General features: G+C 37.8%; 1 protein-coding gene and 1 long non-coding RNA gene across 2 annotated transcripts in view; one reads left to right on the top strand and one right to left on the bottom strand.

The window, feature by feature from the left end:
* Positions 1-883: 883 nt before the first annotated feature.
* ZNF438 (zinc finger protein 438) lies at positions 884-57,157 on the top strand. The gene is made up of 9 exons (XM_069859391.1): positions 884-1,094; positions 1,128-1,213; positions 1,688-1,746; positions 2,232-2,285; positions 37,662-37,718; positions 46,866-46,970; positions 50,580-52,431; positions 54,026-54,624; positions 55,304-57,157. Exons 5-9 carry the CDS (start codon positions 37,691-37,693, stop codon positions 55,360-55,362), a joined length of 2,643 nt encoding a protein of 880 aa, XP_069715492.1. The 5' UTR covers positions 884-1,094; positions 1,128-1,213; positions 1,688-1,746; positions 2,232-2,285; positions 37,662-37,690; the 3' UTR covers positions 55,363-57,157.
* Positions 57,158-63,524: 6,367 nt separating this feature from the next.
* Positions 63,525-63,955, bottom strand: part of LOC138721875 (uncharacterized) — a 3,993-nt gene continuing 3,562 nt past the window's right edge. Inside the window, exon 2 of the long non-coding RNA XR_011337634.1 lies at positions 63,525-63,955. This exon is cut by the window's right edge and continues 746 nt beyond it. This is a non-coding gene — a long non-coding RNA (uncharacterized lncRNA).

Genomic DNA, 63,955 nt, shown 5'->3' on the forward strand with positions numbered 1-63,955 from the left:
GGGGCACAACAACCCTATGCAGTGCTACAGACTAGGAGAAGTCTGTCTAGAAAGCTGCCCGGAGGAGAGGGACCTGGGGGTGTTGGTTGACAGCCGACTGAACATGAGCCAGCAGTGTGCCCAGGTGGCCAAGAAGGCCAATGGCATCTTGGCTTGTATCAGAAACTGCGTGACCAGCAGGTCCAGGGAGGTTCTTCTCCCTCTGTACTCGGCAGTGGTGAGACCGCTCCTCGAATCCTGTGTTCAGTTCTGGGCCCCTCACCACAAGAAGGATGTTGAGGCTCTGGAGCAAGTCCAGAGAAGAGCAACAAAGCTGGGGAGGGGGCTGGAGAACAGGCCTTATGAGGAACGGCTGAGAGAGCTGGGGTTGTTTAGCCTGGAGAAGAGGAGGCTGAGGGGAGACCTCATTGCTCTCTACAACTACCTGAAAGGAGGTTGTGGAGAGGAGGGAGCTGGCCTCTTCTCCCAAGTGATGGGGGACAGGACAAGAGGGAATGGCCTCAAGCTCTGCCAGGGGAGATTTAGGCTGGACATTAGGAAAAAAATTTTCACAGAAAGGGTCATTGGGCACTGGAACAGGCTGCCCAGGGAGGTGGTTGATTCACCTTCCCTGAAGGTGTTTAAGGCACGGGTGGATGAGGTGCATGGTTTAGTGTTTGATAGGAATGGTTGGACTCTATGATCTGGTAGGTCTCTTCCAACCTGGTGATTCTATGATTCTATGATTCTAGAACATAAGGTAAATGCACAGTTGCATTTGATCACAGTACTTTCTGTGTGCAGTTTTTTAGTTGTTTTTTTTTTTCAGAGGGCCATTCAGCAATGAAAATACTGAGCTGCCTTTTTTTTTTTTGCATTTTTTTAGAAAAAGTAACCTTAGTGTAGCTAGTTATTTCTAGTACTAGTTAATTTTTTAAAGTTATTTCTATACAGAGCAAAATATGTGTTTCAGGGATGAGTGCATATTTTTTCTGCTTCAGGCACTGGAGGAATTATGTTTTTTCCAAACTTAAAGTTTGTCAAAAAACAGAAAGGAAGGTGGGTTTTTTTTGTGATGATGTGGTAGCATGTTACAGAATCACAAAATCGTCAGGGTTCATAGAATCATAGAATCATGGAATAACCAGGTTGGGAAGGACCTCTGGAGATCATCCAATCCAACCTGCTACTAAAGTGGGTTCACCTACAGCAGGTGACTCAGGAACACATCCAGGTGGGTTTTGAATATCTCCAGAGAAGGAGACTCCACAACTCCCCCTAGGCAGCGTATTCCAGTGCTTTGTCACCCTCACAGTAAAGAAATTCTCCCTCATGTTCAGATGTTCTTAGTCTTTAATTAAAAAAATGTTAATAGCTGGAGGATCAGAAGCAAGCTAGCATTATGGTATGGTTCAGATGGTTTTAACTTTTGGGCGAGCTATTAAAATAGTAAGACTGTGGAGTAACTAAAATTCTGTAATTAAAATTTTTTCAAAGCATTCATGAAGGAGATACTGGTTTCATGTGTCGCATATTTTGTTTGTACATACGCTCTGTATCTTGTTCATGAGAATTTCAGAACTAGCAAAGACAGTGACAGCTTATGATTAGATATTTCCGGCTTTCTCACATGAAGCTTTAGAGGTATGTAGTAATTGCTGTACGTACATGTTTTTGATGTACAGGTTCTTTGATTTTGCTTTGTTAGATGGAAGGACCATGCTTCATCTGTGACTTGAGGTGTTTCAAGGATTTTTATGTGCAGAGGTAATATGTTGTTTATGGAAATGGCTTAATATTTTAAATGTCTGTGGGGAAGTGGTGATGGTTTCCTGTGTTTATTTGCACCTAGTGAAGTAGAACGTGTCAGGTCAAAGTGAAATAGTCAAATAGTGAAGGTAATACTTCTGTCTGAAATTGGCTGAAAATATTACTGCAGTTACAGTTGTAGAGACTTAGAGTTTTAAAAATGTGTGGTCAAACTAGGAATGTGTGAACTTCATCAATTATTTTATCAATATTTATTCAAATACTTATTACTGCAATTTCTAATCTTAAGTATGGTTAATGTGTGGTAAACCTCAGTAGAGATACCATTGTATTCAGGGTAAATACGTTCTAGTAGAGTTCTTGTTTATTTAGCACTTTCTAAAGTGCATGCTTCACTTTTTTATTTAAATTATTTTCTATCCTTTGCTAAATATGTTTCCTGAGATGTTGAGACTTTCTGTTTTTGGTTTTCGTTGAAATAGGAATTAACATGGCTGAAATATTTTATTTGCTGCAGCAGCACCAGGTTGTGTAAGGTGGGTATCTTAAAAGAATATGGTTAATATCCTTGTGGTATATTCTAATTTTTGATTCTGTGTTGGTCTGAACACAAATAAATGACACATGGTAAGCTAGGGTTCTTTGTGGCTGGTAGCTGTAGGTAGCTTACCTGTTTTCAGTAGTGATTAGCTGCTACATGTCTAGTACAGGTTACCTGAGTAGATGCAGACAGCCTTAGGTTGCTGATGAATTTTAATTTTGAGTCTTTTATTTGAAATTTTTCAATGTGTCGTTTCTGTAAGGTATCTTTGCTTTTTCTTTCTTAAACCTGGACTGAAAAAATACCACAACGTGTTTCAGAATCTCATTTTCAGTGTTCTGCTTAAATATGGTCAAGGAAGAAAAAGACTCAGTTGCCATCTATGTACATTCCATCTTACACAGAGTTTTTGTCTGTGTTTGACTTGCCGTTTGTTATGTTTGCTTGGGTTTGTTTTTAATTCTTTAATATCATTGAGTGTGTACTCCCGTGGGAGTGTATTCCAATAAAACTAATTGTTTTTAGAATTTCTATAAAAGATATTGGTGGTTCAGCAGCAGTAAAAGATACTTTGATGCTCATCCTTGCCTGCAGTCAAGTTAAGATTTTGTCCTTATTTGCTTAGACTTAATTTTTCTCTTTTATATTTATAATCCACTTGCAGAGATCCAGAACATGTTTTTACTGGGAAAGATTTTGTTTTAAAACAAATTGAAAACATGAACACACATCTTTAAGAGACTACCATTGGCAATAAGAGAACAATGATGTTTGAATAATAGTTGAGAACTTTCTCATGAAGTGTATTTGCATGTTGTTGTTATCCAAGTTTGAATAAAATGCAAGCTTCTTCACAATGTAATAATTAAAAATAATTTTTATGGTGTAGATCATTTAAAATTTGAAAATAAAGAGTTGTCATAATTTTTTGATTCCATCCTTACTCTTCCTGGTGTAACAAAGAGGTTCTTGATGTCAGCTTAAAATGGCATTTGGAGAATGCTGGCTTCTTTGTGTTGTATTTGCTCTGTATTACTATTGGTCTTGTCACCCTTTGTGAAAACACACAGAACAGCTAGATAGAAACTATCTTATTCTTCATGTGATATTTGCTAATTAAGTGTGTATTTGACTCATTATAGTACTATATTTGTAGGTATTGGTTTGTCCTTAATAAGCTGATTAAACCTAGTGTAAGTAGTATTCAAGCATTATTTTTTTAAGAGCTGATTTCATGGGTGTTTATAGCATAATTAAATATAGGAAATGTCATCACAGTTTGGAGCAATACATCTTAATCTGGTAATTCCTCCTAATTAGTATCAAAAATGTAATCAAAACACTGTAAATCTAACTGTGGTGGAACTGTACTGTGTACTAAACAAGGCTACAAATGTGCATGAATTAAGGAGAGAGACTCTTTGGTTTGTCACTTCAGTCTTAACTGTTTTACGAAAGAACTATTTCTTCACCTGGACTATGAACTATTCTTTGTATTACTGATTCTGGCTTGCATCTTTTTGAAGCGCGTACAGTACTGAAAGCCTTGCCTGAAAGGACGCCAGCCAGTGCCTTGATACCGGAACGAGTTTAGTATTGAGCTGTCAGTATACTTTCAACTATTGTACAAATGGGAGGGAAAGAATATAACAGGTAGCTCAGTGCATCTTGTTGTAATGCATTTTAGTCACTTCATTTATGGTTAAGCTTTTTTTTTAAAAAAAAGGCTTTCTTTTTTTTTATCAGAATCTTGAGTTGATTTTTTTTATCGACCATATAAAGGTAAAATTCTGCAGTACTGCGTAGTGAACTTGCATATTTTTTTTAAGTAGGACTTTCAGAGTCTGCTACAGGGTATAATTTCTGAGCATGCATCCTGTAGTTTCATTCTGTGGCTTAGCCCTTTATTGTTATTCATAAAACCTAAGCCCCAGATTGTTGGTTTAGAAAAGGGACCACAGTTAATACCAAGAAGGTGTCATGGGCTGAAATGAGCCTCAGAGCTGGACTACCCCAGCCCTGCTGAGATGCCTCTGTCACAGCAGGTCAGTGGGAGGCAGAGAGGTAGTTGTTGAAGCTGGTGAAGGGGCTGGAGAACAAATCTTAGGAGGAGCGGCTGAGGGAACTGGGGTTGTTTAGCCTTGAGAAGAGAAGGCAGAGGGGAGACCTTATTGATCTCTACAACTACCTGAAAGGAGGTTGTAGAGAGGAAGGAGCTGGCCTCTCCTCCCAAGTGACAGGGAACATGACAAGAGGGAATGGCCTCAAGCTCTGCCAGGGGAGGTTCAGGCTGGACATCAGAAAAAAAAAATCGCAGAAAGGGTCATTGGGCACTGGAACAGGGAGGTGGTTGAGTCACCATTCCTGGAGGTATTTAGAAGACAGATAGACGAGGTGCTCAGGGACATGGTTTAGGGGCAGGTAGGAATGGTTGGACTCGATGATCCAAGTGGTCTTTTCCAACCTGGTGATTCCATGATTCATGTGTCTTCCTTGGTATTTGCCAGGAGCAACAGATTCAAAAGAGGTGGAAAAGCAGCCTGGATAATTTGTTTGATTTAAAAAGGTATAGGAGTTGTGGGGGAAAGAAACTATAAGTCCTGACAGACTTACTGGGTCCTATCAATGAAGTTGGCTTGGGATATTAGGTGGTTTCTAGGTTCTAGTTTTGTGGAGATTTTTTGCTGTTGGTTTAGAGTTTGGCTGAGAGATCAGTCAGAGCAATGTTTCCATACTCAGCCTTCCACATGAAACCCTGTGTTATCAGCAACTGAAGGTTGTAATGTCTGTAGGGAGTACTAAACAGTTTTACCTGACCCAAAAGCAGAAACCAAACCAAACACACCCTAACAGGTTTGTCTACTTACTTTTTGGTGCATTGTTGATCTGTTGCAAGGGACTCTTCTCTTTCGAAGACCTTTCCCTAAGGACAACGTTCTGAAATGGCTACATAGCAACAAATTATGGCTTAGACAAATGTGACTTCTGTTGTAGCTGTGCTTCTTTGCTGCTTCACCTTTCTTATATATAGATGTTTGTAGTTGTTTTGGGTGAACCATAGAAAATAGGGATGTTCCCACTACTGATTTGTGTACGTTTGAGCACATGGCAGTCTTCTGCGCGTCGTTGATTTTAAACAGTAATGATACAAAACTTAATTTTGGTGTTCTTTTTGGCTGTCCTTGCTTGGTTAGCTTCCTTAAGTGAAGTTAGAATCAGCTAGTTTTCTGTGAGTGGCTTTGACTTCAATATATCTTCTTAGGCTGCTTTTTCAATGAAGCATGAAGTAGTGCTACATACACCAAGACATGAGCTTGTGACAGGTCTTGCTTAGCTCAGTAAAATCAGAACTGTTTTTTAAGAAATGAGGTAGATCCGTGGTTTTAGGAAGCAAGGCAGTGAAGTTTAATTATTCACATTCAGTCCAACATCAGTCGCTGCTAATGATATGCATTGCCCTAAAGATAAAGAGTATATGAACTCCCACTATACCATTAGGGAAATCAAAAAGGGTCAGTCTGTAAAAACCTACGTAGTTCTATTTTGCATGCAAGCGTGCTCTGTGTATGGTGATTCAAGCGCTTTGAAGTTATTGTTCTGTTACTGAAATGTCCTAAGTTAGTAATACAGATGTTCAGTGGGTTTAATTCTTTTTGTCATCAACACATTTTGAGGCTTTACAGAAGAAGGAAAACAAATCAGTATTGAATTTAGAAAGAAGGGACTGTTCTGCATTACAGAACTGAAACAGAGACCACCCAAATGCCTTCAGCTGTTCTTTGTTATTTTCACAAATAGTTTGATCTTTTAGCAGAGCTTTTAAGAACAGCAAGTTCAGTCAATCACTCTACTATGTTTTTTCCCCTAAATGGCAGTATGAAGCAAACTTTACAATACTGTTCATGTTTGAGACAAAAAACAACCTTAGACTTTTGATTCTCTTGTTTTTTTTAGCTTCTAGAGAAAATTAGCGATAGACACTTGTGATTTCAGATCTTCAAATCCACCTTTTTCTTGGGAACCTTTGTTTAGTTTTGGCTGGATTTGACCTTTAAGGGTCAATATAGTATCTATCATATTTTATGAATGATATTTTTAGTTAAGTAGTTCAGGGATGTTATGTCTTCTATAATTCTTGCAGGGTAAGCGTGTGTCAGAAGTTCTTATCTTCATATATACATGTTGCATTTTTTGTTAAAGCCTTCATTTTTCAAAGGGCAAGTCTGTCATGTTACATTACAGAGTTATTCTTAGGCCGAAACATACTTGGTGCCTCATTGAAGACCTAAAGTTGCAAAGGCTCTGCACCTGCAGTTTAAGGCAGTTAGCTTTGTTTAGGCTGTGTTTATGCTCTCTTATAAACCAGTGATTTTCTTTCTGGGAAAATATCCTGATGGGCATATGCCAAAGATTTGCAGGCTGTAATGGCTGGGCAGTGACGGAGCGATTATGCTGAAGGACAGGAAAGCAGAGGCTACCTGGCCCGAAATTATAAGTCTTCATGTGTTCACTGTGTCACATATTCAAAGTAGTGGTCTGTGTGTTAAGAATCTTGCTTTGGAGAGCTCTGTTAACTTCTGAGATCTGTGTTTGTACTTGCAGTCACAGTGAAGTGTGATGGAGAATAGCATGGGGAATAAAATGCCATGTTAAAAGTCAATATCTTACTGTCACGTAGCAGGCCATCAGTGTGCATGGTGCTGGAGGGCTCCTCTAAAAAGGAACATGTACAGAAGAGGAGATTCAGAAAAAATGCTGAGTGAGAGATCTGTGGGAATGGAAATTTGCTTGTATAAAGAGAAGCTTAAATAAAACAAGTTAGATTGTTTAGCCTTTGAAAGGCAGTGCATATGATGAAGTGTAACATGACTACACAGAATGATGAATGGGTTGGGAAAAGTAATTTAAGAGCTTTTTGTTGGTTCATGCTGTAAGAGTAAGGGGACGTTCTATGAGATTATGGTGGCAAATTGAGAAAGGAAACTTGAGAAAGGATGTATTTCTTAATAAATTGATATGACAGTGAACCCCGCAGCCTAAGGATAATTTTAATTTAGGAAAATTCTAATAGAAATCAGATAATTTGGAGTGCAAGAATATTCACACGCTCAGGTTACATCTTTTCCTGAAAGAATATAACCCCTTGGCTTTTTGTCATTTGTAAGATTATTTTTTCTAAAGCAAATCTAAAAGCTATATATCGATAGTGGGAGTAAAGGAATTAAGTTTGCCTCTAATTTTTTTACAGGATAAATGGTTATAGCATCTCACTAACTTGTTTACTCTCTGTCCCTGTGTTAGGTTATATCTAGGTGAAATACCCACTGGGTGCTATGTCTGTTCTTTCAGGAGTGCCACCTGATTTACTTGTTTTTCTTATAAGTGGGGACGTTGAGGAAGATGTTTTGGGGAATAACACTGGGATCCTCATCAACTTGAAAAGAATTTATATAGGGCAGTTGTTTTTGTGACTTGCCACTAGCAAGACACTGTTCTCTTCAGCTTCAGTTTTTCTGTTGCTTGGGCTTATGGGTTAAATAGTTGTTCCTGCAGTAGTTTAGTCCAAGTCAGTACTCAAGTTTATTCTGTACCTATAGTGATGGAATATTTAGGGAAGGTGAGATGAGCTAACACTAGCTTTGTGTGTCATCCAGCCAACTTCCAGTAAGTATGTAAAAGTCACAAAAAATAACTGTGAATTAAATGAGCATGCTTGTCGCTCTGCCAGTCTTTTCTCTTGGCACGGTTCAAGCCCTAGAAACTCTGTTTGCTCTCAGTCTCTATCAAACTCAAATACAAAACTCTGTGATAAAAGCATCAAAAGCAGTGTTCAGCAGGAAGAGGCTACACAATCAGCTTTTGCTCACTCCCACTGAAATGTCCTTTTCAACTCCATTTAATGGAGGATACAGTTTTTACTTTTGGTGTGTTTAGCAACAGAGATTGACTTAAATTTGTTGTATTTGGCTCTAGAGCAGCAAAGAGCAGATGTCAGGGAGGTGCCGTGACAGGAATAAAAAGATGCAGAAGGCTTGTGGGAATTTAGGGGGGTGAGGGGGAAATCTTCTTCCTATTTTTTCCTTGCTAGAATCCAAATTATAACATTTAGAGTTGGCATTCAGTACAAAACTTGCTGTGCTGCAAGAGTTGGTGCATTGACGCAGATGTTCTTTCCCACAGCTTAAATTGTGGAGACAGTTTATTTATAAAATAAAATATGCCTGTTAAATTGTAATTGATACCTTAATTATGGAGAACCTGCCTAAAAGATGGTAGCTTAGTGACCTGCGGGACATTTTCCTGGTTTAGTATAGCCATGATTTATGCTGAAACATTTTCTCTTTATGAATCTGCATGAAAGTGGAATTCCCCTGTCAAGGCAGAAAAACTTCAGTGACTGAGAAGCACTCTGTCAGGGCTGATAAGCTTAAAATAATGGTCAACTTGTAAACATATTTAGGGTTGAAACATCTAAATAGTAAGCGTTGCTATTTGGAAATTGTCGCTGTTTCAAAAATATGCATTTAAAAGCCACCGCTTCTTGTTGCCAGTCTTTGCATAAGCAGGTGGGTGCCAGATATATGTGGGATCCTGGAGAAGTTTGTTGCTTTTGTTTATTTCTTTTCACTTTCGTAATGAGCAGAATGCTTGGAAAGTTAGTGGCTGTTGTTTTGGAGTTTTTTTTGAGTCTGGAAGTATTTTACCTTTGCCTTGATTAAGGGGCCATTCCTGAAAACACCTTGTGTCATTTTTTTTACTTAGTAGAATAATTACTTGTTTATTCATCTTTCTGACAAATTTTTTCATTCATCATCTGCCTGGAGTTCAAGAGTGTATGTTGCCACAGCTGAATTTATAGATTATAAAAACATAAATGCCAGGTAATTTGCAGTAATTTTGATTGCAGGTTACCATATTTGAAAATTGTCAGTTCCCTGTTGTCTTATATGGATAATGATGTATTTAATACTTGGTGGAGTCCAAGGATTTTTTTTTTTTTCTGTGATGAAAAACTATTATGCAATAATCTGGGTGGGAATATAATTATAATTCTTATGATTTTCCTTGAAAAGATGCTCCTTGATCTTGTATTAGCTTTTTTGGAAAACCATCTTGCCTTCTGCTGTGGGTCTTCATAGTCTAGTGATGATTGTAGTACCTCTTACAATTTTCTGGAGAGCTGATGAAGGGTGTGGAGCACAAGTGTTATGAGGATCAGTTGAGGAAACTGGGGTGGTTCAGTCTGGAGTAAAGGAGGCTGAGAGGAAACCTGAGAGCTCTGTACAACTACCTGAAATGAGGTTGTAGTTAGGTGGGTGCTGGCCACTTTTCTCAAGTAACAAAGGATAGGACAAGAGGAGATGGCCTCAGGTTATGCTGGGGAGGTTTAGACTGGACATTAGGAAAAAATTCTTCATCAACAGGGTTGTCAAGCATTGGAACAGGCTGCCCAGGGAAGCAGTTGAGTCACCATCCCTGGGGGTATTTAAAAGATGTGTACGTGTCATGGTTAGGGACGTGGTTTAGTGGTGGACTTGGCCGTGTTAGGTTTACAGTTGGACTTAATGATCTTAATGGTCTTATCCAACGTACATGTTTCTGTGATTCTGAGATAGAAGGAATGTATCTTATTTTGCACTTAATAAGAATATAATGGGGTCTATCTTTTTTTAGAAAAGCAGTTAGTATAGTGGGAAAAGTTGTCAAAAGCATTGTATGTGTAAGATATGTAATGTCCATGATTTGTTCTCGGGGCTTAACAAGTCACGACAGGAGTATGCTGGTCCTATTTGGTAACAATTCTTCCCATATTGTTTGTTGATGAACAATGTAAATGCACTGCTAAAAGAAAATGGGACAAACTAGCTGACCTGTTATCTCTAGTGTGATGAGTTTCTTGATTAGGGAGCTAAATTCAATGGCTTGAAAGTGGCGAGCCTGGGCAGAGCTGCTCCAGTAATTGTGGGCAGAGCTGCTTCAAGAGGTGAAGTGTTTTTGATTTCCTCAATGTAAAGAAACCCAGTTTTCATCAGCCACAGCCGTGAAAGTTATTCAGACAGTAAGTTTGGTCCCATGCAGCATTTTGCACTTGTGGCCAGTTTAGGGCATATTCTTTTGCTTAAGGTGAGGTGCTGAAACTGTAGCAGTTTTCAGTGTGTTTTATTAGCATAATCTGTTTTGTTAGCATTTCTGTACTTAATTTCATCCAGGTATTTTTCACCCGTCTGTCAAATTACTTTGTTTACTGCAGTGTCTAGAACACTTTGTGACTATATTAGGAAAATGGATAAAATGTGTGTTTAAAGGCTTTGTATAGTTTAATCACGAATATTTGTAAGGTTTCTTTTACCTGGCAAATTTTCGTTTTAGAAGAAGCATGAAACTGAAGATTCCATTTAGGCTAGCTCTAGATCTGGAAGGATCATACCTGGTTTATTTCTTTCATGATTTCATGCAAGTATTAAACCTACATTTATGTAATAGCACGCTGTGTATTGCAAGGGGAGCTGGTAGCTGTATCTTGTCTGTCTGCTAGCGCCAAATAGAGGCCAGGTAACTTTCTTGCTCTGGGTTGTTAGGCTGCTGTCCCAAGACTGGAGCTGCTGTCTTACTTCTGAAAGTGGGTTCTGCAGACCAGATTGCCCTAATTCTCCCCCTACAAAGTGTTGTACCTCTTGGGTACCTCCAATGGTGTGTTCTGAAGTTACCACTCAGCTATGAGCAATATAGTTTCTATCCTGGAGAGTCGACTACCTGTTTGTTGAAAAACAGTTCAATATCCTTGCACTGCATAGACAAACTTGGGAAAACTTAGATAATGCCTGTTGGACTTCGTAATTTGATGTGAATATGTTCTTTTCCCATGAAAGATGCAGGAAATCACCAAAATACCAGAAAAATGCCTAATATTAATTGAAAGGTATGGAGCTAGTCATTAAATAAATAAGGTAGTGTATTTCCTCTGAACAGAGTAATGTAAAACGTTCTTTTCCCATTTTGCCTTTTGGACAACGTTAGAAAAGAAAGTAGGGATTTCCAAAATGGACTTCTGTTGTGGTTCAGGTAAATCAGCTTATAATTACCTAGTTTTCATAGGTAGTTAATTTGCCTTTGAAAATCCTTCGTATTAGTGTGGGTACAGTTCTTTGTTCTTGAGAATTCTTGAGAGACTATTTAGGGCACAAGTTCTAGACAACTAAGGATTTTTTTTTTAATAGCCAGAGATCTGATGAAGAAGCTGATATTCTTGCATTTTTTAAGCAATAATTTTCATAGTCTTTTAGGATGTATTTAGGTACAAATTACAACACTGCTTTTGGAGTTTTTTAGGTACCATTAAGTATTCAGGATAATTCTCATGTTCTTTACCTACCAGTACCATATCATAATACTCTATTACACTTATTACAGATTAATTTATAATTTTTGCTCTGTCTTGACAGTATGCTGGGAGAGTAAAACAAGGCTTTTCTGACATTTGTAAATTTGAGGGTAAAAATATCTTGCACTTAAAGTAAAAGGAATGTTACTTCCAATAATGTAACATCTGGGTGCTCATGCCCAGTTTTGAGGTCTAGCTTTGGCCCTTAACAAATATGGGGTAAGCCTTAAGCCCATTAATAGGTGTGCAGTCTTGCTTCAGTGAAGCAGAAAAGCACATTTAATTCCAAAGAATGGAATACTACTGAATAAATATCCTTTTTTTTTTTTTTTTTAGTTTTCCACTCTTTAACATACTTGTACCTCTGATGCAATGATGGTTGTTAGCTTTTGAAACGCACTAGTAATTTATTTATGATTTCAGTAAGGTACAAGAAAAAGAAAATAGGTCAAAGTAATGTTTGGTTTTGCACCTGATTTGTGTTTAGCTGTAAATGTAAGTAAGAACTGACCAGATCTTTAAACAACTAGCTATACGATTGACAGTAGCCTAAAGTGTAAAGGTCTTTTCAGGCACACCGTATTTGCCATAAAACTCCTGGTTAGGGATATTATTAAGGTGTAATTGATCTAATTCACTGTAAAAGTTTTGAAACTTTTGTGAAAGTGTTTGTACCTTTGAAGATCTTCAAAAACTTGGTATATAATAATGATGTTAATTGGAAAATTAATTCATTTTTATTTTGAGATGCAAAAGCTTACTTTCATGTTCAAGATTAAAGTAGAGCAAACTTGTATTTTTTTTAATCATTTTAAAATTAAGCTGCATTTACAGAAATGCACATATCTTTGTAAGATTTAGCTGATCAGTTTTTGAGAAGCTGAAAATGATTTTGAATAAGAATACTGCTAACTAAATGGATGGAAACTCCTGACTGTAGAATTGGTTTGTACTGCATAAGTTGCTTCCTATCTCAGCAAGCTATTCAATTCAGAACAACGCCCCGCAAAAAAAAAAAAAAGGAACTGTAAGATGTTGATAACAGAAGTTGTGGAGTAATGGGCTTTAATTGGACCATCAAAAATGCCAGCCAAAGAAAGAGAGTGGTGTCTTGATGGTGGTACATAATAATTTGCAAGGCACCTTCACCCTGGAAAAAAAAAATTAAAAAATCACTATTTGGATAGTGGACTGTACCCACATACTATTGGAACTGCCCTTTCTTATCAGGGAAATAAGGAAAGCTAAGTATCCTATTTAATCCTGGGAGATTTTGGTGATGGGAGAAGTAAGAATCTCAGACAGTACAAGCCTTTTTTCTTCTAAATGGAATTATGTTTTATAGTGTGTGCTGTTCAATAATGAAAACAGTTTACTTGAATTGTCACTTTACAGCATTTCATGCATGAAACACTAGAAAGACCATTTCCAAAATGTTTATTAATAATTAAAAGTTAAAAGGTAAACATCAGAAATTTGTATATGGGTTAGTACTGGTTGGCACAGAATAAGCATGCATGCTTTCTTGGTGAGCTGCAACAGCTTTAACATAGCATATTTACAAAGAAGAGTTTCAGGTTTTCTTTAGCATCTCTCTCCCATACTCACCTGTGAATGGTGGTTTTATTTGATAATTCAGTCTTTGGCAGTTATATTTAGAAAGCTGCTCTATGTTGGGAAGGGGAAATGTTTAGTGTATATACCTGCAGTTAGGAAGAAACTGGGTAGGAATATTAATTATTAGATACCTTTGGAATTCACTTTTTCATTATGAAGTGGGTTCACAGGCCCAGAATATGACATTCTTTACTTTCAGGTTTTTAAAGTTAATCGTATTCCTTTCATGAATTCTAGTAACCTCTCCATAACAAACCATAACTAGTACATTACTCGTTTTCAGATATAAATTTTAGGAGTTTTTGTAATGAGCAGATATGGTCAAGCAGAAAATTTTGTTGATTTACAAAGAAAGCTCATATTTGTGGTGCACACTGTAGTGAGTCACAGTGCTCTATAAGAGTCCATGCCATTGCATGGTAAGAATCCTTGTTTTTAGCCCAGGGCTTCTAACAAGCTTCAGACTGGTCAGTTCACCTTCCTGAAATGCTGAAAAAGTGGCTGTGGCTTTATGCACATTGGAACTGTTGTAGCACACTGAAAAAACAATAGCAGTATCACTGGAAGTATTTTTGCTTTATATGTGCAAGTGCTTTGAAGGCAGAATATTGTGCAACAATACGGAAGTAGTTTTCTGACCAGTCAACAAATGATGTTAGGTGCTGTGGATAGATTTGTCGAGGTTATAGCCGTTGAAAATTTAACATCTTATCTACTATTGCAGTTTTTTTGGCTTACCTTTTGTGTGAATGTTGTACTGCTGAGTATTTAATCTGCTGTGGAGACAGATTTAGGAGAAGTGGCTTTAATCTCAGAAGAACACGTGTTGACTGGGAGAGTTACTTCAGGTTGTTTTTGCAAATCACAAACCCTTAGAAGTGGGATCAAGCATAGGTGAAAATGGAACTTCCCTGTGTTTCCAGAAGGACATCGTGGTGGGTGTCTCTTTTCAGCCTCCATGTCAGTACAATAATAGCAAATATAACTGTTTCATATTTTGGTTTTATCGCCTGAGAAATGGGAGTTATAGATACTGGGGCAAGCCATACTGTCGGCAATGGCTTTTTGCCTTTATTAATTTTTATTTCTTCACCGAACCATATCTGCCCTGTTTGTATGGCCATGCTCAAAATCCTCACATGCTTCTTTTTTATTGTCTGGGTTATTTTTTTTTTTTGACCCTCAGTTTTGTTTAGTTAGTGATTCCACTGAGCAGGTAGCTGAGTAGAATTCAGTCATGCTGGAGCTGGTTGTGCATGCGGCACTAGTAATGGCAAATGCCTGCCTTAGATGTGAATGCAAGGAAAAGAAAACAAAATAGAATCCAATAGAATAGATGAGAAAAGGAAGACTTTCATAGTAAAGGAAGATGGGGAAGAACACCTGAGTGACAAGGTGGAAGAAGAGAAGCTACAGGGCTGTTATGGAGATGCGCTGCAAATGTAATGTGTGATGATGCTGTTCTGATTTGTAATTTTAAGAAAAGGTAAAGCAGCATGTTGTTTAAATAAAAAAGATACTTCCATTATTTTAAAAGTTATTAAATTATTGAGTAGATCAGATAGACAGTAACGCTCATTGTACAGGAGTTTATTTTTGTGTGCTATAATGAGAATATATTCATCATTTTAATCAACAAATCAATAAAAACAACTAATGTTTGGTTGCCTTATTGCTCATCTCTTATCTAATCAGGCTATGTGCTAATACTTTGCTGCATTATCTATTAGTAGATATAAAGGAATACATTTTTTCTTAGTGAGGAGCAAAAAATGTCTCTCGCTTCATTAAAATGTTTCTCCATAGTGTGTGAAGAGCGTACATGTATGATCAGTCTTCACTATCCCAAGTGGCACTTGAGGGCTTTGCAACTAGATTGAACCACAGTCGAATTACTTAAATTCTCTCATGTCCCTAGAGAACAGAAGTTGCTTCACCATCAAAAACACAAATTGCTTGAGCCCATTCAGTTGAGCTGTGGGATTTGTTTCAGAATTTGGGAGATGCGTTTTTGTTGAAGACATAACAGAGACATAGAGTTAGCATTCTTTCTTGGATAATGTCCTGTTTATTTTGGAAAGAAGTTTCCCATGACTAAATAAGAACAAGATATTTGACCACCTTATAGGGAGGAGATTCTTTGGTCAGCATAAAATTAAAAGAAAAAATTCAGGAGAGGCAGCTGACCATTCTTACATGGTGTTGAAATGCTTTCCTCTTTCTCCTGGGCTTTCATTATAGTGTGTATACATGGCAAGAAGAAAGACCAGAGTTTTTGTACTTTTCTTGGAAGTAGAGCTTTATCACATTGTTGGGAATTTATGGCCTAGTAATATATAGTGTTTTTTCCATTCCTGCATTTTGCAATTGGTTTATACAGCCTCATAGTTTGGCATCTGAAGGCTCACTTTTTCATTATTATTTTGGCATGAAAGGGTTACTGTTCACATTTCCTGTGTAATTCCTTCTGATCTTGCTGGGCTGTAATTACTTTCTTGATGTTAAACATTCCCAGGCTCTTATAACCTTCTAGCCTGCTTGCACTGGCCAAGTTTGTCCCAGGTGATCATGTGGGCGAACCTCCTGTTTTTAAGGATAGAAATCTCTCCTTCCTGTGTCAGATAGGCTACATACTCATTCTTTGCTGTACAATCCCAATATAAATCTTTTGAAAACATATTAAGGTAACACATCACTCTCAATTTCAGAGTTGGATTTAGCAGCCAAATGGATGACAAATCAAGTGTGTGGGTTCAGAATTCGCTGAATCTTGGTTGAATGACTGCGAGTTCACACTAGAGATTATTTTTCTTAATACATTTGGAAAATAGGTTATGATATAAAAAAAGAGAGATTTTTGACTGTAGCTTTTTACTTTTGACCATATAATTGGCAATCATTTTAAGGTTGCTTGAATGTAGAACTACTTGGTTCATGCTTGAGGGTTTTTTTTTTCTTTTGAATTCTTTGTAGTAGCTGGATATCTTAAAAAAACACCAAGAGGATATTACTCAGTTCTGTCTTTCTCATGTAGTTTAGTTATCCTGTATTTCTTCTGATTTTGAGTTTGTGGTAGATGAGTGGTAAACACAAGGTATAATTTTGTTTTTAAATAGAAGTGAATTCATACTGCTGAAAAATGTTGGCTTCAGAGGTGTGGGAACTGAAGTGTTCTGTTCCACAAAGGCACTGGAAGGTCCTACATGCCACTGCTCAGCTGCTTCTCAGCCACCTGTAAGAATGCAAGTGAAGTTTGTTTTCCATGACCTTTATTCCATTTTCTCACAGTGCCAAAAAAGATGCAAGATAGTGATGGCAGGGGTTTTTTTTAGGGTGTGAGGAGCAGTAAATATTGACCTTGGTAGGTAGGATTTTTTGTTACTGACAATGTCAGAGAAAGTAGCTGGAGTTTCTGTGTACTGCTGGATAAAGAAGTAGCCCAAGTTTTGATACCTCATTCAAGAACTGTATCATTAGCTTATTATCCTGTTACAGATAATTATTTTGTTATAATCCTCATCTTCTTACTTCATGCATGTTATTGATTCCTGTGTGAAATTCTCAGGCTGCGAAAAGTTCTGTTTTGTTTCGCTGTGGTATTGTGCTTGCAGCTCAGATACTCGGAAGTCTTCCAATAACTGACTGACTGATGTCTTGTGAATTCATAACTGTGTGTGAGCTCAGTGGGATTATACTTAGAGGAAAACGTTAATGTAGGTAGTAAAGTGTAGAAGTTCGAGCCCTCTTCTTAGTTTAGTTCTCATGCATACCAATGCCTGTACTTTACTGTATAAATAGAAGTTAGATCATTTGGTGTGCGTATTAACTGTGCTGCTATGCTAATGAAGGATAGGAAAAATGTATTTTAATGAAAATATCTTTATCAAGAAGTCTTCTTGAATTGGATGGCTTTTTTATATTAATAATTAGAATTCAGTCAGCATGATGCCGGGTCCTTAATTGCATACTCTCTCATATAATTACGAGCATGACTGTCAGATATGCCTGGTTTTTTTGTTGAACTCAGAGGTTATCACAGGCATATTATCCAACATGCAGAAAACTGGCCCTGGCATAAAGTATTTATATAGTAGTCATGTGAAAATACAATGAAGTACCAAGTCAGCATAACTGAATGGATGGAAGAAGATACTGCTGTTATATTGAAATTAGGCTGTTCTTCTCTAATTTTCATTGTGGCATGCACATCATAGAATCATAGAATAACCAGGTTGGAAGAGACCTACCGGATCATCGAGTCCAACCATTCTCATCAAACACTAAACCACGCCCCCTAGCACCTCATCCACCCGTGCCTTAAACACCTCCAGGGAAGGTGAATCAACCACCTCCCTGGGCAGCCTCTGCCAGTGCCCAATGACCCTTTCTGTGAAGAATTTTTTCCTAATGTCCAGCCTAAATCTCCCCTGGTGGAGCTTGAGGTCATTCCCTCTTCTCCTGTCCCCCATCACTTGGGAGAAGAGGCCAGCACCCTCCTCTCCACAACCTCCATTCAGGTAGTTATAGAAGGCAATGAGGTCTCCCCTCAGCCTCCTCTTCTCCAGGCTAAACACCCCCAGCTCTCTCAGCCGTTCCTCATAAGGCCTGTTCTCCAGCCCTTTCACCAGCTTTGTTGCTCTTCTCTGGACTTGCTCCAGAGCCTCAACATCCTTCTTGTGCTGAGGGGCCCAGAACTGAACTTAGTATTCAAGGAGCGGTCTCACCACTGCCGAGTACAGAGGAAGAATAACCTCCCTGGACCTGCTGGTCACGCCGTTTCTGATACAAGCCAAGATGCCGTTGGTCTTCTTGGCCACCTGGGCACGCTGCTGGCTCATGTTCAGTCGGCTGTCAACCAACACCCCCAGGTCCCTCTCCTCCGGGCAGCTTTCTAGACAGACTTCTCCTAGTCTGTAGCACTGCATAGGGTTGTTGTGCCCCAAGTGCAGGACCCGGCATTTGGCCTTGTTAAACCTCATGCCATTGGACTCAGCCCAGCGGTCCAGCCTGTTCAGATCCCTTTGCAGAGCCTCCCTACCCTCCAGCAGATCAACACTTCCACCCAGCTTAGTGTTGTCTACAAACTTGCTAAGGGTGCACTCAATGCCTTCATCCAGGTCATTGATGAAGATATTGAATAGGGCTGGACCCAGCACTGAGCCCTGGGGAACCCCACTTGTCACTGGCCTCCAGCTGGATTTCACACCATTTCCCACCACTCTCTGGGCCCGGCCAGCCAACCAGTTTTCCACCCAGGAGAGTGTGCGCCTGTCCAGGCCAGAGGCTGACAGTTTCTCAAGCAGAATGCTGTGAGAAGCTCTGTCAAAGGCTTTACTGAAGTCCAGGAAGACCACATCCACAGCCTTTCCCTCATCCAGCAGTCGAGTCACTTTGTCATAGAAGGCGATCAGGTTAGTTTGGCAAGACCTGCCTTTTGTGAACCCCTGTTGACTGGGCCTGATCACCCGGTTCTCTTGCAGGTGCTTCTTGATAGCACTCAAGCTCACCTGTTCCATGACTTTCCCTGTCACTGAGGTCAGACTGACAGGCCTGTAGTTTCCTGGGTCCTCCCTGCGACCCTTCTTGTAGATGGGCACAACATCAGCCAGCCTCCAGTCCAGTGGGACTTCCCCAGTCTTCCAGGACTGTTGGAAGATGATGGAAAGGGGTTTGGCAAGGACATCCGCCAGCTCCTTCAATACCCTTGGAGGAATCCCATCCAGACCCATAGACTTGTGGGTGTCTAGTCGGGCTAGCAAGGCTCTGACCACCTCCTCTTGGATCATGGGAGCCTCATTTTGCTCCTCTAGCTCCTGGGTTAGTACACAGATGGAACAACTTTCTTTACAATTAAAGACTGAGGCAAAGAAGGCATTAAGTACCTCAGCCTTTTCCTCATCCCCTGTCACTGTTGTTCCTTCTGTGCCCAATAGGGACTGTATGGTCTCCCTAGTCCTCCTTTTATCATTTATATATTTATAGAAGGATTTTCTGTTATCTTTCACAGACTTGGCCAATCTGATTTCTAGCTGAGCCTTAGCCCTTCTGATTTTTTCTTTACACAGTCTCACTTCCCTCCTGTATTCCACCCAAGAGGCCTGTCCCCTCTTCCAGAGCCCATAAACATTTCTCCTCTTCTTGATCTCACTCAAGATCTCTCTGTTCAACCAAGCTGGTTTTCTCCCCTGCCGGCTTTTTTTCCGGAACATGGGGATGGCTTTCTCCTGAGCTGCTAGGATTTCCCTTTTGAAGAGCTCCCAGCCCTCATGGGCTCCCTTGCCCTTGAGTACTGTCTCCCATGAGACTTTGCCAACCAGCCTTCTGAAGAGTTCAAAGTCTGCCCTCTGGAAATTTAATGCTACTGTCCTACTAACCACCCTCTTCACTTCACCTAGAACAGAAAGCCCTATCATCTCATGATCACTTTGTCCTAGGCATCCACCTACTGCCACATCCCCCAGAAGGCCTTCTCTGTTCACAAACAGCAGGTCCAGGAGAGCACCCTCCCTTGTTGGTTCATTCACCAGCTGTGCAAGGAAGTTGTCTCCCACGCGCTCCAGGAACCTCCTAGACTGCTTCCTTTCTGTTCTGTTGTACTCCCAGCAGATATCAGGCAGATTGAAGTCTCCCATAAGAACGAGAGGCATTGATCTAGAGATTAACCCCAGCTGTTTATTGAAGAGCTCATCAGCTGCTTCTCCTTGGCTGGGTGGTCTGTAACAGACTCCCATCACAAAATCTGCCTTCTGGTGGGCTCCTCTGATTTTAACCCACAGGCACTCAACCTCCTGATGGCCACAATCCATCTCGACAGTGTCCAAGTCCTCCCTTACAAAGAGGGCTACCCCATCTCCTCTCCTGCCCTTCCTATCCCGCCTGAAGAGTTTGTACCCCACCATAGCTGCACTCCAGTTATATGAGTTATATCTCCATGAGTCATCTCCAGGCACCTGAGATTGAAGGAAACCTCATATAAAGAGGCCTTACCCTGGCTATCTCTTAAACATGTTGCAAAGATTCTAGCCTTCCTGTACAACAAAGCGCAGCTGGGTACTGCTTTGGTTAAAGCTTTTTACAAAACAGCTTACTTTTGACTTTAAACTCATCAATGTTTTCATAATCTAGAGTTAGCTGAAAGGGAGTACAATTGTATTGAAGTTTGCTTTCTGTCTGATAGGGGTCATAGATCATCTTTTCCCTTTTCCTGTTTAATTTTGCTTCTGCTCAGATGGGCTTAGTGAAGAATTACACATTATATTGTAATTAAAGGCAACTTGTTTCTAATTTACTTTGTAAAGTGCTTAGAATGTAACTGAACTGACTTATGATTAAAATTTCACCTTTGCAATGGTAAATACCCGGAGTGGCAATAACTACTTCTGTGAAAAATGTGCTCTGAGAGTCATATACCAGTTACCTCGTGCTTTTTGTGCAGAAGGCATGTTACAGCATGTAAACTAGTGCTGTTTATCTTGTGTATGTGTTGATATTCTAGTGGTTTAACTTAAAAGTCTTTTGGAATTAGATGTCTCCAATGTACTGATGGCAGCGTGATGCCTGTAACTGTGATGCAGGGACAAACTGGACATAATCTTAGTGCAGTGAAAGAAGCTGTTTGATTTTAACAAGCTACTATAAAATTAAGGAATAACATGAATTAGGTGAGTTTTTAAGCTTTAAGCTTTCAGACAATGAAGTCAACTGTATTTTTGTATTTGGAATTCTACAAGTTCTCTTCTTGAGAAGACACATAAATTACTGTTATGACAAAAATGCATAAATATGTCTAGGATTTGATAGTAATTAATTCATTTCACTTATCTGAAGCAAGATTAAGTGCCTCAATTTGAAAATGGCTATAAAAAGTAACATGTAAACACATTTAACACACATCAAATGTAATAGCACATTTCGTAGAAGTGCAGACGCTTTTTTTACACGCAGTGTTTTCCCACTTTCAGTGTTCACAAACTGAAGTTTAGTTGTAGAGTGTCTCTTGAATAGATTTTAAAGGCAATTTTAATGTCCCTGACTTTTTTGAGTGCCTTGAACTATTTATAACAAGTATTAAGTACTGCTAAAATGTTGATTGGCACTCTAATAGAATTATGTTATTTACCCTGATGTGCAATAATAATGATTGACTCTTTGAATTTTCTTGGATTTGTCCTGCTTGGGAAGATGCCTTGTGTATCCACTGATGGGGTAATCTCAGAAAACATCCTCTTCATGCAGCTGCCTTTAGGGATTTTTTTTCTATACACTGGATTTGATGTGCTACTTATGAGAGTTCCACAACATTGACTTCAGAAGAGATTTGTGTTGCGTGTCAGCTTTTTTGTGGCCTATATTTCATCCTTGGTTCTTTGTATTTACATGTACATTACATAGATATATATTTATATGTAACTATATTAGCACTGATGTGTTTTTAGGAATTGGCTGTAGTCTTCATTCATTTATTAAGCATGCATAAGATCTTCATGCATCTCTGTGGCAGTCCTTCGTGCAGTATATACTGCGTTTTAATTCCAGTTAGCTGCTTCGTGTGTATTGAGTAATGCTTATTGCCTTGATGGACTTATGTTTGCTATCATTTATTCTTTACTTTGTTTACATATTTTCTTTCCTAGAGTTCTGTATCAATGCTTTAGGGAGAAAGAGAGGCGAAGCGTGAAGCAGAGATCCCAGTGATAAAAGCCATAAGGGTATTGTGGTAGCACAGTAAGAGTTAGAAATCAGTAATATCAAAGTTAATTTGAATCATCGTTTATTTTGAAAGGTTCCTTATTTAACAGACACATACACGTTGGAAAGCAAAATTAGTAAGCTGAAGAAGTACATGCCAAAAGTAATGTGCTTTTGTGGGTAAACATGATAGAATCATTGAAAAATGTATTTTGGAAAGGACCCTTGGAGGGTAATGTGTTCTAATGTCCAGCTCAGAACAGGGCTACCTTCGTAGTTAGATGAGATTGTCCAAGGTTTTGTTTAGTTGAGTCTTGATCATCTTCATGGATGGATACTACGCAGCCTGTGGGCACCCTTTTCCAGTGTTTAACCACTTCCAATGTGATTTTTTTTTTTTTTTAATTCTAATATCTTGCATGGCAACTTCTTTGTAACCTCCTGTCCTTCTCTTGTGCAGCTTGAAGGACAGTCTGCCCCCATCTTCCATACACCCTCTTATTTTGGGTAGGTGGAGAAAGCAGTAAGATTCCCACCTTAGCTTTCTCTTCTTACAGCTGAACTCAGGCATGTCTTTGCAGAACCAAAAAATGAGCACAGCCCTGTAAGTGCAGAAAGTACAGAAGCATTTAGTTTCCTCAGCTTTCTCTTGTCTGTATCTATGGAAGCTTTTCTTCTTGTCTTTCACGTCCTTTGCTAGTTGCAATTCCAAATGATCTTTGGTTTGCTGGTTCTGTGTACATGCCCCCAGGCAATGTCTCTGTGTTCTTCCTGTGAGCTTCTTCCTCTTCTGCCTTGTGTGTGCTGCTTTTATCTTGGAGCTCAGGTAGGGAGTACCTGTTCGTCTGTGTTGGCTTCCTGCACACCTGCTACAAGCCAGACCATTTTTTTATGTTGAAGAGGTTGACCTTGAACCAGCTCTCCAGGGCTCCCTTATGTTTTAGGGTGGCACTTTTAAAGGGGTCATAACAACTACAGTTCTGAACAAACGTAAATGTTTTATGAGTCCATGACTGCAATTTTGCCATTAGTCTTGGTCTTAATGTTCATCAGGTTCCTAATGTTCACCATCTCCTGCAGTATAAGCTGCCACCAGCTTTCACGTTTCTGACCAGTTCTTTCTTTAGCTTCTCCCTGCCACTTTGGCTGTGTTAAATCATCACCGTATTTTCCCTCTGAAAACCCTTAAGCCTTCATATAAAATAGTGATAACGTACAGTAAGATAGAATATTGAAAATATAGGCAATGCCGCTAGTTTCCTGTGCTTGGTAAGAAGTAAGTTTTTATGACCCAAATGTTAGAAGAATTAAATACTCTCCTGCCTGTTATTGCTTGAAAATGAAAATGTTTGGCGTAAAAGCTTGAAAGTGCTCTTGAAATGTTAATGGAAACAAATTTCTTAGGTTGTTGAAAATGTGTGTGAGGAAGAAAAAGAGGCATAGAGCAATTTGTCAGACTGGATAGTTGCTACTTGAAACAAAAATGACTCTTCTGTTATGCTGCTCACTCAGAATTTCTTGGTTTGAGCTCTGCTCACTGCTTGTGAAGGGGAAAAACAGGTATCCTGGGTAAAAGTGCTGTCATATGTTTAAAAAACTGAAATGGTGATGTTTGTTGGAGCTTAAAATTAGATAATACTTGCTGACAAAAACAACTGTGCATTAAAGTCTTCACTCTGGAAATAGTGATTTCAGCTTAGATGAGAATCTCTAATACTGTGATAAGTCAGTTTGTGGGCTGTTGTCTTCCATCTGGTGATCTGCACAAACTCTTGGTTCTTGAATCATACCCATTGAGAAAAAAAAATTGTTGACAGTGATTTTTGAAGGCAAAAAAACCTTGTGAACACTCCTGCTCTCCGCATTTTCTAATTCATATTGACAGTGGTGTAACTATCAAGATCCCAGATGGCTGTTATTTCTGATCATTTACTGAACGCATGCAAGTTTAGTGATGGAAATAGCTTTTTTGTACCTATTACTGACTAGTCATAACATTTTCAGTCACCCCTTGATAAATATAGGAGCGAAAGATGCCTGATGGTCTTCGCTAATGTTAAGTTTTACTGCCCAGTTTACTACATTTAGCAGACTACTGTTTAGTAAACGAAGAAAAGTGATTTAAGTATAGTGATAGACATGCTGGCTTTTTTTTCTGGGCCAAGAGAAAATGAAGCATCGTGACATTTTTAATGTTTCAGATGAAGTATCTCCAGAATTTTTTCAAGTTCCGTCTGTATTTTAAAGGCTTTTTGATTGTATGTTTTTTAGATGAACAGTCATGAGAATAAGGAACTTTAAAAGGTATTTACAGTTTGAAAGGAGTTGGAAAATGGGACTATATCGCATCTTTGTTATACATGTGTTTCTCCTATTCCTGTCAGCTGGTCTCATGATACTCAAAAGGTGTTTTGTGCTTTCTGTGTTACCTGCTAAATCTATGTATGTTGTCTAAATCTGTTAATTATTGGAGGCTTCTTTTAAAAATCCTGTCCAAAACTTTGCATTTCAGAAACTTAAAGCTCATTCTTCCGTCTGCATAAAATGCATTTGGTTTCTAGCCTGTGGATTTACATCATCTTTAAATACAGTAGGTGTTAATGGCTATTGCAGTGGACAGTTTTGCAAATACTTATAATTTATCTATATATGTTGCCTAAAATATTGAAGAAATGAGTTATCTATTTGTTAAAGATTAGTCATCAATGGAAATACCCATTTATTTTAGATTAATCAAAGGACTGTGTGTTTGAATGGAACTCTTCATCATTGCCATTGCACGTTTCCTTTTTAAGGTTAATTCAAACTTGTAGTATGATCATTGACATTTACATGCTATGGATCACAACTCCTGCATGCAGCCAGTGAATTCACACAAATTAGAAATACTTGTGGAAGAAAAGTAGAAAATAACTTTGGCAGTTATCACCGTTATGTATTTTTATTCCCTCCTCCCTTCTGCTGCTCTAGAAAAGTTGGGCTGGATTTTTGAATGTTTGATGCAGAAGAAGATGCAGTTTGTTGTAATGTGCCTAGTGAGCACCTAAAAAAATAGAAAGTTTACAACACATATCTTAAGTCCATGCACCCTTCACCAACAGTGAAGTAACTTAACAGAGGGAAAGTGAATGTGATAGCAATAACAGCAGGGTTTCCTGCTTTGCTGCAAGGGAAGTATTGACTTGTATTTTTACAGAAATGCATTTGCTAACGTTCTCTCCTTTTAACAAAACTCTTCTCTAAATCTATACAAGATATGTTCTTTGTCTGGACTTGTGTACTTGTATTATTTAGCACTAATTTTTTGAGGTAAAGCAAAATGATAAATTTAAAAAACAAATCACAACTTTGTAATGACAATGATAGTGGACTTGTATTTTTAAACATTTTTAATAAGTGTTTGCTGGAGAACCTCTGTAAGAACTAAAATATCACAACAAAAGCTTGCAGGCTTTCTGTGGTCTTGTGCGTTAAGGATTCTGCTGCCTATTTTAATAGTTCTCACAATTCAAAGACAAGTAGAAAGAGTACTGTGCTAGTGTTTTAAGTGACAAAATAAACTGGAGGCTTTTTATGTGTGTAATTCAGATCCTTGAAACATGAGTGATTCCTTAAAAATCTTTGTCTTGACTGAAAGAAAGTCAGGAGAATTCAACCTTGTTGCCTGTATGGGGAGTTTGTGCTGATAAATCAAGTGGCCGGTGATCAGTTTCTGAAAGTTCTGAAAAATCCGTTCATCCATATATATGATATAGTTTTCTAACAAATAAAAGCCCAGCTATTCTGGTTAATTCTACGCAGGTTTTTTGTCTGATGCACATGGAATAAATAGTGCAGATGTGGTAGGAACTTTGACCTAACTTTGCATGTCGGGAGCCAAGAACAGGTTCTGCATGCATGTTATCTACTATGTGAATCATTGAAACATGAGTGAACGTTAAAAGCAAGGAATACTTGGGCATAAGACTCTGATTAACTTTGCAATTGCTTACTTGTTTAGGTACTCCCAGATCACTTCTTCTCTTAGGAAATATGATTTGTTTGGTTAAAACAAGGTAAGAAGAGGGGTGAAGTTAGCAGTACATCCTAACAGATGGGTAGCTGATGATGGCAAGTACTACATGGCTTGAACACAGTTGGTTAAGGAGGTAAAGATATTAATAAAAATATGTGGGCAGGAGAGTACGATAATGCTCTTTAAATATGGAGGATGTTCATGAAGGATACAAAAGCTTAGTAATGATAGAAGTCCAAAAATGGGCAAGGATGATAAATTTCTGCTGTGCAGAAAAAGGCATAAATATTCAATAAATATTATGTTCTGTATTCAGAAGGAGGCTGGAATATGCTTTTACATTTCACCTCCTCCATCATTAGTGATGGAAAGAATGTATTATCACTGTACCAGCAACTATTAATGTTAAATGTTTTTAAATCTACTGCACTGACACCTACAGATACTAAAAAAAAAAGCTTAGAAGCTATATGAATTATTAATTTTGAGTTTTAACAAATCATGGAACAGTGGAGAAATTCTAGAAGGCTGGAGGAGAAAGGGAACTAATGTACCCAAATTTAGAAAGTATAATGTGAGCACCTGGAAAAGGCAGATAGTATGCCATCAGAGAAGATTCAAAGACTTGCATAATTAATGCTGATCAGAATGGGCAAATCGGCCCTTACCTTGTACTGCTGCATGGTGTTACTCCATGGGAAGGTGTTTGCATTTGCCTTTGCCCTTGCTGAATTTCACAGATTCCTGATAGCTCTTCCCTCTAACCTGTCTTGGTTCTCCGGATAAAGGCCCTGCTTGCCAGCTCCCAATTTCATACTGGATGCCCCCGTGCTAGGAGCCTATTGCATTATCCAGATTGTTATTAAAGATGTTTAACAGTGTTGGCCCCAGGATTGATCCAGAGGCATAACACTGGTAACTGGTTACCAGTTGAACTTTATATTCCTGTTCACTGCCATCCTTTAGCGTGACAGTCCAGCTGATTTTTCCATGTCCCTTAGCATCCACTTTCCAATACACATCTCGCCTGTTTGGCCACAAAGGTACTGTGGGAGACCATGTTGAAGACCTTCATAAAGTTGAGATGAACAACACTCTTAGCCCTCACTTTATCCACAGGACTAATCGGCTCATCACAAAAAGCAGTTGGGTTAGTTGAATGTGATTTACCCTTGGTAAATCTGTACTGGCTGTTCCTAGCCTCCTTCCCGTCCCTCCCTCATGTAATGGCTTCTAGGAGGCAATGGCTTCTAGGAGTAATGGCTTCTCGGAGGCTTTGCTCCATAAACTTTCTGCGGACTAAGATTAGGCTGACTGACTGTAGTTCCCAGATTGTTTTTCTCGCCTGTCTTGAAGATAGGTCTGCTGTGTGGTGTTTTCCAGTCTTTGGGAATCTCCTTTGATGCACTGACTTTGAAAAGATGATAGAGTGCATCTTTGTATTAACTCTGGCCAGCTCCCTCTGCACTCTTGGATTCATACTCCTGATCCTATAGATTTCTCTGTGTCCAGTTGTCTTAGGCATTCTCTTAATGAATCATATCTTCGTTTACTATTGGTAATGTTATGTTAATGCCTCAGCCTTTTCCACCTGGCCTCCTTCTCCATGATGTGTTAGGTCCACATTTTCCTTAGCCTTTATGTTGCCAGTATACTTGCAGAAATCTTGTCACCTGTCCTATCCTTTGCTAGTTGGAACTCCGGGTGAGTTTTGCCTTTTCCAACTCTCTCTGTGCATGTTTGAACAGTGTCTCAAATAGTTAAAACATAGTACTGAAATTTAGAGACACTGAATGTGACTACTGAAGTTTGAATTTGGCTATAATGTAGGAATGAGTGCCACTATTAAAAAAATAGCTGGTTATTTAACTACCCTTAGTGAGCAGAACCTCAGTGTTAGAATGTGAAGACTTAACATGACTCTAGCAGTAGAGGTGTTCCCACAGCATGGTTTTTATGGGAAATTAATGAAAAGGTACTGTATGTCAAACCAGAAAAGCCCAGTTGCTCTAAAAGCTTGGTCATGCTTAATTGTTTTTTCTCTTGAAGTACTAATTCAATTTGGCCATGCTTAGTTTGAGATTTAACTGAATGAGTTAGGAATACAAATATCTTTAGGAACAGAAGGCAAAGCTGGAGTCCCGTAGAGAACGAAGAATGTTCCCAGGGTTAGCATAGTCTGCACCCCACAGCTGGTACCTGGACAGTGGCCAGGAATAATTCTGACATGTTTATTTCACATTTTTTCCTCCATGAACGTGTTCTGAGGATACTTCATTAAGTATGTCCAGTAGTCTTTGAAGCTCTGTGCCTTCAACATTTTTCCAACAACAAACAGGGTGGTGGATGCAAAAATGAAAGTTATATTTACAAGGACTATTTGCATAATGAAAACGACACAAGATAAGTGAATGAAGGCAGTGAGCTAGGACAGGTTAGACTTTGATTTATTCTTTTGTGTGTGTTTATCTGTATGAAGCCTTTTGTAGTGAGAAGGTATGTTTCATCAGTAACATTGTGCTGAACAAACAGTAATAAATCCTGCAAATAGGATATCATTTAAGTAAATCATAGAACGTGGATATACACTTTGTCTTGCAAATATTGTCCTGTATACTGCATGGTAAATGGATTACCAGTTGGAACAGCAGCCACTATTTTATGTTGCTCCTGGATACTAATCAGTCAATGTCACTAAATCTAGATAAGTCTGTGGAATATTTTTGTCTGTCTGTGTTTTAGAATTGATATTAAGAAATGTGTTTATACCAGAATAAGGAGAAAATACACTGTTGACGTCAGTTTGGCCCAGCAGTTGCTTTGTGATGTGGGGCAGACCTCCAGGAGCTCGTAACCAGGGAAATGCGGCTTTCTGTGCAGGAGAATCCATTGAAGCAGTGACAGTGCTTTCCCAGAAAATGAGAGGGATATGACTGTTTAAACAAAGAATGTGGAAAAGCAATTGAACTCTGCTGAGGTCTGTATGAAATAGTTTGAGTGCAGCAGCAGCAGGGAGAGAGGATGCTGCATCCTCTACGTGTGCACAGCTGGACGGATGCTTCTCTTGCTGCAGTTTTCACAGGGTTTCTCCAGCAGTAGTCCACTTCTTCAGCTGTGGAAGTTGAACTGCTCTTAATTTTGCAAGATAGTTTTGACTACATTGCGTGTGTGCTGTGAATTCTTTTTATCTACAAGTATGAAATTTATGCAATATTCTTTAACACTTAAGGTGCTTACTGTCACAGAACTTACATAAAATGTGACCTTTTAATTTTTGCACTAAACCTAGAGCTGAATTTTATGAGGGTGTTTCAGTAAGAAATTTCTAATTTGTAAACTTAATATTTAGTGATTCTTCCAATGTAGAACAGTTTGCCGCATGCTTAGGAGGCAGTAAAGCTGGCATTCATGTAGGATTTAAGTTGCTTTCCTCAGTCGTTAGATTCTTATGTTTTTTTAAAGTGTGATCTCTTAAGTACATATTCCTTTCTGGTGAGTAGGATCATGTTTGGGAAACATAATTCACAGTTTTCTGACTGAAAGCTGTCTAGCTGACTTTTTAAGAAACTGTAATGGAAATTCTTTCAGATGCAACTGTAAGTACCATGGCAAAATTTAGTACTATGCTCGAGTTTGCAGCTGTAAAGTCAGAAACTGTTCCGTTAATTGAGTCAGGATTGTGAGGGCAGTTCACCTTGTAAAGTTTGGAGTGTTTTTTTTGCTTTTTGTCAGCTTTTGGTTACCTTTCTTCTAAGCAGAACATTGACAACATACCCAGACTTTATTAAAATAATTAAAACCCTGTACAAAATCCTTCCTGAAGAACACAGTAAGTTTTATTGTAACTTTTTCATACCCTGAGGGATTCAGCTTAGTGTCCGAATACCCAAAACCTCCTCAGTCAAAATGGAAGAAATTATTAGGAATTGATTGTTTCTTTTTTAGCCTTCAGATAATTTAAGGGCCAGCTATGATTCTATGAAGACTTTAGTGCCACGTTTCAAACTTAAGTCATTCAGATCCTTTCAGGATTGCAGTCCTGGCTGAGTATTTCCATAGTCTTAATTAATGATTAACAGAATCCTGAAACTTCATTTTCACCAGAAAATTGTTGTTGCGCTTCCAGTAGTAGTTTGTTTCTCAAATGTCAGTTGAAGAAGATGGAAAAAAGCAAGTAATACACAAGTCATGTTTTTTTGACTTTACTTTAGTCATCTTAACTGTTTTGGTTGCTACCTTTGTCATATATTAGCTTTATTCTACTCTTTGAAATAGCGTGTTTATCTGTAGTGTAAGAGCAAGTAAATAAAAGTATATATGTCAATTTATTAAAAAATATCTTTGTTCTCTGCCACTCACTCAAATTGTCTTTAATCCTTCAGTATAGCATGAAATATGGGAAGGTTTTTTCGGTATCTTTTTAACTACTTCTGAAGCGTGTTAAGAGCATTGCAGCAGGAATTGCTGAGACAGCCTGTCATATGTACATATACCCAATGTTACTGTGATTTTCAGGCTATCCTTTGTTATCAAATAGTAAATATAATGTGATTTCTAAAAGGCATTTGTTGAGGTTGGAGGTTTTCAAGACCCATCTGGACAAAGCTGTAAGCTTGGTGTTCCTGCTTTAAGCAGGGAAGCTGGATGAGATGACCTGACATGGTCCCTGTCAACCTCAATGTTTGTGAGTACCGGTGTACACAATTGCAGATTTGTCCAGAGCTACCCGAGTTTTATTGTAACTGCAATGAAATCGGTGTTTAGCATTTGTGATATTGTTTATCTGAAAAGAAAGCTAACGTACTGCAGCAGATACATGGTGAAAGATAAATTATGTATTCGGTCCTGATTAGACCAAAACAATCATTAATTATGAACAACAGCAAAATCAAAGTCTTACAATTTAATCAAGCGTTGCAAACTGAAAACTGTAATGGTGTATTGCAGTTCAACTATGTATGGCAGTATATATTGCTAACAGAATTGTAAGATATATAGATTCTGTCTTATGAAACTGCGTTATTGAGAATCCTGGCAAATCTTATCATTTGCGTCCAAACTGCTAAACTAGTGCTTAGTTGAGGACTAGGACAACAAGGTCAAGAGGGAATAGGGACAGAGGAGTAGAAGGAATTGCACAGTTCGAATTTTGAAGTAAATTCTAGAGTAGTCATTGCCAAGTAAGAGTACTAGATGTTTCTGTTGCTTGATTTTTGAAATGCTAAATTAATTACTATTTAAATTGTAAGAACTATTGACAGTGTAGACTTTATGTAGTATCTTATAAACATGAAATCTTATCCCAGGACTGTTGTTTCCAGCCACCCTGAGAATCAAGAACAAAGTGTAGCAATTTGTACTAATTTGTCATTTCACAGTTACTTTCACAACAGTAAGATCCAAAGCTATTGTAAAATCAGAAGCTTTGACCTTTTAATACAGAATAACAGCAAAGGTGTCTAATACATATGGGAATTTGTGCAGGACTCCAGTTCACAGTGTTCAAAGCAGTACTAAGGAAAGCATAAAATGATAACCTTTTTCAATTGAAAATTTGGAAAAAAGGTATTATTTTTTTGGCATTCTATGAATTGTCTAATATTAGGAATAATAGCAACTGTGCTGTTCCTTGGTCCTCCTCTTTAGTTTTTCAGAATGGGGTTGTTTTCTCAAATGGAAAATAGTTGTCATTATTTAGTCATAAAAACTGTTCAACTCTAGTTTATCTAATATATACACATTTCATAAAATGAAGAATCAATATTACTCCATCTTGAGACTTCTTATCTTCCAGGTGTCCTTGTGAGAAATTTAGCTTTCATAAATTTTTTCTTGGGTCCTTGAATTAACTCTCTTGGTGATAGTTGTAGTTGTAAAATAAGGTTTATTGGAACTATAGGTTGGGCTGTCTGCAAGAACAGAAAATGTGTGGAACATCCTCATTTCATGCAGTGTGTCTCCTAGTTTTTTCCATACAATTGTGAGGCCTGAGAAGCTGATTTCAAAAGATTTATATCCTCAAGGAAAGCAATCACTTTTCATTTTTTTTTTTTATTTTAAGCCAAATGTTGAAGTTGCCCTTTGTTGTTTCATAAATAAGCTTTTTTATCAGCAACTTATTATTGAAAGTAGCTTAGAACCTGTCATGTAGGCACAGTTCCACTCTGACAGATGGATGTAGTGTAGGCATGCCAGCCAACCACCCAATACATCACTTAAGAGACTATGAAGGGAAGAATTTTTGTTCAGGATTACCAATGTGGCATTCAGTGTCTGTAAAGTTTGAAGTTCAGGAAATGTGCTTGGTCTGGTCCATCTCATAAGATGACCAAAAATTTAAAAATAGTCTGGGGTTTAAGTTCTGCTGTGTTTGTTCTGGGAAAAGCGACCAATTGCAATGAGCTTCTGTTTCTTTTTTGGAGATCTGCTGAAGTCACCTAATGGTCTCAGCCAAAAGAATTCTGCCAGGGACACACATTTCTTCCTGATTAATTACCTGAGTATGGAAGCATAAGCAGTGTGTGATTTGTCTTGTAAGAAAGCTGTTGTTTGTGACTACATGCATGTCTCTTTGGATACTGAGTAGGAGGATGATCTACTGATGGAGGACAAAATCCTACTGTAAAAATATGATTTTTAAATAAAAAAATTCTAATAAGTCAGACTTCTGCAACTGAAGATTTGCATAGTGAAATGCAGAATATTTTTGCAGGCTTTCAGAAATGCAAATCATATATTGCCTTGTTATTGGGGCTTGGGGTTTTGGAAGGGTGTTTATTTTTTTAAACAAATTGGCTTAATGCCTTTTACTTGATTTTATAAAGTAGCCAAGCACTGCAGGCTTTTGGCAAATATACCTGCTCAAACAAATGCTTTTGTGTGGTGTTGTAGTCCATCCTTTGTCTGTCATTTTTACCCTCCTCAGTATTTTTGCATAGCTTCCATGTTTTCATCTTTTATTTCAAGTCTAACTTGGCCTTTAAGTGTGAGTAGATTTTGCTAACTTTCCAGGAACTTGATTTCAGTTGAAAAGTTTCTAAATATTGAGGAATCATGGCACAGTATGTGAAAGAACAGGTGTGAAAAGTCATGAATAAAATTGATTTTGAAATAAAAATGGGCCTTTCATGGGCTTCTGTTAGAAGCATGTCTTTTCTGTACTGTAGTAAGTATTTAATTTTTCTTTTTAGCTGGATGTTTTCCGTCTGAAATGAAATTACATGATATTTCAGTAACATTTCCTTACATGCCCAGTTTTAAATTAAAATTAATAATTAAGCTTAATATGAAATCATAAGATTTGATCTAATGCTTTCTTCCAGTACCTGAACTAATGTTCACTGCATTAGAAGGTGCAGTCATCATTGAGAAGCTTTGTTCTTTTAACAAAAGATACTAAAAATAAATTCAGTTAGGGTCACAGTGGTTTAGTTTAATACTGTTATGATAATAAGTACTATAATTACTTTTGGGTAGTTCTTCCTTCCCAGAGGATGAGATTTTTAGTTTTGATGCCTGTTTAAAGCACGAGAATGACAGTAAAATTAATGTCATAACCTTTACAGCCTATTTATCGTTTTCTGTGTAATATCCCAAAGGATTTTGCGTAGCATCTGAAGTAACTGTCTTAGTATGGACAAGCATTAAATTAGGTTAATTGGGTTCACCTGATATTCAGACTCAGACCGTCTATCACGATGCCAGTTTCATATAAAAGATCTGTGGTTATCTTTCTGTGAAAATTGCTTTTAAATTGTTACTTGTATATGCTTTGATGCCTTTGACTGTTAAAGACCAATGTAGAGTGTAGGTTTTTTCTAGTTTGTTTGATATTTTTGCTTCTTCTGATTGAAAAGTAATTTGTCCTTTCATTCTGTGATAGCATAAGGAGTAGTATAGGCATGATAGAGCTTATTTTGTGGCATGAATATAAATTTTACTTTTTAATTCTGTCCAACTTCACTTTACTTGAAATTCTTGTAATAGATTTCTTTTCATCTCTGATCAGTCAGCAGCAGATTTCAAGAGAACTACTTTGAGTTCTGGAGTAGTGTGACTGGGATGGTTTTATTTGTTGTCTTATGATGGAGTTGCAAACTGAGCAAAACAGATTTTAAGATTATATAAAATTTTAAAGTTTTCTCATTGGGATACACTCTCAGGTGGAGAATAAATGATGATAATGCCAGATGGAAATAATCGCTATCTGTTGTATCTGGAAAGAACCAGTATTGGACTCAAATATACCCAAGGAATACTGCCTCCTCAGTATTCACTGAATGGTTAGTGATGTCCAACATAAAATTTGTTCTGAGCCTAAGAATGCAAAGCAGGTACAAATTTTAGTTAATAATCTGATTTCTGGGATTGGCTTTTTTTTGAAGATGAGCATGTTTTTTATGGGAAGTATTCATGCCAAGCCAGTTTTGTAGTCAAATGTAAAAAAAAACCAAACCAATTCTGCTGTGAACAGGTATAGGTATCTGTAGAGTTGTTATATCTTTCAACTTCTGTACTGTCATTAATTCAAAATATCAGGACTTTTTGATAAGACTCCAATTTGATGCATGTCCTAATATATATAGATATTAAGTATCTGTTAAACATATTACAAGTTTGCTGAAAAAATGTTAGAAACTGTCAGTGAGAAAGGAACATGAACCATTATACGTATCGTAAGGTTGTGGTAGGCCAGGTTCCAAAACTAACACCAAACAGTGATCAAAAAGAGAGTATCACTGTTGATAGATGTGAAAATAGTATAAAATGCAGACAAGACAGCCACACAAAGTTATGTGGTCTGCTTTGTAAACTATAATTGTATTCAAAGAAAACATGCTTTAGTGCAGTCATACATATAACGATGTTTAGAAGAAAAATGGAGGAATGATAAGAAGCTTTCCGTGACTTAAAAAATCTTGAGCTGTTCAGTTTTCTAGAAAGAAAGACTGCTTGATTAAATATCTGCAAAAAAAAAGGGGGGGGGGGGGCAGTAAAATTTGCTTCAGTGTAACAACAACAACAAAAAAAATCTTCATGCATGACTAGAAAAGCTAATTTAATAAATGAGGATTTTGTTTTGTGGTTTGTTTTTTTTTTAATTTTTTAATTGAAAATAGTTGATAAGTGTTAGAATCATAGAATAGTTTGAGTTGGAAGGGACCTTAAGAACTCATCTAGTTCCAACCCCCCTGCCATGGGCAGGGACACATCCCACTAGATCAGGCTGTCCAAGGCACCATTCAACCTGGTCTTGGACATCTCCAGGGATGGGGCATCCGTAACTTCTCTGGGCAGCCTGTGCCAGAGCCTCACCACTCTCACAGTGAAGAAATTTTTACTTATGTCTAGTCTAAATTTGCCCCTGTCCAGTTTACACCCATAACCTGGAGGAGTTAGGGCTGAATTCAAATCAGAGATACTTGTACAAAACATCTGGATTTGTATGGTGCAGTTTTCTGCCCTAGTGTTAGGATTTGTCAATGCTTAGAAGAAAATGTGGAACTTACGTTCCTACATGGTTTCCTAAGAATTATTGATCTGTATCCTGAAGCCTTGTTCATTTGCTGTAATTCCAAGAGGAAATAGTAACTATAAGTGGGGCACTGTTTTAAATGATTTAATACTCCCTACAACTGGAAAAGACTGTGAAAACCTATAAGATTTGAGAACCTTCATTTGAACATCATTTCTTATATTGTTTTTTACAAGAACATGTGATGCTGTAACTACTTCGTGTGTTTTCAAGTGGTGGAAATCCTGAAGTGGAATTAAGTGAAGTGAAATCTTGAAGTGGAATTCCCAGGGGATGAGGGAAATGAGGTTGTTAAGCCTAGAGAAGAGAAGGCTGAGGGGAGACCTTGTTGCTCTCTACAACTACCTGAAAGGAGGTTGTAGGGAGGAGGGAGCTGGCCTCTCCTCCCAAGTGACGGGGAACAGGACAAGGGGGAATGGCCTCAAGCTCTGCCAGGGGAGGTTCAGGCTTGACATCAGAAAAAAAATTTTCGTGGAAAGTGTCGTTGGGCACTGGAACAGGCTGCCCAGGGAGGTGATTGAGTCACCTTCCCTGGAGGTGTCTGAAAGATGGGTGGTTGAGGTGCTGAGAGGCATAGTGTAGTGGCTGATGGGAATGGTTGGACTCAATGATCCTGTCGGTCTTTTCCAACCTAGTGATTCTGTGATTCTGTAAAACTAATAACCTTTTTTCTTCAAAAATATCTTGTTGACCAATATGGCCTTATAGAAGGGTGTTTTACACTGTGGGTGACAAGTTGAGAATCCACGCTGGTTCTGAAGCGTCTTTTGCTATTCCAAAATTTCATTGGTGTGGCCTATTCCATTCTTGTAGTTTAAGAGGGAATTGTTTAAATGTTACCACAGCGTGAAAGTACACGTAGATGAGCCAATGTGCTTGTACGCTGGGTCTGATAGACCGGAAGTTGATTGCTTAAGTACCAAGGACAGAGACTCTTTGAGGCAGCCTGGGATCTGCTGATACACGTCAGCAAACCTGTGCCAGGACGTACTGGTTGACATAGAAGAGCTTGTTATTATGTATGGCTCAGCACAGAAGATGGAAGTACCAAAATGCCTCACCTGTTTGCTGCATGAGGGGTCTCCTCACAGCAGCCATATTCCATTTTCTTTTATGCTTTGGTATTGAACTTTCTGGAAATGGAATCGATTTTGCCTCTTTTATACCTTACTGCTGCCAACAGAACCATTTCACTCCTGGAACCTCTCCATTGCTTTTTGAGAGTCAATTGCATGATAGTCAAGAAACATATTGAAACAAACTTGGTTTTGTGTTTGGTGATTGTGTCAGAATCTGACCTAATGCTTCTTTGTTTATTTTTGTGTTTTTCTGTTCTTCTTCATGTGCTCTGAAGGGGGCTCTTGAGTGCATGTCTGGAATATTCTTTATGTGAGATTTTACCAGCTGTTAAATTGTCCAGGAAAGTAAGCATATTCCACATCCGCACAGCTGACTCTGCCCATGGGAAATATTATAGATATGCACTAGTATGAAAGCCTAGGTCCAAATAAACTCCCAAGTAGTTGGACTTTCGTCAGCGTCAGTTAATGGTCTTGTCTGTTACCTTTCCAAAGCCTCCATCTGCATGAGCATAATAAGACTTTTATACTCTGTGTGTAGTGTTCAGCCGAACCAAACTGTTATGCAGACGTTCCAAAAGCTAGAGCATTTTATGATAAAGAGAATCTAAGTGGATAATATCACAACTTTATATTATCGTTATATTGTGTTATGTCTTATTACTTGCCTGTTGAATCACACATGACCAAAGCTTAGGCTCTGGAAAGAAATAGCCAATTCTTAAGTGGGTGGCCACTTAAGGCAATAAATACTATTTGATGTAAAACATTATTTCTTCAGAATGCATTGTCACATTGGAATTCTTTTCTGGTTTTAATGGGGATTTTGAATTACAAGAAGCCTAAGTTAGTTATACCCAGTGTTGAAATGTGGAGACTTCATTTTAAGGGAATGTGTGATCCAGAGAAACACTTGGTTTAGAACTCTGGTGCTGTTTTGCATGAGGTATGGGCGTTCTGAGATCAATTCTGACATATAATTTTGGAAAACTATTGCCAGTGTCCTACTTCTATTTATCAGAACTTCTAAAAGTATCTGTATTTCTTCTTTGCAGGAACGTTGTTGTAACTATTAAAGGGCATAATGCAGAATCCTTTAACTGTTTCTGCAGGTATAGTATACTTTCTATACTCTTTTTTTTTTTTTTTTTTGAGAAATCAGATGCTTGTGATTCAAAAATGTAGAAGAAATATCATAATCATTAATAAGTCACTGTATAACTTGTGTGTACTATTCTATTGTAATATGGTTTAAAAAAAGCGAAGCCATTATAGTGCAGCATTTATGACATTAAACAACTGCAATAGCAAAGAACTTTTTCTTCTTTAGGGCACTTCTAATTACTGTTACCACCTGTAGTTGAAACTTGAAATATATAAATCTGCTTCTTGTTTGATTCAACAGAATTGAATGTTCAAGATTTATTACATTTTTTTTTTAATCCTCATATATTTGAAAATCGTTGACATATTCAACACCCATATACTTTAGGGTCAAACCTATTTGTGAGTTACCCTACAAGACTGGCACAAACAATAAAATACATATTTTATAAATATAAACTTAAACTTCGAGATTTTAAGTGCCTTTTTTTTACCAAAATTCCTATCCTAAGAAATGCTTTTTTGTGTGTTTAACTATATTTAATTCTATATTTTGTCTCTTTAGAACTTGCTTTTGTTAGTTTAGTTTTCACTAGGATTATTGTCTTGAATTTTTCCCTCCATTATTAGCAAGGGTATTTGTGCTGCAACTATGTATTCCCAAGCCCTTAAATGTTGCAGACATAACTATAAATTCCCATTTGATCTGTGTCACGATGCTAATGTTTAAATGTAATTTTAAACTTGAATGTCATTTTTAATGATGCTTCTTAAACGTGAGTAAATGTTTGATGAATATGACATAAGCACTAATGGACATTTCAGGTTGTCAGTTAAGTTTCCATTGTTAGCACTTGTGTTAATTAAAAATAGCACTTTATATTACTTAACTTGAAGCCTTGAGCTTTTACTGTCATGTCAGTTTATGCTTTACCTGTTTTGTGAAGACTGAGTATTTTTTTTCTTACCGTAATATACTTGGGAAGCTGTTCCAGAAGGATGTCATGCAAATTGATCTTAGTTGATGAGTTCTCTGTCTAATGGGACTGTTCTTCCAAGGGAGACAATATTTACTGTTGTGTAAAGCTATCCACCTTGCAGTATGTTTTACATCTGTATACCTGTGACTGAAATACTGAATTCTAATACTTAAAAGCCATTATTTAATTTTTCCTTTAATAAACAGGAATTTGATCACTGTTCTGGACAAATTCAACATGTTATCTTTTCATGCTAAAGCCATTTCTGAGTAACAGGAGGACAATATAGTCTATGAAGCTGTTTGCAAACTTGAAACTGATAAATCATTTGTCTTGAGATATTTTTTAAGATTTTTTTTTTCTCCCCATAAACAAAAATCCATTCCAGTCAGTATCCTGTTATCACAATGCACCCAGTGTGAATTATAAGAGCCTTGTTGTAAGCTATGGCAGTGAGGGTGCACGTTAGAAATCATAACCAGATCCTGACCAGAAGATATATGTGTGAAATCATGATACTCTACAAATACACTACTCGGTGGGTTTTTTTGGTGTTCTTTTACTATCTCTTCTGTCCTAGTGTCAAGCATTGCTTTTGTTTCTTAAACGTATTATGGCACTTTGAAAATGTTGAGGCTGTTAGCAGTTTACAACAATTTATGTACAACTGTATCATTGGTACAAATAAAAGGTTTGAAAATAAATGATATTAGAAGTAGAACCTATCCATCAATTACATTGAATATAGCATTTTTGTTAGTCTATCTATACTTTGAAAGTGCTTGTTATTTTTCAGTTAAGTATGGAAGTAATGGCTAGTACAAATTCTTTGAGTGACAACATAAGCCTTTTACTGCTACCATTTGTCACATAATAGCAGAAGTTCTGTAATTTTATACATACTCCTTCTGGGTATCTGTATTTTTCTCAGTCTAAGATATTTTATAGGAAAGGTGTTTATTATATAACAAGCAATTTGTAGCTCCATGTTCAAACAGATGCACTTCTCAGAATAATGAAAAATATTTAACTTCTAAGATTTTATTTTTTCTTAGGAATTATGAAATTATCATTGAGGCATCTTATTCTGCCATTCTCACTCATGTTGATATTTTCTGTTGAGTAACTACTGGGTTTTTTTTTATAGTGCTCCATAATGGCATAAAATACTAGGGTTCCTTAGAGAACTGAAACACCTTTGGCACTCTCAGATTTATAAAGTGTTTTTGTTAATGACTCTAACATGAAATAATTCTGTATCTTGCACAATTATTGTGCAAACTGTAAGGCCTTCCTAGTTTATCTAGGAATTTATTTAATACTTTGTCTTTTAAAAATAGACATTGGGAAAGTATATCACAGGCTGAAATCATAACTTTGCTCCTTGAGTATCTTTAATTCTTTAAAAATCATGATTTTTTAAAAAGTCATTGCATAGTTTAGCATATTTTGTATCCATGATAGTATGATCATTTGGTGCTGGGGGATCTCAAACTTCAATTAGCCATGTAAATATGTTTCTTAGCATCAACTCTTACTTTGCTGGAACCCCTGCTGCCTTTATATCATTAACATAAATGCAGGTGCAAATAGCGTTTATGTACTTCGATAGAAAGCAGTTGGAGACATTTCACTGTGGGACACGACACTTTCAGATTGTGTACATCTGTTCAAATAATGTCTCCAAGCCAGTGACATGAATGCAAGGATAAAAACATCTGCCCCTGAGACCATTTGCCATACAGCAGATGCTCACATCTTTATTTATGCAGATGGTTTGTGTGATGAGCTGGGCAATGATGAAAGCAGGAAAGTTTCAGGGTATTGCTTGGGATAGGGAAAATATGGTGGCAACAGTGCTCCATTTTCAGATGTCTACCAAAAGAAGAACATCTGTTGTAAATACTGATGGTTTTAGCAACATGGATGTGCTGTTTGGGACATTAAGTAGATTAACGCAAAACCAATAATGGTTTAAAAAAAGTCTTGCACAAAAATTGTACCATGGGTATTAAAGATACTGAATAGTTGAATAGTTAACAGGAAGGTTCAGCTGCTTTGCTCTGAGATATTTTCAAGTTTATAGAAAATAATGAATCGACTGAGAAGTTTGCAAATATCTTGAAATAACAACATAGCTCATCATGAAGTTGTCCAGAGGTTGTGTGCGGTACTGTGGAGGATTTTGTGACTTTGGGAATTTTCTGATAGAAGCTATATTTAGTGTTACAAAATCATTAGATGAGTAGTTTAGCCTTTCTGTTGTTTGAAAACTACTGTAGAGTGGTCAGTGTCAGTCACAGATCTAAATGGAACTGACACATAAAAGGGGGAACTGAGAGTATGCAGAGCAGCTGTCCCCGTTGGCCTCAACAAGGCCTTCCTGGCCCCAGCAGCCGCAGTTATGGGTGCCCACTCCCCACACTGGGCTCCATACACGGGGCCTCCTTTGTCTGCTGGCACACCTAGATGCACCTGAGTTAATTAGAAATACACTGATATTTTGGCACACTGCAAGTTAAGGATATCATCTTTGGCCTGTATTCCTGTTGACTGCATTCTTCTTCTCATTCCCTCCTGTGCTGGCACCATTACCAGTGTTTACTGAGGTACTATCACTTAACAGCAGTATATTCAATCAGTTCCATTACAGGACATCCAGTACCTTCTTTTGAGAACTGGAGCTGCCAATAAATAATGCAGTTGTGCTAGCATAGGCAAGCTTAGCAAAGCCAATAAGCATTGCAAATAATTGTAATTATGCGCAGGGGGAGGGAAAAATTTCAAATATTGTCATTTAAATTGTTTTCTGATGCATCCTACTGCCAGAGGGCCTAGCTATGCTCAGGTTCAGCAGCAAGTGATAATTTTATATGTTCTGAAAACTAATGTCTTCCTAGCTGGGACTAGTTTTTCCAAAAATGTTTTAGTTTTCCTATGCAGTACAGAACTGTGTCTGTCTTTGAAAAAATATACATATTTATTTGAAGTAATGTAGAGATCCTCTAGTTGATTATTTTTTTTTCATATTCTTCCTTGGTGGAATTGACTACAGGTTGCAATGTTTTGCATGTCTCTGCCAGAGCTGTAGAGTCTTTCTCTGAAGAAATTTGAGTCATGAAGACAGAAAAATGGGGATAGATAGAGAGACAAAACACCTGGGTAGAGATTCCCCATTTGTAAGTTAGGTAACAGTTTTCAAAAGAAATTAGTGATTTACAAAGTGCATTGGGAAGTACTCTTCAACTATAATTTAACAATGAGTTATGGTCCTTTCTTTCGGGAATTATAAAATCTTTGTATAGTTCATATTGGAAGACTCAAAATATGGCAGGCCAAGACTGTGTTCTGATGAAGTTTACACAGACTTCTGTTCCTCTGCTCATCTTTAATGAGGTAGCACTTTCAGAGTTTTGTGCTACAGAAGTCACCATGCAGATGCTTTTAATGCCTCAAGTAAATACATTTGCTGTATTGTAGCAAGTGGTGTATTGGTTGTTTTTCTCTTGCACACAGGCTCTCTTCAGAAAGAAGTGCTCTGATTTTCGCCAAAAAAGTGATACCCTATTGAAGGGATAAGAATTTTGCTCTTCTTTTGTGCTCTCTATTGGCACTTCAGTATTAGTGAAAAAAATAAGTTTGGGGAATTAGAGGCGTAATTCCCTTAATGCAATCAAACATTCATGTTTTGTGTTCTGTGGAGGAAAGAAAGGGAAGAGAGTTGAACTCTCAGTAAGATGAAGATGGATTCTATTCTTAGCTTGTTTGAAAGGGGAGCAAGAGTCAAGTCAGAAAATATTTTGTGGTTTGTTCATAAAATGGTTGTACTTGACCTTTTTGTGCTGCATAATTTTTGAAGAATTCTGCCTTCATTTCATAGCAGATCTGGTCATTAGTGCTTCCTGCACTTATGGAAAAAATAAGTATTAATTACCACTTAGATTAAGCATATCAAGATTTTGTTCAGGTTGATATGATCTTGATAGACCTTTTAAAAAGGACTTTACATTGATGTTGACTTCACAGTGAATTAATTATTGTTCAGGTCCATATCTTTCTTGAAGCTCACTAAAAGAAATTTCAACTGGCAGTTCTCCCAGAAAATAGTATTTAAAAATCCAGTTACAACCTTCTGTTTATCCCTGCCTTCTAGGAGTCCTAATTTATATTTGCAATGCCATTGAAGGTTTATGAATTTATGACCAGTGCTTCCATCGCTTCCCTTCAGCTATTTCTGAACAATTAGTTCCCCCAAGTGGCTGCATCACTGAAGCCTTGCTTTGCAGATCTCCAGGGTTGGTAGCCTCTGTGGAGTAGAATGACAGGGCAAACCAGACATAGATAAAGCACCGGATTTGCAGTAATACCAAAATAATTTCCATTCTACTTAGCTGGGTCCTCTTGGAGCAGTGTGGTTTCTTGATAATGCCCACCTGAAGTTTGATGTGGTTGATTACCGAAACTAGTAAATGCATACAAAAGCTGAAACAGTCTTTGATGCATCTAAAAGGCTCTCTCAGAAATTCCCTGCTTAACAAAGAACCAGTGTTCTCATCTTTTAATAGTGATTTGTGTGGCTGCAGAGGCCATGCACCATCTTCAGCCCATAGATTAATCTGCATAAACCTTATTCCTAAGTTCTTTTATTGCCATAGTGAAAACACGTGTGTGATTTCTTCAGCTGTAAAGATGGAGAAATTGTTAATAATTACAGGTGCTTTATGTCTAGCTCTGTATGTCAGTTTTCATTTTGTGATAGGAAAATATTTTGATCTGCTTAAAACCTATTAATTATGTTAGCCTTAGTATGAAATCAGTAGCTTGTAACCTGAGAGACTGTCTTCAAAGAAAGGCAAAGCTTTTAAAGTTCACAAACACTGCAGGAGCGGTGTTAAGAGAACATGTGGATCTGCTTATAAATATATTTTAAATTCATTGCAAAAGAGTGTTTAAAAAGCTCTTCATGTATATATGTTCTGACTTTTAGGACAGGCTTCCAAGACTTACTTTCTTTATACAGAAGCACAGAAATGGCTTTTTTTAAGAGGAGGTTGTATTAAGCTTTGCATTGCCCGCGTTTTATATAAGATGTTGCTTTTGAATATTGATTTATCCACGTGTAACTAATACAATTGATGTTACAACTCATAAAGGCTATCTCAAAAGCTGTTGGCTGCTTTGTTACTCCCTATAGAAGTAGGATTTCCTAGATATTTTAATAGTTTTTTATGTTGGGGCAGTACAGAGATAAATGACATCTAAACCTCTGAGACATCCAAAATTGTCTTGCATTATTGTTGTTGCTAATGCTGATAAAGTAATTTCTAGAGACATTGATTTCTTGATTTATTAACTTTTGTTAAACAGATGTGCATTTGCCATCAGTATTGTTTTATGTTGCACTTTAAGGACAGAGGTAGTGGAACCACGATGCTGATGAGGTTGTGTTGACAGAAAGAAGCCTTAGTTGCAGAAAGAAACCTGAAATAGAATCACAAAATGGTTTGGGTTGGAAGAGGCCATTAAAGGTCTTCTATTCCAACCCTCCCGCAGTGAGCAAGGACATCTTCAGCTCAGTAAGGTGGCTCAGAGGTTGATCTAACCTGACCCTGAATATTTCCAGGGATGGGAAAAACAAACAAACAAAAACCCACAAAACAAACAAACCAAAAACCAAAGTCTTCCTTATATCTAGTCTAAATCTACCCTTCGTCAGTTTAAAGCCATTACCCCTTGTCCTGTTGCAATAGGCCCTGTTAGAGAGTTTGTCCCTGTCTTTCTTGCAAGCCCCCTTTATGTATAGAGAGGCTGCAGTAAGGTTTTCCCGGAGACTTTTCTTCTCCAGGCTGAACAACCCCAACTCTCTCTGCCTGTCCTCATAGCAGAGGTGTTCCATCCCTCTAATCATTTTTGTGGCCTTCCTCTGGACCTGGTCCAAGAGGTCTGTGTCTTTCCTGTGCTGAGATTTCCAGTGCTGGATGCAGTATCTGTGTCTCTCCACTTCAGAGAGAGGGATGTTGTGGGGGGCTGTGTCAAAAGCCTTATAGACATTCAGATAGATGACAGCGTCATAATGAAGCAACTCCTAAGCGTACTTTAAAATAACAGAGGAAAGCAATTCTGGGAACTGAGAAAGTGGAGTTGCCTAATAGTAGAGATTATTAATTTTTTTCTCCATTTTAGGGTTGTTTTTTTGGATAAGTTACATTAGATAATGATTTCCTAAAGTAGATCTGTATAAACATTGGCATATATCAGTACTTGGTTGATAGTGCAATAAGCATGTTTCGAGTGGGGAAAAAAGAGATTTAATTAGGAAACTGAAGAACTTCCCTTAATATGAACTATATACCCATGATCTTGGATGTGTGAGCTCTGTCTGCAAAATGACTGTTTATGACAAAAATAGTTTTAATTTATTCCCACACTAAAAATGCTGCTAGAAAATTTAAGGTTGAATGTCTGCTTTAATGGAGTCCAGTGAATATCAAGAAAACATTTATATTGTGTGATTTTGTCATTGTAGTGCTTTCTTCTACTAAGAATAGTCTTTTGGAGACTAAGGAATCCAAGAAGTGTCGCACTGCTCACAGATTTTCTTGAAGTGCACAATAATACCAATCCCTTAATAAACTTGCACTGACTTTAAAGCAAAGATGACCTTTTAAATTATAAAATGCTTACTGCACAACTAGCAAATCACACTGATGCTAAAATTGGAACTAATTATATATAATTTAAAAGAGATCTAATATTCTAATATTTAGCAAACTGTTTTGGTCTCATTCCTTCTGTGGTATACCAGAACATACACTTTTCTAAGCATGTTTGTACATTCTGTATCTCGGTGTCGATGTGAATGATGTACTGTGAGTTTTCCATCCTTGCATTAGACTTCTTCAGTATTGTTTATTTTTCTAATCTAGTCTAAATTGCATAGAAGGACTCCTATGTAGATTTAATTTTGTTACTTTTTAAAAAAAACCCAAGTACTAGAAGAGTAAGAAACACAAGAGAGGAGGTTATCCCTGTGGCTGACATGCTTTTCTTTTCCAAATCACAGATGAAACTAATGTTCATTACCCATCTAAGTCTATGTTTAATACCCATAGCCCACCATAACTCTTTGGCCTGGACACTTTGCAAGTCTCATTTCTAGTGCTTCTCCTGCTTGCTCTGTGTGTATTCTTGTTTCTCTTCCAAGTTGTCAGCTCAGCAGTTGAGAGAGACCATTACCTTGTTCCAGCTTGGGTGTTTGGACCTAAAGCTGTAGTTCTATGAAAAATCCAGCCCGGCCTGAAGCAGGAGCACAGTCAATAGAATATAATCATTGGAAAAATTAGCTGCTTAAAGTATCTGCTGAACACATGCCAAGAGCTTACAACTTTGCCAAATTTGGGCAGCTTTTTAGAGGCAAAAGGGACATTGCTGTGTTAAATTGTGATGTCTTCATCTAATACATAGATGTGTTACTAGGTTGTGGTTTTTTGGTTGTTTTTTTTAATACAGACATACCTGGGGATGGTTGGCATTTTTTGCTGAAGTTAATTTTAGAAAATTATCTGAGGCAAATACCTAGAACAGGACATTCCACCCAAATAGTTATTAGACAAAACCAGAAAAACCTGCAAATTAATTGTTAGAAGGCGTAGAGTTGGGCACTCCTGATTTGTTGGCTTTTTTACCAATCTCACATTGCATAGTTGTGTGGAAAAGTAGTTTTGAAAATAGAAGGCCAAATTCTGTTTTCTAGAATGTGGGCAGTTCTGTTGATTTACGTGGGATTATGGAAAGTGTAAACCACCATAGAATTTAGCCCCAGAATTTAAAAGTCTCACTAGAGCTACTGAACGTTCATTTTTCTGTGCTTTTTGTTTTGATGCTGTTGACTGTCTGCCATGACACTGCACCTAAAGCATCCCATCTGTTTACCACGTTAACCAGCTTTACTCAATTATTAAGCTATCACCTTGCACTTGGCATGCAATGTATTAGATTTTAAAACATGAGAAATGGCAAGAAGCAGTAGCTTTCTTAATGAATTAACTGGAAGTTAATGTTTTATATTGTCATTTAAATTGTCTTTTTCTGGGTTTTGTTGGGTTTGGGGGATGTTTGGCTGTTTCGGGGTTTTTTTTGTCCTGGTGTCTATAACTGACTGAAGCATTTTTGCAGGTGGTGGTTTTTTGCATGCTAATCCTGCGGAGAAACATTGTGTCCAACAAAGTATGCTGGGTCAGCAAAACCAAGAAACTTGTGCTGGAAAGACAGTATCCACAGGTATTTAGTGTGCATGGAGATTTGGCAAAATGAATGATTAACTATTACTCATAGAAATAAATCTAGTGTTGTCTGTAAGAAGGTTGTGCTTTTTTTTTCTTTCCCATAGAACAGAGATTTTTCCTTTCAAAGTCAGCAAAAGACTCAGCAACATAAACACTCATTTAATCAAATATTACATTAATATTTTCAATCTGTATTCTGCCTTTTCCTTCAAAGCAAGATGATCCTTTTTTTTTTTTTTCCTGTCACTTGTCCAGTCATACACAAGTTAAATACCTGCCTCCTCAAGCGTGGTAATCCTACAAAGATTGGTTAAAGAATTAACACTATTACACAGTAGTTTCTGGCATTTCGGTTTATTTTTAATGTCCAAAATAGACCTGATTAGTGGGGAAAATTACATTTCTTCTGATGCTTTGTATAGTGTCTGAGTAGAACAATGGAGAAAGAAATACAAAAGGAAGGGAAAATGGACTGGAGTAGACCAGACTTGAATGACTTAGGGTGAAATGGGAACCACGAATAAATGAAATGGGAACCATGAACGAGCCCTGTGGAAGACTTCCTTTCCTCCAGAGGACTCTTTGCAGTGTGGCTATATCAGAGACTTTGGTGCAACATTGTTTTCTTTAATTGGTGTATTACTGTCCACTTCTCTGAAATTTTAAGGTTATTTAGAAGGGTTGATAGCTTATGACAACCTGCAAATTTCTGAGTGATTTGATCCTTACAGGTACTAACATGGTAGTCATTAATCTTTTAACAAAGATTTCTGAAGTAAATGGATTGAATTGCGTTTGATTTAACCTTATGCTTAATTATTTAAGTGTCTACCTGTTGCCCGAACTCCATGCCTATTTGAAAGACTGAGAACACAGCAGTTACAAATGAGCTTCATGTCGTTCAGATATTAAATGTAACATTTTCATTCGTTTTCTTAATGAAAACGTTAGAGAAAGTATAAAAGTTGTTGTGTTCCAGTGAAGGATCTGTAGACTGACTTCCAGAAAGAATGTAGTCTACCTAAGAGTGATCTTCAAAATCGCCATTGCAGAGCCTCCTTTAACTGAAAATTCTCTTTCCTAGTTGTAAGAATTCATAGATTTGCATAGGTGTGGAGGCATCTGTCAAGTCAAAATTACTCATTTACAGCAGAGATGGAAATGATTTGGAAGATGATGTGGAATAGAAGTGAAATGTCCCTGAAAGATGCATATAAAATTCTCAAGTGGCCTTCTGGTAGAGTGACAGCCAGACATATTAAAGTCCTTCAGTGCCAGGGTGACAAATGTATGAATTACTGTAGTGATCACTGTGTGCAAAGGAAATTGTTGAAACTTTTTGCAAAGTATAAATGGGAAAAATAGTTGCGGTTACTGATGATATGGGGACGCTCTGGGCCTCCACTCTGAATTGACTGGTTGCTTTTTCCTGATCCAGGATGCTAAAATAATTTGCCACCATTCCAATTAGCTTTCCTAGTCCACAAGGAAAGTTTCAACCATGCCTGAAAAATCATCAGACAGCTAGTCTCCATCTAGCCTGTCTCTATATTTAGATACTGGCTAAGCTGCTTAACTACAGCAGCTGTGTTGGATGAGAGGAAAATGTAGAGCTGAGTATCCTTTTCATACCAGAGTTACTGCAGTGAGTGTTTCTGCACTAAACTGTCTAATGTAAACTTGGCAAAAAAAAAAAATCCCAAAACAAACTTGTGCTGAAGGGTAATACCAGCCATGGCTTCCCTGGAAGATGTATGTATTATAAAGTAGTTGGAAAAAGAGTGTGTAAAAATCCCTTCTCAAACAGTTACATCAATGCTTAGTGTTGTTAACTGCATAAGAAGACTATCGATCTCAATGGGCTTTGTTTCAGAGAGCTTTTTGTGGTTGATATTCATGAAGGTCTTGGCTTCTAGAATGGTACATTCTTGTGGAATGCTTAGAAACTATGGAGAGACATTTTTTATAGAGAAGTGATTTTACTCTCTAATTTTGCCACAGGCTATCAATGTATGAGAGAAGCATGGGCTTATTTTTAAAGCTCATGTCATGCCTTATTTCTACAAATACTTCCTCCTGACCTTAAATTAACCTTTCTTTTATGGTGTTTTGGCTGCCATTTCTGTACTTTTGTAGAGATGGCATGTCCACAGCAACGTTTCCATGTTTTCCGGAACTTGCATCATTTCCTACTGCTCGTTGGAGAGTGGATTCCCTGTGTACAGAGTATGCTCGTATATCTGTCCAAGGGTTCTGGCTATGAAATGTGATAGTTCTGTAACTTACACTGCTTGTTGCAAAGTGTAACATCTGGGATGAACATCCAGGATTCAGATAAACTTACTGGAGTTTCCAGTGTTGGTAGTAATTCAGTTGCCTCTTTAAATCCATAACCACGTATAAATGCATTTGTAGTAGAAGGCTTTAAAATGTTAAGGAATGGAAACTTCCCTGTGGAATTACCTCACTGCATTGTTTCAAGGTCCCAGCCTTTACTTTTACATATTCTATTCAAATGTGATTTCTCTCTCAAAGTAATTTTTTTCTTGAATTGTTGCCTTTTTAAATGGTATTTCTGGTTGGGAGCATTGTAGTTGAATTTTCAGTGGTTGAGATTGTTGGGATTTTTTTTTTCCTCCAAGAAACTTTTCCTAGTTTCTGAGAACTGGAAACATCAGTAGTTGAATTTGGGAGTGGGCAGGGAGGCTGTTGCCTCATTGGGAGTGGTACAACTAACTACGTATCAAATCCTTTTTTATGGAGTCTCTGAAATGTCAGCATATATCTTTGCTGCTCAATGCAGATTACATCTTACACGTTTTACTTTTCCGGTTGTTTCCTTTAATCTCACATTCTTTACTAAATGTATTTGCAACATTTAGTAACACAAACAGGAGAGAACTGTGAAATTACCTCGATAAATTCCATCTTTCAAGAAAGTATTGTAATAACTTACTGCAGCGGTTCTGTTGTGCAGTGAAACACAAGCAGTGTCTGTGATTGAGTATTTAACAACGATACATCTTCTCTTAAGTCTTCTTTGATGTTGGTAGACATTATTCATGTTTTAAAGCAGCAATTTTTTAAAGACTTCGTTAGGTAAGCTCTAGTCTGTATACACAAGTTCTGAACGTTTACAGTAACTCTGAAAGATAGCATGACCGAGAGATATGATCAGAGCAGTTGCTCAGAAAAGTTTTGCATCATGGAGTTTAAATCCTGTCCCTGTTAGTTCTTCTAGCCGAATATTGCCAGCATGCTAGTGCAGCTTTTCCAGGGCAAAAGAGGCGCTTTTTTAGTATTTGTTTTGAAATGCCGTGTAGCTTCTAACCTAGAATGAGACATAGACATCCATTTTAGATTAGATTGGGGGGGTGGGGGGGTTTGCATATCTATAATCAAGCACGTTACTTCAAGGAGTGTTCTTGTTTTGTCCATGTCACTTCTGCGCTTCTAAACTTAATTTAGGGGCTTTTAAAATACTTAAATGTTTTTAATAAGTTTGTATATGATTGTTTTCTTTGTAAGCAGTTTTCGTTTTGGTACAGTATTTTTTTAAAAAAATCTATACATTATGCTACATCTTTTTATATTACTTTTACAGATAAACACAAATCCCCTTCGGATATAATACGAAGTTTACAGAAGAAAAGTCGGTTTAGGAGCATTGCACCAAAAATGGTACCAAAAGTTTTAACATCTGGAATGGTTTCTTGTCTTCAGTCACCTTTGCCTGAGCAAAATACACCAATTTCAGCTGCAGGCTCTAAGCCGCTGGTGGTACCATCTCAGAACTATGCTGTCATGCAGGTCACTGGTAACAAGGGGACTTTTTCTCTTTTGGCCTTGCCATATGTTGCCCCTGCCGTAACACAGCAAGTCCCGCAGTCAAAAGTGTCCTCTTCTGAAAACCTAAAGCTGCCTATCCCTAGGTACCAATCTGCAAGAAATAAATCACTGACTGACAAAAAACCAGCACAAATACCTGCTTTAGGGACACATGACAAGATTCCTACCAAAGCATCGATCTCATCACAGACTTCCCCCATGACTACCTTAATTGAAGACCATCCTGAAACACTTTCTAATTCAGATTCAGCTGAGCAAGTGACACTAACAGACCGTGACTCAGCTGAAATTAAAGTTGCAACATCAGTAAATAAAAGCAATTCTGTGGAATCTGGATCTCCTTCAGTGAACAAAACTGGAATTGCTAATGGTGATGTTTCTGGACCATCTGTAGGTAAACACTCTTTATCTAAGCCAGCAAATACAATTAGTACCATGAAACTAAGTCTATGCTCTGTGAAGACATCTGAAACCACAAGAGAGTCATTAATAACGTCTGAGAAACTAAAGGAAAAACCCACAAATTCTGTTACTATCCTGTCACCAGCAGTTTTTGGCAGTACCATACAGATTACTCCATCAGCACCAAAAGGAAAACTTCCTATTTTGCCTTACTCAAAGATGAAAAATTCAGTGTTCTGTAAATCTAAGCAGAATACTAGTGTTACAGATGTGTCTGGTCCTTCACCGAGATCTGAATGTGGAAAGATACCAGCTGTGGTGAAAACCTTTCATGTTCCTACTAAAGCATCTGATAAACGATTAGCTGTATCATTTACGCAAGTCTCCAAACAAACCATTCGAGAAAATACCTTCTCTCCATCCAGTAAAGTGGATGTTGACAATCTTAAAAAATTGAACAGTGCAGCCTCTAAAAGAAGAGGCAGTAAAAGAAGAGTCCCAGATGACTTATTGACTTTTCAGTCCAAGCGAAGGAAATGCATCATTAATAAGTTTAGAGAGGGAAGAGAGAGGGCGAAAGCTGATCTTCAGCCACCTGAAGACAAAAAAGCAGAGGCAGTGAAAAAATACCGTAGTATTAGACCGAAACCAGTGGTAGTTGTGCAGGCATTTGCTCCTCTGACATCGGTGGCAATAGTAGAGACACCGTCTCCTGACCGTTTAGACAAAGATGTTTTTTTAAATAGTTCAGTTCCCAACAAATACTTAAGTTATAAGCATAATGATGCTACGTCAGCTAAATCAAGTGATTTAACTAGAAATGTATGTTCAGCTGCACCTAAACTGTCACATAAATGTCACATTTGTAACCGTATCTTTCAGTTTAAACACCATCTTCAGGACCATATGAACACACATACAAACAAACGGCTTTACAGCTGTCGAATTTGCCGGAAAGCGTATATTCACTCTGGAAGCTTGAGCACACATATGAAACTTCATCACAATGAAGGCAAACCCAAAAAGCTTGTGTGCTGTGAATTCTGTGCTAAAGTTTTTGGCCATGCAAAAGTATACTTTGGCCACTTAAGAGAAGTGCACAGGGTTGTTATCAGCACAGAGCCCTCTACTACTGAGCAACAGCTGCAAGATGCTTTAAAGAAGAGAGACACCAATATAAAAGAGGCAGAAGAAGCGACAGAGAGGTCAGTGTTTTCACTATTTAAACACTAATGAAAGCAAGAATTCAGGTTGTTGGTGGTAGTTAATAAAAATCAGTATTATGAAATCTGTTGCTTTTCGCTCATTCCCCACCCCACCCCCCAAGTGAGATACTTAGTGGTTTATATATTTGGTTAAGGTATCTAGTCAATCCATTTGACAATCTTGTATATTTTAGCTGTTTCATTCATTATTACTGATACTTGAATATCCAGAGTAATTTTGCATATACTTTAGTAATATCCAAGATCTTGCCAGTGGAGCTATTTTGATCAGTTGATTCCTCATGGCTAACAGTTTTTCTGTTAATCTGCGCTGGCTTCTGTTCTCTACCCATTTTGAGTTTTCCGTGGAAGATAAATGAACCAACTGCAATAACTGTAAAGCAATTAATATTTCAGTATTAGCTTGTAGTTTGTTTACCCTATTAAATATCATTATCCCATTTCCTTCTCTGGAGTCTTGTGAGCGAACCTGTCTTGTGTGTTGATTACTGCTGCTCTTGTGATCACTTAGACAAGTAGAAAAGTTAACACTTACCATTTATTAAGGTGGATAGAGCATTCTTTTATCTCTGCATTATGATTTTGAAGTGAAATTTCTTACCACAGTGTAGATGTTGACTTTATTTGTTCCACTGTACATTTACTTTCATTGAAGTACATTTCAATAAGCTCAGGGTTTTAACCTGGTGCTCACTATGCCACTATAGTTCAGTTTTACACATTTTGCTTTGCATTGTTCCACTGTTGGGGTGCATCAGTTAGAAATTTTTAAGGTAGCAAACCTAAGAAGCACCAGCACTTTTATTTTAGCCTTTCTGGCCTTCATACAATGAGTCATTTAATTTTATCTATTTTGTTGGGTGGTATGACTGATGTTGATAAATATGCAGTGTTATGTGGTCCTTTTTGTAGATATTGTGAGAAGGTTTCCGTGGAGGTCTTCCTTTGGTTGGCTTAACTTAAACAAGGGACTTGCTGGCTCTTTGTATATCTGCTTCATTTATGCTGCAGAGCAGTCCTAAATGAGTAAGAGGGGCTGTCCAGTTGTAAAATAGGTATTTAAATTTTTTTTAGACTGCCTTACAAACTTTAATGAAAAAGAAAAGTTTTCATTGTTTCCATCTTCCATCTTGGAGTGGGAGATGGTACATGTGGGTTTGCCTTAAATTGACCTTAGATCAGTGTAAACAAGTTTGTTTCTCTTAGTAGCATGCTACGTGTAATATTAATTTTCACTTATCTAGCACAGAGCTAGAAGTATTTGGAATGACCTCACTAGATTGAGAACTTGTAAGAGGTTATAATGTGTTTTTTAAAGGACTAGTGTTGTTAGAAGATTATTTCTACTAAGGCTAATTTTTGAGGTATCTTAAACACATCAGTGTTTAATAACATTTAGTTTTAGTTGTTTCCTAATCAGCCTTGTTATTATTGATGTAGCAGCAGTGCCTGGTTTTACTTAAAAGAATGTTTTGTGAATGTCGTCTCTTCTTTCTTATAAAGACAGAAATTGCCACCTCTATTCTGTGCATTGCTAATACTGAAATAGTTTGTATTTCCTTTCTTTTAACAGAGGAAATAAGTGCAATTTTGAGGACCTATTCCATAACCAAGGAGAAGTGAAATTACAGATCAAATGTGGTCGCTGCCAGTTTATTGCACAGTCTTTTGGTGAAATGAAGTTTCACTTACTGTGCTCTCATGGAGAAGAGATCCAGGGAAGAGTAAAGGAAGGGGTTTTGCAAGGAAATAGAGCTAAGGGGGAACTGGTCAAACACGCAACCCACTTCTGGAAACAGTGCAACGAGAGAAAACATTTAGCAAAATGTAGTACCCATGAGGAGGACTTTTATACTTTTCCAAAACTAAAAAGACAGATGTACTTCCACCATCAAAATAATGTTGATATGTTAAATAAAAGTGGACTAACTCAGCCAGGAAGTGGTGAAGCAGCCAAGGAGATGCAAAATGTAGGATTTGGTACTCCAGGCAAAAAAACTGAAGTCTGTTCTAAAGTGGGCTATAACTGCATTTTGTGCAAACAGTTATTTGGAAGAAAAGAGGATCTTTGTAATCATTGGCAGAGTCATCATAATTGTGAAGACCCCTCCACTTTATGGACAATTTTTAGTTTGTTATCAAAACAAGGGATTATTAAACTTTCTAATAATGGTGAATATTGAAGCTCGATTCTACAGTGCTATGAAAAACATCAACTACCTTACCAAATTGTTCCTGACTTTTTTTCTGTGTTGCTAAACTAACTCAAGAGATATATAATTTCAGAAGTGTGTTAGGGCGCTTTTTTGAGTTATGCTAACCTTTATTTTGTTAAACATAAAATGTGTTTATCCAGTATCATTCCAGAGAGGTAAATACAAGCCAGTTATGAAACACTGTGCTTTAAATTCATGCTTAAGGATGTTAGCAGCAGCAAATACTCAATACTAATGGTTAACATCAAGGAAAAAGATTCTAAAGTTAAATTGTACTGTACACAAAGAAATTGGTTTATAAGAAGTAATCTGTCTTGAATAAAATGACAGACCAGACTAAAAGTGTAATTTCTGTCCCAAATGTGCTTCCAGAGTTTATGGTACATGTGTATTTCTGTGCAGTTCTCTGAATCATTTGAATGTGCATACATGCAGCCAGCATTCAGAAGCTTTATAATATAGATTATTTAAGAGCTTTTAATTTTTATTTTCTTGATTTCAGTGTCCTCGGATATGTTCGTTGATTGCAGGTTTGTTACTGGCAGGTCTTCTAGGTGTTATATGCTGTCCTGGTAACAGCAACGCTCTTTGGATTTTTAAAGTGAAAAATCTACATGTGGTTTTTTTGCCTGTAGGTCTTTGGGTTGAAGATGAGTTAGTTGCCACCCATGAAGATAGAACCCTCAAAGCTTGACAGCTTTATGAAAAAAATCCAAGTTTGTTTCAAAAATAGTAATCCGAGTTGGTTACTCCTAGAAAGTTTGATACTGCAACAGACTGCGTGTTTCACAATGAACTTCTAGCATATTCCTTGCACCTCCTGCGATAGCAGCACTACTGCTGCCAGCACTGTTACGACGCTGCGTTTAGCACTTTTGGTATATAGCTTTTGTATTTCTGCAGTTGACCCAGTCTGTGACTTCAGAAGGAATTGTTCCTTCACTTCTGAGTCTGTGGTGCAGGTAATGAGGTTTTTGCACTTCTGTTACTGGATTTACTGTACTAAGGGAATTTCATGCAGCACCTAAACATTCTAATGTCAGGAGCCAGTAACAGTTACCTTACTGGAATGCAAAACTGTAGCAGCCAGTAATGCAGGAACAGTGTGTGATACATCCAGTGCTACAAAACAGGCACAGTAAGTGGCCATTCCAGCACATCTCAGAGGGTGCAAGTCACTTCTGGCTGTAAGGTGATGGAGTTCTGGAGCTCAGTTTTGATGGAAGGGTCATTGAACCATTGAATGTAATTTAAAATTGGTGTCTAGGCTACTGTTACCTAAAGCTTATGCATCTCAGGATTATGTTGAGAGAAATAATGGAGGCAGCTTAAGAAGTCACTGTATCACTGTTCAGCAGGAGTCAGAGCACATCAAAGGGCAAAATGAAAAATACACCAATACTGTCTACAGTACGAGCCTATCCATTTCTTCTTGTGGTCAAACTACAGTTGAGGGCTTGGAATGATGGAGTCATTCCCAAAAGGTCCTGGGTGACTTCTCACTGTTTTGCCAAAATTGTAGTGATGAGAACATGAGAAAAGATAAAAAATGTTGGGGTTTCTGAGTGAGATTCCAGATGATGTTGTAATATTTTGTGTATTTGTACACACTGAAGGCAGTTTTGATGAGCTGATCATTTTGAATGTAATTTCTTGTTGTATGATGCTTTGCCCTGGCATTGAACTGTAAAACTGGAGCCAAGGAAAATAAAGGACAAAAGGAAAACGCTCACAGAACTGTACAGGTGCCTGGTAAGGTGGAAGAATCCCTCTGTATCTTAAAAATTTACTTCCTAGTATTTGTTGCTATAAATACATACTTGTGGTTGTTTCTTTGCTTTCATATATTAGTTTTTATGCTGAACTTTAAAAATAGAGCTTGGTCTTACTCTTGGGTGTGGCACACACATCTTTTGATGCATACAGTATATTCATTTGGAGGAGAATGTATGTGTATGTGGAAAGGAATAGCTAATGTTGAAGTCAGTGTTTCATATAAAACAGAGACAATATTTAACTTCCTAGAATCTTTTTGCATTTAGAAGCACTTCTTCCTCCTCCCCACCCCCAATCCTAATCCTTTAACTTTCAGAATCAAACAGCTTGGTGTTTTCTCTGAAACAGAAATATGAGAACAATCCCTCCTTTGCATAGTTATAATATATCAAAGGGAAATTCATTCCCAGCATAAAGCACACATTTTAAGAGGGGGGAACCCCTCACATTAGAAAGGTTTGATCACGTTCATTGTATAGAACAGACATTCAATCACTTTTCTTGCTGTATCACCCCTTACTTGGTATAGTTTAAAATGAGCTGAAACGAGTGCAGCTTTGGCACGCAGTCCCCCCAGGTCAGGAACAGTACCAATGATGGCAGAGTTGGTTTTCAAAAAGTATTTGTTACAACTGGTGGTGCATCAAAGCCAGTGATGTCAATGTCTTTGGTGGTGGTTACCAGGCAAGAGTGAGTCCCTTTCGCTTCATATAAAAGCAGGGGGAGTTGCAGTGCTGATGGGAGGGGTGAAGGAGTTTTGGGATGAGGGAGGGGATTGCATTTTTTAAAAAATGGAAATGTTCATGTACCATCTTTTCATCATATTTTTCTGCTTCTTTCCCTTTTTCTAGTCCAGGCCAAATAGGTAAAGGAGTCTCTGCTTTCAGTAATTTAAAGCCTGAAAACATGCTTCAAAGTATGGGTTTAAGCCACTTCCCAGTATGCTCGTAAATGTTTAAAATTAGAAGTTTGAAGCCTTTTTTTCTGAGGGTGAAAGCATTCTTATGTTTCAGGCTATTATGATTATGGTAGATTATGAAAGGTTGAGATTTTTTAAAATAGTTTTGCATGAAATACATATGTGTCTTTTGGTTAAAATGTGTTTGGTTTGCATTTGTGTTCGGTTTGGTAACGTTTGGAGGTATGAAGGGAGCCTTATTTACAGCAACATTAAATAGTGCATGTTTGCTGTTCAGTGGAAGGGTTGTTATGAATACAGTTTGCTGTTTACCTTGAAGCTGGACAAGTTAACATCTGGTTTTGCACATAAATTATATTTTTAAATTGTTAAAATGAATGTTATTGTTTTTCTAGCTGTAGTTTTGTTTTCTGAGTTTTCATTAAACCTCTGTTTCTGGTTCACTATTCAACTTTAAAGCCTTTCCTCACATGGAAAGTTGTTCCTTCATCATCACACTATAAATAATCAAAGCTGGCGGAGTTCCAGCACTTCTCTGGCTTGCAGAGTACTGCCCTTCTGTAGCTGCAGAGCTACAGTTTCCTATGGCTAACTTGACATAGTTGCTGGCAGGAAATATTTTACTTCATTTATTTAGTAGAATTCAGGTCTCTGCTGTTTAGCTCTATCAGTTTCTGTCATACCTCATTAGATACTTATTTTATCTACTATTCACTGAGCTCTTCACAGAAAGTGTCATAAGAAGGATGAACAGGTATTTAGAAGAGCAGATTTCAACCCTAACTTTGTGCCGATGATGCCGACATTTGAGAATCACCAGCTTATCTAGGCTCAGCCATGTAGTATATTATGTTTCTACAACACATCCACCTACATGCGCGTCTATTTTGGAAAGAAATATATGCTTCAAATTCAGCTGTCAGTTATTATTATCAAACCTGTACAATGTAGGTTTGTGATTATTGTGCATAAAGATTAAAATGCTATTAACTGTAGTAGGTTCGCTTGTCAAATTCCTTATAGCTCTGAAAAAGGAAAATCTCTGTGTGCTGAGTGTGACACAGAAAAAGTCTTAATCTCATGAAGAGAATTCTGATGGCTTAAAAAGGTTGTCCTCATTTCATTTGGTGCTTTTGTAGCTAATGTGTCACATTTAGGGTTTTTTTCCACTTCTTATTAAATAGTTTTTCTTGGCCAGGAAGGCTGAAGAAGACCTGAGCCTACAAGCAACTTTCAGGAAAAAAACTTCCTTTCTCCATACAAGCAGACGCATTTGTGGAATCAAAATACTCTTGATGGCCTTACATATATATGCACAGTGTTGGGGAACGTGCAAGATTAGGGCTTCAGTGTATGATTTTATGTGGCTGACCATTCTGCAGTCCTAAAGTAAGAGCTATAAATTTGAGTGTAAAAAGAACTTGAAGAAATCCTAAAAAATGACAATAGCATATTTCTCTACTCGTGTTTTGTTTAATAGTTTTATTGATGTAGTAGTAGCAGGAGCATTCTAAAATACAATAGGTCTAGTGCTGTTGAGTACTAAGGAAGCTTTCTCTGTCTTTTTTCTTTTTTTTTTTTTTTGCATTTTATTGGCTTTTCCATGTAAGCTTAAGAATTATGATTTCTGCTGCTGACAATTCCAGAAACGTTATTCTGATGTTATTTTGCAGGAATTTCCATTTTAATCTAGAATAACAGATGAAATCAGTGAAAAGAAAATTCTGTTGGAAAGAAATACTCAAGCAAGCTCTCCCATGTGGATTTCTTTGCGCAGTTACGCCACTGTAGATGAAATTTATAGATGGTAGGTCTTCTGCTGGTAGGAACAGTTTGTTCTTATCCAGGCTTATTTAGAGTGGCCAAGGGAAGTAAGTATTAAAAAATGTCCATAACTTCTCTTTGACTTGAATTTTGTTAAAATACTTCTGTTGCGCCAGTCCAGATCATTGCCCAAGGCATGTAGATACTTTAATGCTTTCTAGGGGACTAACAACATAATTCAGTGGAGGAAAGGGGAAGAAATGTGCAAAGGAAGTAGTGACTATGAAGGTTGGTGCAACGCATACTGAGTGTAAGCTCAAGCTTCAGTATAATTAGTCTTTGATTATCTGTATATGTGGAAGTGTCTTGTAGCCTTAATCTGAACTGCCTTCCACCCGCCACGGTTACTTGATTCTAGAGTCTGCTTCCATTTGAGGTACGCCAGTCAGGAGCATCCTTAGCTTCCCTGGGAACAAGTTTTTCAAAATGGCATAGCTGATTTTGTGAATGTCCTCTTCTTTTGGTGTCTCAGTTAAAAGCTTTTAGTTAGGTGAGCCACATCCTGGCTGTAGAAACTGTTTCCTGCCAGTATTGAAACGTGGTCTTTCAGCTTTCTGAGGAAAGCATCTTTTAGCTTTAGTCCATAGAAGTGAAATCAGGTGCTGCATCAGTACTTCGTAGAATCAGAAAATGGCTTACTGAGTTGCCTGCAGATACAACACTGATAAGTAGTAGGAAGAACGTGAATAGTTGCTATAAGAAAAATAAGCTGCTAAATGGGATTTGGGGTCTTTATGTGCCATTGGAAAAGACTAGAATGTCCTATCACCTAATGAGAACTGTAGACTAGTAGCAGGGAAGTTCTACAGAAGTGTCTTGTGCAGATCTGGTGATGTAAAGCAGCAATTTGAAGACACTGTAAATGAAATTTTTCTTTTTCCCTCTTTTCCCTTCTCTTCTTGCTTTTTCTGTTTCTGCTTTCCTAGCCACCCTACCTTCTCTGCATCCTCTGTGAGCTGTTCTGGCTGAACACAATTTATAAATGTCTGATTCTATGAAGTCAGCATTGTATCTGGCATCTTTGCTACTAGCCAAAAGTCTGAAATTGAGTAGCCGTGAATGCTGTTTCACAGAACATTTCATGAAAACCTTAGTTGCAAGGGACCCCAGAGGTCAGGCAAGCCAGCCGCCTGCCCAACGCAGGGCTTAGCACCAGCCTGGGAGCAGAGCAGTGCCTGGTGTTCTGGGAGCTCTTTCTGTTGCCATTCCCTCTGGTGCACCTCCCGTGGAGGAGTTGCGAGCATAAACAAGGCTTCAGTACGCCAGCTGGTACTCCAAGCACTGTCATAAGCAATTTTGTGACATTTGTAAAGGAAGCACAAAACTTGGGACAAAAAGTTCCCCACACCACCAAATAAAAATTACAGTTTCAGCTGATGATCTTTAGTAGTTAGAGACATATTTGGTTTTGTAGACCATGGCCAAGCCTCTTGTCCACCTGCGCAAAGAAGCTTACACTCATTTGACTACTCTGCTTTTTCTGGGACTTAGCTTTTCACGTGCAATGAAGATATTGCTTTTTTTCTACAGTTGATTTAGGACAAAAGTAAAGCATTTTATTTCTTGTATGCTGATTAATTCTGTACAGCTTCAGGTTTAATCTGGCTTCTGAACATACAGCCGATCGAGGACATCAATATACCTTTCTTTTCATAGAAGCAGTAAATGAGACTGTAAGGGAGGAAAGCAGTAAATATCCCTGTGACCATACCTTTGAAGCAAAGCATTTGCTTTCCACTGAAAGTTTAATTTCTTCATGTTTTTAGTTAAAAGCTTTTATTAATTTTAACTGAAGTAAGTACACTACTATAGTTTGCTATTCAAATAAATCCTTTTACAGCCTTGAGTCCTTGGAGTTTGAATCCTCTCCAGCCATTTTCTGCTATCTGCCAATTCCTTGCTAAGTGCAAACCTGACTCTCTTGCCAGTAAATCCACCTTCATGCCATTTAAAGTCATCTTCCTCCTTTCCTCTGGTGCTAATCAAATTTTGCGAGAGGACTTTTTTTTAAAGGAAACTGGCTCAAGAATTTGGACCGTTTAAATTACACAAGTTAATTAAAAGCAGTTGCAACAAACTGTAAAATAGAGAAGTAGCACAGATTGTTTGAAAGCTTACTTATTTTTGTTCTCTTTTTTGAGTCGTTGGAGAGGAAGTTCTCTAGGGGTGAATTTTTTTTAATGCTATTTTATGTGCTACCCTCCTAGTCCACTTTTTAGCATCTCCCGAGTATAGCACAGCAGAGCCCAGCCATGCTTTGTAAGTCTATTGCATCCTGTTAAACTCAAAGTACCATTTTATTTTTACTTTGTAAGACAGCTGGGCTGATAAATGGGAGGGGATACTAGCACTCCAGGAGACAACCACACTGTCTGCACAAGTTAATCATCTTGTGTCTTTAAAGAGCAGCATTTCCAGTGTCTTTATGTGTGCGTGCATGTACAATCATACACAAAATTATGAAAGGATTAAGTTTGTGGAACATTTTTACCTTGTATGTTGGTGTCACACTGCATACAGTGTATTCCCGTTATTTATCTTTTAATAAAACACTAACAGTGTCACCGTATTACTGATATATGTATGGCCCACCTGAATCCTGAAATGCACAGTGGCCACTTCAGTTCTTCCAGGAAATTGGATTAGTTGTTGAATTGTTGAAATTTCTTTTAAAAAATACGCTACTCTTGCTGGTTAACACCATGTGTAGGATGAAAACAATATTTCTGGGAGTGATTTATTGATCCAGCAGAGAAGTCTGACGTGAAACCTTTCCACTGGGATTTGCTTACATTAGGAAGCAATGCAGGTGGCAGTCTATTTCAACACGGAATGGATATTCCCCCCTTTCTTTCTGATAAATGAAGTGCTTATGTGAGGTGAGAGATTGAAAAAAATGAGAAGCCTGAAGCCCTTGGAGGATCTGTCTGAAAACTCCACATGTGGGCGGAGGAAGGTGGGGTAAATCTGATGTGGTTTCTGTAGCTGCTCACCTCAAGCACAATGGAAGCCGCCTGGCTGCACCTCGGGCAGCCTTCCTGGAGATGCTGAGCAACAAAACCACCTCACTGCAGCCAAGAGCTCACATTTAGAAACATTCAGTATCATGTGCAGCAGAAAAGGGTATTTTGACACCAAGAATTTCTTCTGTCACATGGTAATAAGCCATCCCTGTATCTTCATGGTAGGCATCCTTTATTCTTTGAGCTTTTGTCTTGTGATTTTATTATGTGCATAATAGATAGTATCTGGGTTTGGATTAGTGCTCAACACATAGTCTGTTCTGAAGCTTTATTGTATTTGAGACCACTCCCTTTTGCTGCTGCTACTGTGTATCAGCTTTCTCCCAAATGATTCATTTGATGTAGTTTAATGACAAACATTTGATAGTGTCTACTGTTAAGTATATGTAAATTTCCTAACAGTATCATATTCTTAAATTATTGCAGCGCTTAATTAAATTAGCCCTTTTAAAAGGGATCCAGGCTCACTAATAGTGTTCCATGCAATGCACATCTCTAGAGAAAAATTAGATCTGGGTTTTTTTATAATCAGAACCAATTAGGCTCATCCTTTTTCCCTCCCCTTCTCTGCAGCGTTCAGATGAATTGCATTTTTTGGGCACCGTTCAAGCAGACTGTCAGGTCTCCAGGGCGCTCTCCCTCCTGGGCTCTGCATTCCCACTGTCACCGGTGAAAAGTAATTCCTCTTTTGCAGTTGTGTCCAGGGAAAGAAAGATGATAAATCCACAAGTTAGGTTTAAAAGGGAGAAAGTGCATTATTGTTTACTCAGCACAGAAAAAGGTTTTGTTCTAGAAGATGCGACTGCTGTGAGGCATGGGGAAGTGTTCTCATCTACTCCTGAGTAACTAAATGTAGGAAAAGAGGAAATGGACTCAAGTTGTGCCATGGGAGGTTTAGCTTGGATTTTGGGAAAAATCTCTTTACTGAGTGTGGTGAAGCACTGGAACAGGCTGCCCAGGGAAATGGTAGAGTCACCATCCCTGGAGGTGTTCAAAATCATGTAGATGTGACATGGTATAATAGGGCTGATGGTTGGACTTTGTGATCTTAGAGGTCTTTTCCAACCTTGATTATTGCATGATTCAGGTTTAAAGCTTTCTGTCTCATAAAGTTGTTAGGATTCATTCCCTCTTAAAGAAAACACTGGAGGTTGTTCTCAGTCACAGTCTTTTTGGAGCATCTAAAATGTGGCAGTGGTTTTGAAAACCACCAGGGTGGGGGTGGGGGGAGGAAAAATGAGTGAACTGTAAACACAGCATAATGAAACCTTGAGAAAAAAATCAACAAAGAATCCCCAACACACACAGGCTATCTAAGTGTAAATAACTTCTTGCAGATATAATTCATGATACAGTAAACTTGCTGTTCAGCTGCTCTGATGAAACTGCAATATGATTAACAACTTTTGAACCAGAAGGAAATGGTAGATTGTTTGGATTTAGAGGACTGAGAAGAGAAGTTCTCCCAGTGATGGGGGAGAGATTCAGGTATGAAGTTCGTCACTTGGAATCGTTGCTTAGTTCTCTATGCAGCGTTAGTCTGCAATATTCTTTTATTTGCCATAATGCTGTAGTAATGCCTTGCTGTGGAGGATAGATGCTAGAACTTAAATCACTGCTAAGCCTGCAAAATGATTGAGTCTTCAGTTTACAGGGACAAAAGTCTCCAGTTTAAAAAAAAATTATTATTTTTTTTTTTAAATATATAATGAAACCTTAAGTCTCTCGCCATTTACCTTCTCACC

The sequence above is a fragment of the Phaenicophaeus curvirostris genome, chromosome 6 (genome assembly GCF_032191515.1).
Source record: "Phaenicophaeus curvirostris isolate KB17595 chromosome 6, BPBGC_Pcur_1.0, whole genome shotgun sequence".
In the NCBI taxonomy this organism is placed as follows: Eukaryota; Metazoa; Chordata; class Aves; order Cuculiformes; family Cuculidae; genus Phaenicophaeus; species Phaenicophaeus curvirostris.

Bases quoted from the DNA above. Each gene is read 5' to 3' on its own strand.
- ZNF438 (XM_069859391.1), top strand. From the start codon at position 37,691: ATGCAGAATCCTTTAACTGTTTCTGCAG. The intron at 46,971-50,579 runs GTATTTAGTGTG...TTACTTTTACAG, and splicing joins TGGAAAGACAGTATCCACAG to ATAAACACAAATCCCCTTCG. The intron at 54,625-55,303 runs GTGAATATTGAA...TTTTGCCTGTAG, and splicing joins TATTAAACTTTCTAATAATG to GTCTTTGGGTTGAAGATGAG.